This window comes from Oncorhynchus nerka, linkage group LG28, assembly GCF_034236695.1.
Source record: "Oncorhynchus nerka isolate Pitt River linkage group LG28, Oner_Uvic_2.0, whole genome shotgun sequence".
NCBI lineage: Eukaryota > Metazoa > Chordata > Actinopteri > Salmoniformes > Salmonidae > Oncorhynchus > Oncorhynchus nerka.
In genome coordinates this window covers 23,056,983-23,128,156 of record NC_088423.1, presented here as the reverse complement: position 1 = coordinate 23,128,156, position 71,174 = coordinate 23,056,983, and the positions used below count along the sequence as shown (strand labels likewise).

The 71,174-nt window shown below is 43.4% G+C and overlaps 4 protein-coding genes across 6 annotated transcripts in view; 2 read left to right on the top strand and 2 right to left on the bottom strand.

Annotated features, from left to right (window-relative positions):
• timp2a (TIMP metallopeptidase inhibitor 2a) overlaps positions 1 to 6,048 on the top strand; it is a 14,062-nt gene extending 8,014 nt beyond the window's left edge. The window contains exons 2-5 of the mRNA XM_029640181.2: positions 1,361 to 1,461; positions 1,563 to 1,671; positions 2,336 to 2,460; positions 4,917 to 6,048. Coding sequence (XP_029496041.1) covers positions 1,361 to 1,461; positions 1,563 to 1,671; positions 2,336 to 2,460; positions 4,917 to 5,114 — 533 coding nt within the window. The 3' untranslated portion in view covers positions 5,115 to 6,048. The remainder of the gene's footprint in view (positions 1 to 1,360; positions 1,462 to 1,562; positions 1,672 to 2,335; positions 2,461 to 4,916) is intronic.
• Positions 6,049 to 15,262: 9,214 nt separating this feature from the next.
• sfxn2 (sideroflexin 2) lies at positions 15,263 to 21,122 on the bottom strand. The gene is made up of 12 exons (XM_029640178.2): positions 21,011 to 21,122; positions 18,048 to 18,351; positions 17,501 to 17,671; positions 17,261 to 17,359; positions 17,063 to 17,138; positions 16,888 to 16,973; positions 16,719 to 16,779; positions 16,538 to 16,604; positions 16,291 to 16,340; positions 16,030 to 16,079; positions 15,803 to 15,850; positions 15,263 to 15,681 (listed from the first exon to the last, which is right to left on the bottom strand). Exons 2-12 carry the CDS (start codon positions 18,200 to 18,202, stop codon positions 15,582 to 15,584), a joined length of 963 nt encoding a protein of 320 aa, XP_029496038.1. The 5' UTR covers positions 18,203 to 18,351; positions 21,011 to 21,122; the 3' UTR covers positions 15,263 to 15,581.
• A 333-nt stretch (positions 21,123 to 21,455) lies between these two features.
• Positions 21,456 to 42,617, top strand: LOC115113009 (ADP-ribosylation factor-like protein 3). 2 transcript variants are annotated; one of them, XM_029640180.2, is made up of 6 exons: positions 21,456 to 21,539; positions 35,887 to 36,030; positions 40,325 to 40,441; positions 40,584 to 40,634; positions 40,738 to 40,923; positions 41,025 to 42,617. In XM_029640180.2, the coding sequence occupies exons 1-6, from the start codon at positions 21,537 to 21,539 to the stop codon at positions 41,070 to 41,072; spliced, it is 549 nt and encodes a 182-aa protein (XP_029496040.1). In that variant the 5' UTR covers positions 21,456 to 21,536; the 3' UTR covers positions 41,073 to 42,617. The 2 variants fall into 2 exon arrangements, with proteins under 2 accessions (XP_029496040.1, XP_029496039.1); XM_029640179.2 differs by lacking the exon at positions 21,456 to 21,539 and adding an exon at positions 35,272 to 35,431.
• Positions 42,618 to 51,340: 8,723 nt separating this feature from the next.
• Positions 51,341 to 59,932, bottom strand: LOC115113007 (E3 ubiquitin-protein ligase TRIM8-like). 2 transcript variants are annotated; one of them, XM_029640177.2, is made up of 6 exons: positions 59,739 to 59,932; positions 56,584 to 57,219; positions 55,019 to 55,114; positions 54,623 to 54,888; positions 54,294 to 54,409; positions 51,341 to 54,162 (listed from the first exon to the last, which is right to left on the bottom strand). In XM_029640177.2, the coding sequence occupies exons 2-6, from the start codon at positions 57,184 to 57,186 to the stop codon at positions 53,498 to 53,500; spliced, it is 1,746 nt and encodes a 581-aa protein (XP_029496037.1). In that variant the 5' UTR covers positions 57,187 to 57,219; positions 59,739 to 59,932; the 3' UTR covers positions 51,341 to 53,497. The 2 variants fall into 2 exon arrangements, with proteins under 2 accessions (XP_029496037.1, XP_029496035.1); XM_029640175.2 differs by lacking the exon at positions 59,739 to 59,932 and adding an exon at positions 59,343 to 59,719.
• Positions 59,933 to 71,174: the final 11,242 nt, after the last annotated feature.

Here is a 71,174-nt window from a genome sequence, read left to right as displayed (position 1 = left end):
GAATCACTTTTACATTTTAGCAGACTCTCTTATCCAGCGTGACTTACAGGAGGGTTGAGTGCCTTGCTCAAGGGCACATCGGCAGATTCTTCACCTAGTCAGCTCTGGGATTTGAACCCGCGTCCTTTCGGTTACTAGTCCAATGCTCTTAACTGCTATGCTACCTGCCGCCCCTACACTTTTACCCTGAGCTGAGCGTTCTCTCTAGGGCTGGGAATTGATAGGGACCTCATGATACGATATCACGATACTTAGGTGCCGATACAATATGTATTGCTATTCTCACGATTCTATATGTATTGCGACTCAATACTGTGACTATTGCAATTCCATAGTCTAAACAAATTGCTCACTGTATGTCTGCTGCAGAGGGACAAGAGAGCCACAAATGAGTTTAGATCAGTGATGGAAATGCATAAATACTGCAACCAACTAGCGCAAAAATAATATTGCCACATTGTCAAAACGATATATCTTGTCAAAAATAATATCCCGATATGTGATGGTTTCCCCCAAAAATGTATCACTAGTTATCTCTACACAGTTGTATACCCAGGGTCCTTAGTGCTCATTAGCCTCTGGACCTGAATGAGGTCAGGAAACGAGAGGGGAAAAACTCCCTGGAATGCAGGAGAGGGAGCCAGCCAGGTACACCGCTGGCGTGTGTTTTGCATCAGCCTCAGTCAGCGCCATGTGTATGAACTTGAAGTGGTTACATGTGCAGAAAAGCATGCGAAAGAGAGCGGGGGGAGCAGTGAACCCCTCTGTATTTGTCTGTTCCATGCCATAAAGAGAACCCAGGGGTGTAGAGCAATGGCAGTCACCCCTGTGGAGTGTCTCTCTCTGGTGATTTTACGTTATTGCTCATATTTTCCATTCCCTTCCCATAGCTGAAGCATGATGTAGTCTGAGAGGTCTTTAACACACACACAGGAACTACAGCTCGTTCACACTTTCTGTCCTCTATCCTTCAGTGTCCCTATATTGTGTCCTCTGATTTCTTTCTCTTGCTATTGCTGTCCCTGTCTCTCTTGTGTGCTCTCTCTCCTTGATAATGTGCCTCAATCACTCCCTTGTTTCAGTGAAGCACACATCCGTCCCTGCCAATATGTGCTAACAAATCGTGATGTGGAATGGTACTGGCAGCTAGTTCACAACCTGAAACAGTCAAAACAAAGTTGTTTTGACTCACTGTGTTGGGGTTTATTGATGTAGGAACTACAAGCTGCTGTTTAGGCTGCCTGGGATCCATCTGCAGGTGGTTAATGAGCTGTACTGTTGAGGGAAGTATTCAAACAGAAGCTTTGTTTTGTGTGTATTCTTGATGTCCTCTGACCCCATATCTCTTGTCTCCCTGCAGTGATCCGAGCGAAGGTGGTGGGGGAGAAGGAGGTGGATACTGGGAATGATATCTATGGAAACCCCATCAAGAGGATCCAGTATGAGGTCAAGCAGATCAAGGTGAGAATACATCCATGAACTTTAACCCCCCCCCTGACCTGGGGTTGTTAGATCTAAGACCTGTGTTCATCTAACCCCTTACCTGTTATATTGTGTTGTAGATGTTTAAGGGTCCTGACCAGGACATTGAGGCGATCTTCACTTCACCGGTCTCTGCTGTGTGTGGTGTTACCTTGGATACTAGCGGCAAGAAGGAGTACCTAATATCCGGTAAGGCTAGTCATCTGACCTGACCAGACACTGATGACATGGCGTAATAATCTCCCTCCGCTGTGTGCTAGAAGTAGTCTGATCCCAGAGCTGTTTGTTTTCTCGTGCCTACTCCTAAGGTTATTGGTATTACAATGACCATAGGAATTGGCAAGACTGCACAAACAGATCTGGGATGAGGCTATGCTAGATGGTGCTGAGTGAGCACAACTGGAGTAGACATACAGAGGGGCATTAGATCATGCACGCTCTGGTTTCCCTACACACACACTCCGCTTAATTACAGGGAACACCAGAACAGGAACTGCTGAGGCTAGCGTTTTCCTCCTTCTGGATTCTTTAGGACTCCGGACGGACCTCAGTATGGTGAAAACCATTTTCTGTCCGACAAGCATTCCAACAACTCACCCCTCTCGTCCCTCACCACCTCTTCTCCATTTTCTTATCGCTGTCTGCCCCGATCTATAGGGGGGGGGGGGACTTGTAAAAGAGAAGCTGCTGTCTGATTTCAGTGACTCAGTTATCACGTTTCAGAACCACATCTGTTGTTGCTGTTTTAGAGAACCTTTCTTTCTCGCGCTCCTTCTCCTTACCCCACCCCCCTTTTTTTCCCCCCACCTCGCTCTCACCCTCCTTCTCTTTCACCCTCTGTTGCTCCCTGTAGGCAAGGTGGAGGCAGGTGGGAAGATGCATGTGACCCTGTGTGACTACATAACGCCCTGGGAGACCATGAGCCCCACTCAGAAGAAGAGTCTGACTCAGCGCTATCAAATGGGCTGTGACTGCAAGGTAGGGAGGGAGGTGGTGGGAAGCAAGGAGTAATGTGGAAGGGGTAGATGGCTAGGAAAACCAATCTTAAAGGCCTAGTGCAGTCAATTCTGTTTCCCTGTGTTTTCTATCCTAGTTTCATCAGCTGTTGTACAACTTTTTTTTATCAGTTATTTCCTGATTTTTGTATTTTCAACCAGCAACTATCTAGAGGGCCTTCTAATCAGCAGGTTTTCTTGGGTGGGAGTTTTGGCTTTACAGTGCAAATTGGTTAATAGACCAGTAACACCTCTCTGCCAATAATAACAGCTAGTTTTTAGTTTTCCCCTCCCTACTCTGACTTAGCAAAATTCTTGCTTAAGAACAAGTTAGTTTTTTTTGCTAAAAAAGCTACAGTGGCACGAATAAGTATATGAACCCTTTGGCACTACCTGGATTTCTGCATAAATTGGTCATAAAATTTGATCTGATCTTCATCTAGGTCACAACAATAGACAGTCTGCTTAAGCTAATAACACAAACAATTACACGTTTTCATGTCTTTATTGAACACAGTGTAAACATTCTCAGTGCAGGATGGAAAAGTATGTGAACCCTTGGATTTAATAACTGGTCAAATCAAATTTCAAATCAAATCAAATGTATTTATATAGCCCTTCGTACATCAGCTGATATCTCAAAGTGCTGTACAGAAACCCAGCCTAAAACCCCAAACAGCAAGCAATGCAGGTGTAGAAGCACGGTGGCTAGGAAAAACTCCCTAGAAAGGCCAAAACCTAGGAAGAAACCTAGAGAGGAACCAGGCTAAGTGGGGTGGCCAGTCCTCTTCTGGCTGTGCCGGGTGGAGATTATAACAGAACATGGCCAAGATGTTCAAATGTTCATAAATGACCAGCATGGTCGAATAATAATAAGGCAGAACAGTTTAAACTGGAGCAGCAGCACAGTCAGGTGGACTGGGGACAGCAAGGAGTCATCATGTCAGGTAGTCCTGGGGCACGGTCCTAGGGCTCAGGTCCTCCGAGAGAGAAAGAAAGCGAGAAGGAGAGAATTAGAGAACGCACACTTAGATTCACACAGGACACCGAATAGTTGACCCTCCTTTGGCAGCAATAACCTCAACCAAATGTTTTCTGTAGTTGCGGATCAGACCTGCACAACAGTCAGGAGGAATTTGGGACCATTTCTCTTCACGAAACTGTTTCAGTTCAGCAATATTCTTATGTCTTGTGTGAACTGCTCTCTCGAGGTCATGCCACAGCATCTCAATCGGGTATTTTCTTCTGTGGAAGCCATTCTGTTGTTGATCTACTTCTGTGTTTTGGGTTGTTGTCCTATTGCATCACCCAACTTCTGTTGAGCTTCAATTGGTGGACAGATGGCCTAACATTCTCCTGCAAAATGTCTTGATAAACTTGGGAATAAATGTTTGTCTGATAGAAATCTGTTCTGAGGCAGAAAAGCAGCCCCAAACCATGATGCTCCCATCCACCATACTTTACAGTTGGGATGAGGTTTTGATGTTTGTGTGCTGTGCCTTTTCTCTCCACACATGGTGTTGTGTGTTCCTTCCAAACAACTCAACCTTTTCATCTGTCCACAGAATATTTTGCCAGTAGCGCTGTGGAACATCCAGGTGCACTTTTGCAAACTTCAGACTTGCAGCAATGTTTTTTTGGACAGCAGTGGCTTCTTCTGTGGTGTCTTCCCATAAACACCATTCTTGTTTTACGTATCGTAGACTCGTCAGATGTTGGCATGTTCCAGAGATTTCTGTAAATCTTTAGCTGACACTCTAGGATTCTTCTCAACCTCATTAAGCATTCTGCGCTGTGCTCTTGCAGTTATCTTTGCAGGATGGCCACTCCTAGGGAGAGTAGCAATAATGCTAAACTTACTCCATTTATAGACCATTTGTCTTTCCGTGGACTGATGAACAGCAAGGCTTTTAGAGATAATTTTGTAACCCTTTCCAGCTTTATGCAAGTCAACAGTTCTTAATCTTAGGTCTTCTGAGATCTCTTTTGTGCAAGACATGGTTCACATCAGACAATGCTTCTTGTGAATAGCTAACTTAAATTGTGTGGGGTTTTTTTATATGGCAAGGAAGCTCTAACCAACATCTTCAATCTTGTCTCATTGATTGAACTCCAGGTTAGCTGACTCCAATTAGCTTTTGGAGAAGTCATTAGCCTAGAGGTTCACATACTTTTTCCAACCTACACTGTGAATGTATTTTTCTTGTCTATATTGAATACATAATTTAAACAATTTGTTTTTAGTTTAAGCACACTGTTTGTCTATTGTTGTGACTAAGATGAAGATCAAATTGACTAATTTATGCATAAATCCAGGTAATTCCAAAGGGTTTACATACCTTTTCTTTCCACTGTATTTTTGCCCATTTTAAATGGAGATCTATTACAGTAAGGTACTTGGTCCTTTTACCCTGTGTATCTGTCTCGCTCTCTGTGTAGATTGTACGCTGCCCCTCCCTGCCCTGTGCCATTTCTGCTCCAGAGGAGTGTCTGTGGACAGACCTGATGATAGAGAAGCAGGTGCACGGTCGCCAAGCTAACCACTACACCTGCGTCAAGAGGGCCGATGGCTCCTGTTCCTGGTATCGCGGTGTGACTCCGCCCAAGAAGGAGTTCCTGGATATCGAGGACCCCTAGTCACTTTCTGCCCCTACCCCTTCCAGCTGCCCACTGCACAACCTGATTAAAGAAAAATGTTTCTAAACATTTCATGAAATATTAGGGGAGAAATAAGTTCTGTGTGAAAGGACAACATTAATTTGATACACATATAAAATATAACGAGGCAAAGCTGAATGATTTAAGAGCTTGGTTAATAATGTACTGGTCCAAAAACAACTCCCAGCTACTACCCCTTGTGTTTGCAGATCTAAAGGGACTGGATATGTTGATAGTATGGTGATGGCTCCACCTAGACCCCTAAATGGTATTTGTCAAATTGCTTACACCCATCCGGTTCCTTCAGGACTGCAAAACACAGAAGGTTTAGAGGCTAGGGGAAGGAGCTAGACAGGGGCTCAGGATGTTTGTGTAGCTATTTAGTGCCACAAGACCCGTCTATACTGGTCGTGTGGTGGTGATGTCACATCCCCCTGAGGCTGGCGTCAGGAGGACAGATAATTTCTTGGTTATGGCAACAGAGCCCAGGTCAAAAGTAGTGCGCTCTCTACCCCTGTCAAACTACCCAGGTTAGAACAACTCCATATCTATTCAATGATGGCTCAACATTACTTATGTTTCCTCATTCTGTTTGATTTCAAAGCCATATTCCAAGATGCCTTTTTTCTTTTTAACTAGTCAAACGCTATTTGTTGCTTCTCATAACCATGCTGTTAGGACCAATCAGATTGATGGTGAGGCGGGACTTCCCAGCTTGTTCTAATAGACATTTGGTAAGAAAGGTGTTTAGTTTTTATAAATGGTTGCATTTCATTTTGTCTGAATAACCAAAGCAGACCAGTCAGACAAATATGGGAATAACAACATTTTAAAAGAACCTTCTAGAATGCATGTCTCACCGGACCAGTCTATGGCATGTGATAGAGATGGATGCCTATGGTATCACATATTACCCCCCTCGATGCCCCTTCTAGACTCAACAACTCCCTCACCCCTCACTGTCTCCACCCACTCTCTCTAGATTGCTGTACAGAACCTATGCATATACTTTTTTCTGTTTGTTATTTGCATCATTAGATCTAGAACTAGATTTGCACTTTGAAGAGGAATTCCAGTAAAGACCAAACCATGTGATTCTCTAGTGTTTTTAATATCGTACTGCAGTCAGGCAGACTGTGTATCCCAAATGGCACCCTATTCCTTTATAGTGCACTATATGGGCCCTGGTCAAACGTAGCACTACAAGCCTCCCCGGTGGCACAGTGGTCGTACTGCAGTCAGGCAGACTGTGTATCCCAAATGGCACCCTATTCCTTTATAGTGCACTATATGGGCCCTGGTCAAACGGTCTGCATCGCTGTGCCACCAGAGATCCTGGGTTCGAGCCCAGGCTCTGTCGTGACTGGGAGGTCTATGGGGCGGTGCACAATTGGCCCAGCGTTGTCCAGGTTAGGGAGGGTTTTGAGTGAACCAGTGACCCCTGTGGCGGGCCGGGCGCAGTGCACACTGACCAGGTGTACAGTGTTTCCTTCGACACATTGGTGCGCCTGGCTTCTGGATTGGATGTGCATTGTGTCAAGAAGCAGTGCAGCTTGGTTTGGTTGTGTTTCTGAGGACCTTCGCCTCTCCCGAGTCCATACGAGAGTTGCAGAGATGAGACAAGACTGTAATTACTAATTGGAGAGAAAAGGGGGGGGGGGGTTAAGTAGCACTACAAAGGAAATGGGGTGTCTTATGGGACTCAACCAGACAACCAGGTTGTCTTAACTGCAGTCAGTTGCATTGCGCAGGTGATCAGATCTCACAATGCCTGGAGAAGTCTAACTTCTCAGGAAACCACATCGAAATGAAATGGCATCTTCTGAGGTCTGAGATGCATATACATCTTCTGAGGTCTGAGGCACATACTCCTCAGATCTCAGTAGATTGCTATATTATATTAATTTGGATTTAAATTATGATAGAATAACAGAAGCGCAAATTAAAAGTGGAGTTTCCAATTTCTGTTTTCCAGTGTTAAATCTATAACTTTTTTTTGTTCCCCCATCAAGTCTGTCGTTCTCTTTAAAGTGGTGAAAGTCTTCTTGCGCTGGGAGCATGTGAGAGAAAGAATCTCACCAGTGGAGGCTACTGAGGACAGCTCATAACAATGGCTGGAACTGAGTCAATGGAATGACATCAAACACATGGAAACTGTTTGATGTATTTGATCTCATTCTGCCCCAGCCATTACCAAGAGCCCATCCTCTCCAGTTAAGGTGCCACCAACCTCCTGTGAATCTCACCCTTGTATAGATCTAAAGCGGATTGGATGTAATAAGCATGGTGCTCATTCTCTTTCAGAAGGCAATCCCTTGGTAAAACCATATTTCTTCTACCTTATCCAATGCTTTGATGTACACGTGCTAAGTCGGTAGGGAAGAGTTGATGGGGTTTTGTGGGTGTAGAGGTGGAGTGTGAAGACAACCAGACTATGCATGTGTTTAGTGCTTTGTGTAAGTCCCTTGTGGACGTTCAGCCAATGTACAAAAATATACAACAGTATTATCAAATAAAACCAAACCTTTGAAATAATAACTTTCTCTGTGTGTTTCTGTGCTGTTGGTAGTTATCAGCCCTTGATTTAGTGTTTCCCATGTTGCACCACTAAAGGGTGCTGACTAAATGATTATCGCTGTTTTGGGTCTGAAAATAGAGCCTGCATCCCAAATTGCACGGAGTACTTGAATCACTTTTTCTGGTGAAAGAACTTGGGTGCTGTTTGTTATTCTTGCAGTGGTAAATAATGTGGCCTTATGTTGGAAATGCCATTCTAAATGTATCAGAAGGATTAAAAATGCTAACATAGATTAATACATTTCAATAAATGCTATTTTTTTCTGCTCAGGGAATTGACATTTTGGTGTGAATATAAGTTATGTAAATGGTGACTAATCTCGTTGACAGTGTATGGTGGCTAACATGGAGCTGTCGTCTCACTGGCCAGATTCTAGCCTGGTTCAAATTTTACCTCACATTTATTTTTGTGCATAAAACTCTCCGTTGTACCACAACCGCCAAATGCATCGAGGACTCACTAGTCATTGCTATTCTCCCTTCTGGGTTGGCTACAAGGCCCTCCTCCGCCGCCCTCCCTTTGACAAATCAGATCATGCCTCCATTCTGCTCCTCCCTACTTATAAGCAGAAACTTAGTCTGACAAATCAGAATCTATCCTTCAAGATTGTTTTGATCACATGGACTGGGAAATGTTCAGGGTCACCTCCTGAGAATAGTATCGACATACACTGACTTAGTGACTGGTTTAATCAGGAAGTGCTTAGAGAATGTTGTTCCCACTGTGGATATTAGGACATAACCAAACCGAAATTCATGGATAGATCAAGGGGCCAGGGTTCCGGTGTTCCGGTCTAGAACAGTTTTGACTGCTCCTACAGTTTTGCTTCGGTACTACAGTTTTAACTGAAAGACAATTTCAATAGACTGTCATATAGAGATGTCAGATTTGAAATTTGTGCACTAAACATCGATTGAATTATTCAATTCGTTGTCACAGACAGAATTTTTTTCTAGCACTTATAGCCTAAGATATTAGCATTTTATATTCATCCACATGTCTGCCATGTTTTTGGATAACGTGATGTCGTCGCTGATCCCTGTGCACACTAAGTGTACATTTGATGTTAGTCCGTATAAACCGGATGCAACCCGGATATAGACAGTCCATGGATTGGTGTATGTGAAAATGAGTAGGTTACCTTGAAAACAACAGGCAGACATCTTGGGCAGACAGTCTCCAGTATTTATTACACCTCAGTGGGATAGATGGCAGCATGGAGCTGCTAATCAGTCTCACTGTCCAGGTTATAGCCTGGTTCAAAGTTATTTTTGGCAAAAAACTCACAACTGCCAAATGCGTTCTACATCAGTTGAAAAACTTAAGTGTGAACAGAGTTTGGCACCCTATATAGGGCTATCGTCAAAAGAAGTGCACTATATAGGGTCTGGAGAGCAGGCTGTTTTAGGGCTCTACTCAATCAGATCCACTTTAGCCGACATCCGCATTGCGGTTGTTCTGGCAGTGTCAGAGGTGGGACTGCATTAGATCTGTCAAAGCCACAAACACCTCCTGCCATTATACCTGAAGCGGACATTGCCTTTGGCAATGAGTCACATTAAGAGAAATCGCATGCAGCCTTGTTTTCAAGTTCGAACACTGGAATGTAAGATGAAATCTACAGCTCGATTAGGCTTTATTTATTATAAAAAATGTACTTTACCCCCTTTTTCGATCTTCTATCATCGCTGCAACTCCCCAACGGGCTTGGGAGGCGAAGGTCGAGTCATGCTTCCCCTGAAATATGACCCGCCAAACCACGCTTCTTAACACCCACCTGCTTAACCAGGACCAATGTGTTGGAGTAAACATTGTTCACCTCCTTTTGACAAATCAGATCATGCCTCCATTCTGCTCCTACCCACCTTTAGGCAGAAACTTGGTCTGACCAATCGGAATCTATGCTTTAAGATTGTTTTGATCACGCAGACTGGGACATGTTCTAGGTAACCCTGTGAGAATAGTATCAATACACTGACTCTGTAACTGGTTTAATCAGGAAGTGCATAGTGGATGTTGTTTCCACTGTGACGATTAGATCCAAACCAAAAACTGTGGATAGATGACAGCATTCGAGCAAAACTGAAAGCCGCATTTAACCATGGCAAGGTGACTGGGAACATAGACGTGTACAAACAGAACCAGCTATGACCTCCTTAATTAAAGCAATTGAAGATGAAAACCGACAGTACAGGGACAAAGTGGAGTCAATTCAACGGCTTAGACACGAGACCCAGAAAATCACAGATTATAAAGAGAAAGCCAGCCACATCACGTACACCAACACCTCACTCCAGGACAAGCTAAACACCTTCATCCTGCTTAGAGGAAAATAACATTGAGCCGCCGACGCGGGCCCCCATCACTCATGAGAACTGTGTGCTCGGGTTCTCCATGGCTGACGTGAGTAAGCCACTCTTTCTTTCATCATCCCATCCTATTCATGCTGCCAGCCCAGACGGCATCCCAAGCTGCGTCCTCAGAGCATGTGCAGAACAGCTGGTTGGAGTGTTTATGGACATATTCTGTCTCTCCATATCCCAGTTTGTTGTCCCCACTTGCTTCAAGGTGTCCAGCATTGTTCCTGTACCCAAGAAAGTGAAGGTAACTGAATTAAATGACTATTGCCACGTAGCACTCACTTCTGTCATAATGAAGTGCTTTGCAAGGTTAGTTAAGGACCATATCCCTTCACCTTACCCGACACTCTAGACCCACTACAATTCGTATACCGCCCCCACAGATCCACGGACGACACAATCGCCATTGAACTGCACACTGCCCTATCCCACCTGGACAAGAGAAATACTGTACCTATGTAAGAATGCTGTTCATCCACTACAGCTCAGCCTTCAACACCATGGTGCCCTCCAAGCTCATCACTAAGCACAGAACCCTGGGTCTGAACCCCTCCCTGTGAATCTTGTCCTGGACTTCCTGACAGGCCGACCCAAAGTGGTGAAGGTAGGCAACAACACCTCCCCCTCGTTGATCCTCAACATGGGGGACCCCACAGGGGTGTCATGCTCAGCCTCCTCCTGTACTCCCTGTTCACCCATGACTGTGTGGCCGCGCACATCTCCAACTCAACCATCAAGCTTGCTGATGACACAACAGTAGTAGGCCTGATTATCAACAACGACGGATCAGCCTACCGGGAGGAGATGCAATAGCCTATCCGTGACACGGATCGACGAGTTGTGCGTTCCGAGATGCCGTTCTACACACCACTGTTGTACCGTTATTTGTCTGTTTATGGTCAGCCAGTTGGTTTGCACAATTCTTGTCATTCTCCTTCAACCCCTCTCATCAACGAGCTGTTTCGTCCACAGGACTGCCGCTGACTACAGTGCCTTGCGAAAGTATTCGGCCCCCTTGAACTTTGCAACCTTTTGCCACATTTCAGGCTTCAAACATAAAGATATAAAACTGTATTTTTTTGTGAAGAATCAACAACAAGTGGGACACAATCGTGAAGTGGAACGACATTTATTGGATATTTCAAAAAAAATTAACAAATCAAAAACTGAAAAATTGGGCGTTCAAAATTACATAGTTCCTGTTTTTGTCATGTCTTTGGTCACGTTCACGTGGGTCAAACAAAAACACCATAATGTGCTGCAGCGATGACGTCGTCCCCACAGTGACTGTATGTACATATTCCAACCAGAAGTCATGGATAACAAGCAACATCCGCACTGAGCTAAAGGGTAGAGCTGCTGCTTTCAAGGAGCGGGACTCTAACCCGGAAGCTTATAAGAAATCCCGCTATGCCCTCCGACGAACCATCAAACAGGCAAAGTGTCAAAACAGGACTAAGATCGAATCGTACTTCACCGGCTCCGATGCTCGTCGGATGTGGCAGGGCTTGCGAACAATTACAGACTACAAAGGGAAGCACAGCCGAGCGCTGCCCAGTGACACGAGCCTACCAGACGAGCTGTATTACTTCTATGCTCACTTCGAGGCAAGTAACACTGAAACATGCATGAGAGCATCAGCTGTTCTGGACGACTGTGTGATCACGCTCTCCACAGCCGATGTGAGTAAGACGTTTCAACAGGTCAACATTCACAAGGCCAGACAGATTACCAGGATGTGTACTCCGAGCATGCGCTGACCAACTGGCAAGTGTCTTCACTGACATTTTTAACCTCTCCCTTTCAGAGTCTGTAATACCAACATGTTTCAAGCAGACCACCATAGTCCCTGTGCCCAAGAACACTAAGGTAATCTGCCTAAATGACTACCGACTCATAACACTCACGTCTGGAGCCATAAAGTGCTTTGAAAGGTTGGTCATGGCTCACATCAACACCATTATCCCAGAAACCGTAGACCCACTCCAATTTGCATACAGCCCCAACATATCCACAGATGATGCAATCTCTATTGCACTCCACACTGCCCTTTCACACCTGGACAAAAGGAACACCTATGTGAGAATGCTATTCATTGACTACAGCTCAGTGTTCAACACCATAGTGCCCTCAAAGCTCATCACTAAGCTAAGGACCCTGGGACTAAACACCTCCATCTGCAACTGGATCTTGGACTTCCTGACGGGCCGCCCCCAGCTGGTAAGGGTAGGTAACAACACATCCGCCACAATGATCCTCAATACAGGGGCCCCTCAGGGATAAGTGCTCAGTCCCCTCCTATACTCCCTGTTCACTCATGACTGCATGGCCAGGCACGACTCCAACACCATCATTAAGTTTGCCAATGACACAACAGTGGTAGGCCTGATCACCAACAACAACGAGACAGCATATAGGGAGGTCAGAGACCTGGTCGTGTGGTGCCAGGACAACAACCTCTCTCTCAACGTGATCAAGACTAAGGAGATGATTGTGACTATAGGAAAAGGAGGACCGAGCACGCCCCCATTCTCATCGACAGGGCTGTAGTGGAGCAGGTTGAGAGCTTCAAGTTCCTTGGTGTCCACATCACCAACAAACTAACATGGTCCAAACACACGAAGACAGTCGTGAAGAGGGCACGACAAAACCTATTCCCTCTCAGGAGACTGAACAGATTTGGCATGGGGCCTCAGATCCGCATAAGGCTCTACAGCTGCACCATCGAGAGCATCACTGGTTGCATCACTGCCTTTATGACAACTGCTTGGCCTCCTACCACAAGACACTACAGAGGGTAGTGCGTACGGCCCAGTACATCACTGGGGCCAAGCTTCTTGCCATCAAGGACCTCTATACCTGACGGTGTCAGAGGAAGGCCCTAAAAATGGTCAAAGACTACAGTCAACCTCATCATAGACTTTTCTCTCTGCTACCGCACAGCAAACGGTACCGGAGTGCCAAGTCTAGGTTCAAGAGGCTTCTAAACAGCTTCTACCCCCAAGCCATAAGACCACAGCTTCTACCCCCCCCTCTTTTACACTGCTGCTACTCTCTGTTATTATCTATGCATAAGTCAATTTAATAACTGTACCTACATGTATATATTACCTCAACTAACCGGTGCCCCGCACATTCACTCTGTACCGGTACCCCCTTTATATAACCTCGCTATTGTTATTTTACTGCTGCTCTTTAATTATTTGTTCCTTTTATTTATTATTTTTCTTTAGGTATTTTTCTTAAACTGCATTGTTGGTTAAGGGCTTGTAATTAAGCATTTCACTGTAAAGTCTACACCTGCTGTAGATTTCACCTGCTGGATAAATCTGAAGCATCCGGTTGGAATTTCCCCTCCCCGCCAAATATGATAAGGATAGTATACCCAGTAGCCGACCGTGGGAGTATGGAGCTGAGCCGACATTCTTTTATTCTAATTGAAGAAAACCCCGATCTCAATACAGTTCTGTTCCAAAAACTAAAAATCTGTTACGAAGAGAGTGCGCTAGGTTTTTGTAAATGTGACCCTTTGCCAAGGTTTCTCAAAATTACATCGTTTACAATGAGTGCAAAGGCAAACGAGCATTTCAGACGGAAGGCGTTCCCTACCGAAAATATGCAAATAAATGTTAGAACGCGCCAATAGGATATCGCTAGCTTATGCTTGTTCTGCCCACCATTTTTAATATGCTCCCGTTGAAAACTGGGTTAGTTATACAAATATTTGCTGCTGTGGAGCTGATCTGTCCATAAGGAAACATTGCCCCCTGGTGGTTATTTTGTATCACCACAACATACCTCAGTATGTCGTGACTGTAGTAGAGGGAGGAACTAGACTCACCAAGGCAGCTTAGTCAATGAGAATCAATTATACTTGTCAATAACAATCAGTTGTCATTATTGACTTCTTCACAACTCAATTGCTTCACTTCTGAGCATGTGAACACAAACCTAGAACACTAAAAACCGTGGAACCATAGACTCAGAACACTGATAACTAGAGCTGAGGGCAAAACCTAAGAACATTCTATAGAACACCTGCATGAAGGCTTAAGTAATGATCTATTCCTGATATGGCATTACATTGTTTGAGTAATACACTACTCTTTATTTGCACCCAACACTGAGATGTGTACACACACACAGTTGGTCATATTTGAATCCAAGGTCAAGAGTCACTAACACAGGTTGATTCGCTATATAGTGCTCTAATTCTGGTCAATAATAGTGGACTATATAGGAAATAGGGTGCCATTTGGAATGCATGCAAAATGTCCAAAAAGTCATTGTCCTTCCAGCCAGTTATGGAATGTGTGATTGGAGATACTCAGACAGTACAAACAGTGCATGATGAATAGCATCACTTGAATTATACACTGTGGCACATTAACATTGAGATAGTAGCTAGGTTTCCATTCAATTGGCGAGATTTTCAAGCGAATATTCTAAAAACTGCTTAAAAAAAGCTTATTTCCCACTAGAGATATGTTTTCATCAAATTGACTTGTTGCGGATAAAAGTCTGTGCGTGATGACATAGTGCACATAAAGTAACTTTTGCAGTTAAATTCTAATGGACTGAATAAAAAAATACAAGTTAAAATGGGTTTCCATTGCATTTTTCAACTCAACTGCTGTTTTTGCCATGCCAAATTTCTTTTTTTGTATTTCTGTCTGTAATAAAGCACTTTTGTGGGGGAAAACTCATTCTGATTGTCTGTGCTTGGATCCCCAGTGGATGGGCCTGGCTCCCAAGTGGGTGGTCCTATGCCCTCCCAGGCCTATCCGTGGCTGCGCCCCTGCCCAGTCATGTGAAACCCATAGATTAGGCCCTAATTGATTTAAATTGACTGATTTCCTTATATGAACTGTAACTCAGTAAAATCATTGAAATTGTTGCATTTATATTTTTGTTCAGTATATTTATGTTTATCAAACGGCAGCCAAGCATCGATCATGTCACCAGAATAAGACCCTCGATATTTAGTGGAAAGGTGCATCAAGCGCCTCACCATGCACTTTCATCAGTTACTCACAACTTATTTCCTCTGTAACCTAATAAACTGTATGCTTTTCTGAGTCATAGTTGGAGGACCACACAACATATCAAGTTTACTTCAATATGATGGTTATTATAAATGTGTTTCCACCACCATTTCTCGCAGAATTAATTTTACAGACACAAAAAGATCCCACTTTGTCAAGTGTATTTTGTTTTGTCAACATTTCGAAAGTTTACAGACAAATCTGCTGTTTCCATCAGGCCTCGTGACATTTTTTTTATCCAACATGTACTTTACTCGCATAAAAAGGTGGTTTGTGGTACAAAAAGAGAATTCAAACACATTTGAACATCTCCCTTAGAATTACAAAGATTCTTTGAAAATAAAGACAAACAAGGAGAAAGCTATTTATCCTATGAACCGAAGATGCTGATTGGCTCATCTATAAAAACTTTCAGATTCTCTCCCTGATTGGACAATGATTAAGAAGGCAGATGTGCGTGTGTTCATAGGCCCTTGTTGAAGTAGACGTATTGTACACTGTCCCCGTAATGACACAAGATGGACTCCCTTAGCTCTGGCTCCAGCTTAGACACAGCCATGGAGCTGAAAGAAAGGGAGAGGAAGAGTGAGAGAGACCTAAACCAAGGAAGAGCCTAATACTAAAACAGCTACTAACATCATGAAGGCGCAAAACTGAATGCTGCCCAGTCGACAGGCTACTTACCATTGCTGAGGGAACAGGGAGCAGGCTGCAGGCACCATGAAGACCAGGCTGCAAAACAGACATAGTTAGGTGACTGTGCCTACTGAGACATGTACGTTACATCCCAAATGGTACCCTATTCCCTACATAGTACACTACTTTTGACCAGCCCCGCCCTCCCCCCCAAAAAACAACCCTGAACCAAACAAATCTTCCTGGTGCAACCTACTAAAAACAGTCCTACTTACAACGCTCCCACCATTATGACTTGTAAAGGTCCGTGGAAGAAGGTGATCCTCTGTTAACCGAAAGATAGAGCTTATTAGCAATAAACTGCAATGCAACGCAAGACAGAATCTGCACTGTCAGCATGTTTAGTCAAGAACAACGTAACTGTGGATATTTAGTCAATAGCACTGTAACTAGGAATGCTTATTCAATAACTTTGTAGCTAGCTAGCATATGCATGTCTAGTAGCAGTATTTGGTGTATTTGAATAAAAGACCCACCTGCATAAACTTGAATTTCTCAAGTCTCTGCATGATGACGGGGAGAATGACTAGGAGAAGAGAGGGGGAAAGGGAGAAAAAAAAAGTGATAAAGGAGAGGGTGGCAGGTGGAAACAAGAGGAGAGGAATGAGTCATTGAAGGGAGCAACAGGGTCACACCAACACAGCTCCACTTTCCATTGTCTATGGAGCGAGGACTGAGCTCAAACTCTACAACTCCCCTCCTCCTTAAACCTCTGAAACGTACTCATGCCCGGTGCTGCCATGGTAATTCGGGAAATGACCACCTGGGTGATGCCCTTCACAGCTGCTTTCTGGAAAGAAAGAAATTGTGGGAACGGAGGTGTAGGTACAATGTAATTGCGCTGCTCTTGTGTAACAGTCAGAAATTGGATAATTAAATATCCAGACATTCCCAGTGCTGTTACCTTGGAATGGCCAAGTTTGTTTCCATTCTCATCTGTTACAGCTATGCCATTCAGGAGCTCCCTGAGAAAATAGAAGGTCAACAACTCACAGTTGTCTTCATGGGGGACGCTAATACACTATCAGAATAGATGCTAATACTCAAGTGACTTCAATTGAGCATGTACTCACTGTTGCCTCATCATTGGAATATTGACACAGTTAGCGGACGCCACGGCTGCAAACGGAACCCAGCGCGCCACCAGCGGAGGGGCCCTCTACAGAGGAGGGCGGAGACAAGACGACAAGGGGAAGTTGAACATGTAATCAAATCAAACCAGTCTGTGTTGTGTTCTTTGAACTGTACCTTTGTGTAGAAGTTAAGTCCCACAGCAGTGGCTAGAGCAGTGCTAGTTGCTGTTAAATAGGCTACTCCGATTTGACTGAAGGGGTAGAGAAAAGAGATTGAGTATAAGACATTTAAATAGCTCTTAATATTCTCCATGTACATTGCAATACATTCACCACAACAGTGTGTGGGTGCGTGTGGTCTGCAGGGTCTTACTTGGGTGTGATGGGGGAAGCAGCATTTCTGTTGGTGTAGTTGACCAGAGCATTAAAAGACTGATTCACCCACTGCCAGAACACTACAGCAGGGACTGTCCTAGAGAGAAAGAGAAAATGATAGAAAGAGGAAGAGTGGGGAAAGAGGAATATAAATGTAGGATTAGAAGTCACCGCTCCAAACTCACCTATGGTCGGCTAACGTAAAGATCGGTTGTCAAATCTGTGTGTGTGTGTGTACCTGTAGAACTGTAGCATACCGCCTGTTATGGCCATCCCTCCGGGCACCTGGAAGGACATTCGACCAATCAGATTCATGCGATCGCCAGTGTCAGGGTGAAAGGCAGAGTCATAGAGCTTCTTGGCGTAGTGCAGCTGTTCCTCTGTGGTGCCGGGGGGAACGGACCCCGCTCTAGAACAGGAGAACCACACAGAACCCAAATTCTCATCACAGGGAACAAAAACTGTAGACATAATGGAATTACAACTTCAGTGGTATAATAATATAATTTGGTGGTGCTTAATTATATTTGTCCTATTAGACACATGTACAAGTGTGTATTGGAAATGTGTTTCCATATTATCCTAACTCCCCCTGAGACACCAGCAGAGAGTTGTGGTCAGAGCCAGGGTCCAGCATTTTACCAGTGTTTCCGGAGCAAATAGGGTTAAGTGCCTTGCTCAAGGGCACAACAGATGTTTCTACTTGTCGGCTCTGGGATTCGAACCAGCAACCTTCGGGTTACTGGCCAAATGCTCTAACCTCATGGTGTCTGTGTGTGCGTTACCTGCAGCTCTCCACCAGTGCTTTAGCCTCATCCAGTCGTGAGTCCGGCAGTAGTGCTGTCCTCCAGTCTGTGATGTTGGCAAAGTGCTTCAATCTTCCCATAAACGTGGACTGATCCCACCGTGGCACGTCAATGTCAAACCCGCTCACTGCCATCGTGACCCTCCACCTCACAACCTAGGTCTAAAGTCACAAATATGGTCTCCAATCCACCTCACCTGTCCAAAACAGAGTCGAGCCTGCAGTCAATGTTTGGCTTCTTGGTCCTGTACCAACCTGGTCCACTCAGCGCTTCCAGTCTGACTCTGTAAAGACAGAAACACATGAGTCTTCCTGTTTTCAGTTGTTAGAATAGCCTTGACTTTAGTATAAGCTTTAAAAAATAAAAAAGTGTAGAACTAATCTTGGGACCACATACAGTATGTTATTACAGTATCATATAATTTGCATCCTCAGTATCCTTTGTAAAAAAATAAAATAATAAAATCTCTCCTCCCAAGGTTCTCTGGGTAACCTACTTTCTAACCAATCAGACCTGCTCAGAGCAGAGAGCTATAACTTTTGAACCCAGCCTTGGGGCAGCCCTCCCTGTGGTTCCTGCAGTGTCCCTCTGTCTCTCACTCAGCAAACAACTAATCAGAGTTGATTCTCTCACAGGAGACTGAGTAACAGAATCAGTTTAATTAATAAACCACCCTTCCAGAGTTCCCTCAAAGTTCATCTGGGGTCACAGTGTGGCATTGATGGCATCAGAGCATTTCCTTCCTACCCATTTCAAACAGCCAGAGAGAGTGCGTAGCATCTGAAGCAGCAAAAAAACAGTATGTTGACCAGGGTTAAATCTCAATAGACTGAAAGTGGCTTCCTCTACTTGTCTCCTTTCTTTCATCTGTATTGATGTTAAAAAAAATGGATAAGTTCAAACAGATCTCCAGATTAAAGTATTATCTCTAAGGTTTTTAGATCAGAGCAGTGCATGCAAAAAGACTAGGGGAGGAGGGATAGGAGGCCATTCTAGAGTATTGAAATGCACCCAGGACAGCCAGGCTAGAAGCAGGCTGGATCCAGAGCTGGTCAGAGCTGTTTGTTTGAACAGCAGGGTCATGCACTCTCTGCTGTAGCTGCACAATGAGCAGGAATGAACCCAGACCAAGCCCAGCATCTCAGTACAGCGACATATCACTAGATCACTGACCAAGTCAATGGATGAATAAACATTAATTAATGAACAAACGTTTTGTATGAATGTTGTGAAGAGAGATAGAGTAAGGGCCGAGGGAGAGAGAGGACGATGTGAATTAATAACAAGGGGGTCAGAGTTGAAGACAAGCCTGAAAGTGTGTGATGTGGTTGAGAATAAAGTAAGGATATTATCAACCACAGGTATTTATTTCCCCCAGGGCGGGCTAGTTAGACTGGACTTCAATCATCAACAGCTGCATCTCAATACTCTAGAGTGGCCCCTCTCCTCTCCTTCATCTGCACTGATCTGAAAACACAGGGTGTGAAACTTTTGCTTGACGACTCAAACTGAATTCTTCCGCTGCTATATGATCGCAGAAAATACATGTTTGTGAGTGTGGCTGGGCAGTTGGTCCCCAAGTGTCCGGTCTGGAGGGTGAAGTCACAAGCTCTACTGGTCGGCTACTGCATAGCAACATAGAGGTCCAAAAGCCCTGATCTGCCCTATGTAATTTACGATTGTCAGAACTTTTTGGGGCTCTAGAATCTGTTTATTGTGATCATGTTCGATCCCCACTGTGAATTCTTGGAAAGTCATCTACAAATTGAGATATTTCATTAACTAGTGATCAATTCTGACTACTACATTTGTCGCCACACAGGACCACGTGCTGACAGACCAACCATGGGCTGCAGTCTAGAGGCTCTGGTTGACTCTCAGGCAGGATGAAAACTACTATGTCGACCATAATCCTTTGCTGGTGCCATTCAGCCAGAGTTAATTTTGAGGAGATGGGAAACTCCATTAGAATCTTATTAATCCCCATTTTGTACGCTGCCCACGCGTCGTTAATGTGCCCCGCTGTGCATTCTGGGAGATTCTGGGACAAGGAGAGCGCTCCTTCAGGGAGTGCATTGAGCTCTAGGTCAAAAAATAAACATTAGCATGAATTTCGTGAAACAAGAAGTACAACATTACACATCTTTTCTGAGATAGTTAAATTGTTCTAGTAATATCGTAAGGCTTTGGAATCGTGACATGACTTTCAGGCTGGTTTCTCTACTCAAATGCCGCATTCAAAACAACTGGAAACTCGAAAATCTCAGTCGGAGCTCGTTTTTTTCCCGAGTTCCCAGATGTCTTGAACACCCGGAAGTAGGAGATTTTTGAAGGCGGCATGCTTCAATTTCAAATACTTCCGGCTTCATGCACCATCGGGAGATGTTTTTAAGATTGTGTATGACGTAAGCGCTAACACTAGCTACTGGTTTTAAGGTCTATGGGAGCAATGTGGTTGGGTTGACATGCAAGTGAAACCTGTTCTTCAGAACCGGTGCAAATAAAGGAAAGGAAATGAGGAGGAGAAGCAAAGATAAATTAGATTTGCCGAGTCTGTGTAGTTAAAACATGAGAGAACTAGTAACCTAAAAAGGCTTTAGTAAAGACATGTCGATGTGCAATTATCTGCAGCAGTAAACAAGTAGCTAGCTAGATTCAAAGCAATTGTGCAAGACTGTCGATAAGCTAGATTAATTGTTGACATCCATCCTGTGCCTCCAAGTCTAGAACAGCTGCACTCATCCTTATGCATTATTGGACCATCATATTGACTAGCCTAGTTAAATTAAATTAAATAAGCTATCATTCAGACTGATGCAACTTGCCTGTCACGTTACCCGCATTTTGCGAAGCATGCTAGCAGCTTTGTCCAGAAATGAGGGAAGAGAAAACACGAACTATATCAATATCTGCAACAAAGTAGCAGAATAAACATACGTTACCTTTCAGCGCTGGACTGCAAGATGACACAATGTCACTTGCTAAATGTTTCAAGTCAAGATCTCAGCAGTTGGTGTAGTAGGGGAGGGTGCACGTGGCACCGCTTCCTCCAATCACAGCCTGGGGCAGCTCCCTTTCCGAACTTCGGCCTCCATAAATAAATACTTTTTAATCAAATAAAAAAAATACTCATATGTACTTTCAGTCATCTCATCTTTTAAACTCTGCATGCAGTAGATCTTTACCTTTGTATTTCTAAAGCAAAGGCAAAATACATAATTATGGCTAAAGCGACCTCACAATGATAAATAGACAATAATAGATAAATACACAGTGTTGCTATTTATGCCACAGATTGTATTTCTGAAGTGAGGAATGTTTTGTTCACAGAGATTTTAATATTAGCGAAAGTGGCTAATTGTAACGATAAATTCATTTGCTTTACGTGTGAGTTTGTGTAAAACGTCATCAGGCCCTAGTAACCTCGACATGGTCTTGGGAAGATAGATCGCTAGCTAAAGCAACAATATGGTGAGGTAAATTTACTGTGATACGTTGCTATTATAACGTATTATAATGTTTCCTCTTCAAATTACTGCCACTGTACCCTTCATAAATTGGTGAAAAATTAAGATGTTGAAAAAGCTGTCGCTGTCTTGTTGCTCTATTGGTTTAGCCACATCATTATGAGATGTGCAGCCTAGTAGTATAGCTAACTAGCAAGGTAAACTCAATTGAAACTGTTGCTAGTTACATAATTAGTTGGCTAGTTCAGTCGCTTCAGAACACTTTCCCTCTTTGAAACCACCGTGTCATCCTGAAGAGAGCGTCATTATTTCGAGAATAGTTCTCTATTTTCTGTATCCTCTTAGGGCTGGGCGACATGGCCAAAATATCATATCATGGTATTTTTCTAATTTTACGGTATTTTATGTTTTTGATTAATAAAAAGTTATACATTTGCTGTATGAGAAGTGTGTGACCCTAGGGTGGCAACACATATATTCTAAATGATTTCAATGGGTCTTTCTCCATTCGGATTGTTTTATACTGTTAAATTCAACTTCAAACTAAAATAATTTCCTGCATTTCCATCAATTCTTGCATTTCCTGCACTCATTTAAGATTATTTCCACACTGCCACGATATGGGCCTTATTTTTAACCAAACGTTGCAATTGCGATTTAGATCAAAACACTTGGGTGAACTTTTGAAATCACGGAAATAGAACGTTTATTGTAATTCTATATTTAGATATATAAATAATAGTGAGCACTTTGAATACAGTGTTGTTTTACATGACAACGAATGAAAATGCCATGGACGAGTAATTGAACAGGGTAGGATCCAAAGGGATGTAACGTGTTTCCTAGGCGACCCTATAATCTTTGGTAGTGATGGGCATTCCGGCTCTTTTCAGTGAGCCGGCTCGTTCAGCTCAACTCACCAAAATGAACCGGTTCTTTTGGCTCACAAACGGCTCTTTAAAAAAAAAAGTTTTGTATTTTTTCAAGTCAAACATTTACATTTACATTTAAGTCATTTAGCAGACGCTCTTATCCAGAGCGACTTACAAATTGGTGCGTTCACCTTATGACATCCACAGTTTGCGATAATTTGACTGATTGGTGTTAAAACAATTCTATAATTAAATTATTAAATGAAATCATACTATACCTTAACCACAATGTATTTAAAAATGCATTGGTTTGTTATGAAAAATAATGCTATTAAACATTTGCATTTAAAGTATAACTTTTTAATGTATATGAACAAAGTGCATATAAATCTAACCATTCAAAATGAATACAATCGGGACAGCATAATAGAATATTGCACCATATCAAAGAAAAATAAATAACAATTTGCAAAACGGCAATATCCCACAAATTGAAATAAATCTAAAAAATGATGCTATTACACGTGCATTTAAAAGTAGAGGTCAACAGATAATGATTTTTCAACGCCGATACCGATTATTGGAGAACCCAAAAAAGCTAATGCCGGTTAATCGGCCGATTTTTGTGTGTATGTGTATATATATATATATATATATTTTTTTAAACATTTTTTGTAATAATGACAATTACAACAATACTGAATGAACACCCTTATTTTAACTTAATATAATACATAAATAAAAAATCAATTTGGTCTCAAATAAATAATGAAACATGTTCAATTTGGTTTAAATAATGCAAAAACATTGCACTTACTTTCTACTCCAATGCTATATGTGCCATGTAAAAAAAGCTCATATTTAAGTTCCTTGCTCAGAACATGAGAACATATGAAAGCTGGTGGTTCCTTTTAACATGAGTCTTCAATATTCCCAGTTAAGTTTTAGGTTGTAGTTATTATAGGACTATTTCTCTCTATCCTGTTTGTATTTCATATACCTTTGACTATTGGATGTTCTTATAGGCACTATAGTATTGCCAGCCTAATCTCGGGAGTTGATAGGCTTGAAGACATAAATACCGCTGTGCTTCAAGCATTGCGAAGAGCTGCTGGCAAACGCGGGAAAGTGCTGTTTGAATGAATGCTTACGAGCCTGCTGCTGCCTACCACCGCTCAATCAAATCATAAACTTAATTATAAAATAATAGACACAGGAATACGAGCCATAGGTCATTAATATGGTCAAATCCTTAAACTATAATTTCGAAAACAAAATGTTTATTCTTTCAATGAAATACCGAACCGTTACGTATATTATCAAACGTGTGGCATCCAAGTCTAAATATTGCTGTTACATTGCGCAAACTTCAATGATATGTCATAATTATGTCAAATGTAATTACGGCCTTTGTTAGGAAGAAATGGTCTTCACACAGTTCTCAACGAGCCAGGCGGCCCAAACTGCTGCATATACCCTGACTCTGCTTGCACAGAATGCAAGAGAAGTGACACAATTTCCCTATTTAATATTGCCTGCTAACATGAATTTCTTTTAACTAAATTATCACCCGTTTGGCGAAGTAGGCTGTGATTCGATGATAAATTAACAGGCACCGCATTGATTATTTGCAACGCAAGACATGCTAGTTAAACTAGTAATATCATCAACCATGTGTAGTTAACTAGTGATTATGTTAAAATTGATTGTTTTTTATAATATGTTTAATGCTAGCTAGCAACTTACCTTGGCTCCTTGCTGCACTCACGTAACAGGTGGTCAGCCTGTCACGCAGTCTCCTCTTGGAGTGCAATGTAATCGGCCAAAATCGGCATCAAAAAATGCTGATTACCGATTGTTATGAAAACTTGAAATCGGCCCTAATTAATCGGCCAGGCCCATTAAAATCGGTCGACCTCTAAAGTATAACTTTTTAAAATGTATATAAACAAAGTGCATATAAATGTAACAATTCAAAACTAATACAATCTGAACAAAATAGAATATTGTTCCATATCAAAGAAAAATAAATAGCAATGTGCAAAACTGCAGCTTCCCACATAAAACCTTAAACTGTTCCCTATTTTCTCTCCTTTGTTGACATGTTTTTTTATTCTACCTTTATTTAACTAGGCAAGTCAGTTATGAACAAATTCTTATTTTCAATGACAGCCTAGGGGCAGAACGACAGATTTTTAACTTGTCAGCTCTGGGATTTGATCTTGCAACCTTTTGGTTACTATTCCATTGCTCTAACCACTAGGCTACATGCTGCCTGTTATAACCAGCAGCACACAGCAATCCTGACCATAATTTGCTTTTATGCGAGATTTGCATTCAGAAATGCAAGCTGCCTCACTTTCGAGGTGCTGATGCGGTCTCAGTAATTATTTGTCCCGTTTTCGAGAAGACCCTCTCAGAGGGAACGGATGTGGCCACTATGCTAAGTCTCCCTGTCATGACTTTGGTAAGCCGTGGGTAGACAGAGGCCTTGTTCTTCCACCAGCTCAGAGGATCTGAGCTGGAGGGGCTCCTCCAAATAGGATCGGACCTCCATTATGGCATCTGCTGAGGGATTCCTTTGTGCTGCCTCCCCAGTTGCTCTCTCGTCAAACAGCATCCAAACAGCAGACGTTTATGGCACACTACTGCTGGTGCTTCTGCTACATCTGATCCCTCTTCTTCCTGGTGCCTGAGCCAGCTGACTGCTGGGGCTGTCCCTCCCTGCTGCGGAGGTTATTCTTTGAAGAGCCTCATCAATCGCTCTGGCATCACTGAAGGCTAACTTCTTAAACCTGGGGTCAAGTGCAGCGGTTTCTGATAGCACGTGATTATATTCCATTCTGTGGAACTTTCTGTCCATTAATGAACATAGGGTGTCCATCAACTCTGTCACATGTCCTGTGGTTACATTTGCTTCTCTCTCGCGGCTGGCTGTGATCCGCTGCAGAGTCTTATACAGGAGTATCATTTGAGGCTGTCACATAGCTGAAAAGAGAGAACAGTAACTTATTAGTTCAGGTTCATGTTTTATCTACTAAAACTACATTCTCACCTACTGCTCATATACATATATACAGTGGGGCAAAAATGTATTTAGTCAGCCACCAATTGTGCAAGTTCTCCCACTTAAAAATATGAGAGGCCTGTCATTTTTATCAAATGAGAAAAAAAATCACATTGTAGGATTTTTAATGAATTTATTTGCAAATTATGGTGGAAAATAAGTATTTGGTCTAACAAAAGCTTATCCCAATACTTTGTTATATACCCTTTGTTGGCAATGACAAATGTTTTCGATGGCAATTTGAATCCACAGAGATACAATGGTGAGATCCTAAGTTCCATTGCCGTGCCATACATCCGCCCCCATCACACCTCATGTTTCTGCATGATAATGCACGGCCCAATGTCGCAAGGATCTTTACACAATTCCTGGGCCCTGAAAATGTCCCAGTTCTTCCATGGCCTGCATACTCTCCAGACATGTCACCCATTGAGCATATTCCGGATGCTCTGGATCGATGTGTACGACAGTGTGTTCCAGTTCCCACCAATATCCAGCAACTTCGGGCTAGCCATTGAAGAGGAGTGAGACAACATTCCACAGGCCACAATCAACAGCCTGATCCAATCTATGCGAAGGAAATGTGTCGTGCTGTATGACGCAAATGGTGGTCACATCAGATACTGACTGGTTTTCTGATTCACACCCCTACCTTTTTTTTAGGTACTATATCTATGACCAACAGACCCATATTAGTATTCCCAGTCGTGAAATCCATATATTTAGGGCCTAATGAAATGATTTCATTTGACTGATTTCCGTATACGAATTGTTACTCAGTCAAATCTTTCAAATTGTTACATGTTGCGTTTATATTTTGGTTCAGTGTACATACTATGGCAAATACTAGATCTAGAAATAGGGACAAACAAACACAGCGAAACAATGTGACCATGGACCAAGTAGTTGACAAATCGACTAAAGTGAGTTTAGAGACACCACTAACAGAAATTTGCAATGATAATGAGAAACTGTCTAAGCAGATGAAGAAAATATCAGAAAATATAAAAGCTAATATGACTGAACTGGACAAACGTTTGGAGAGGGCTGAAAATGGGTTAACTCTGTGTCACGTTCTGACCTTAGTTCCTTTTTTAGGTCTCTGTTTTAGGTTGGTCAGGGCGTGAGTTGGGGTGGGCATTCTATGTTTTTGTTCTATGTTTTGTATTTCTGCTTTTGGCCTGGTATGGTTCCCGATCAGAGGCAGCTGTCAATCGTTGTCTCTGATTGAGAACCATACTTAGGCAGCCTGTTTTCCCACTATGATTTGTGGGTAGTTGTTTTCTGTTTAGTGTGTTGATTCACCTGACCGGACTGTTCTGTTTCTTTCATTCACTTTGTTATTTTGTTTTGTGTGTTCAGTTCTAATAAATTAACATGGACACTTACCACACTGCATATTGGTCCGATCCTTCCTACTCCTCCTCAGACGAAGAGGAGAAGCGTTACACTCGAGGAAATCACACAAGAAAAGCCTTACATCATCGAAAATTCTGAGATTTCCATACCCAACTATAACATTTTCCATCAAGATAGAACTGCCAAAGGGGGAGGAGTTGCAGTCTACTGCAGAGATAGCCTGCAAAGTAATGTCATACTTTCTAGGTCCATACCCAAACAGTTCGAACTTCTAATTTTTTAAATTAATCTCTCCAGAAATAAGTCTCTCACTGTTGCCGCCTGCTACCGACCCCCCTCAGCTCCCAGCTGTGCCCTGGACATCATTTGTGAATTGTTTGCCCCCATCTAGCTTCTGAGTTTGTTCTGTTAGGTGACCTAAACTGGGATATGCTTAACACCCTGGCAGTCCTACAATCTAAGTTAGATGCCCTCAATCTCACACAAATCATCAAGGAATCCACCAGGTACAACCCTAAATCTGTAAACAAGGGCACCCTCATAGACGTTATCCTGACCAACTGGCCCTCCAAATACACCTCCGCTGTCTTCAATCAGGATCTCAGCGATCACTGCCTCATTGTTTGTATCCGCTACGGGTCCGCAGTCAAACGACCACCCCTAATCACTGTCAAACGCTCCCTAAAACACTTCTGCATGCAGGCCTTTCTAATCGACCTGGCCCGGGTATCCTGGAAGGATATTGACCTCATCCCGTCAGTTGAGGATGCCTGGTCATTCTTTAAAAGTAACTTCCTCACCATCTTAGATAAGCATGCTCCGTCAAAAAATGCAGAACTAAGAACAGATATAGCCCTTGGTTCAATCCAAACCTGACTGCCCTCGACCAGCACAAAAACATCCTGTGGCGGACTGCAATAGCATCGAATAGTCCCCGCGATGTGCAACTGTTCAGGGAAGTCAGGAACCAATACACGCAGTCAGTCAGGAAAGCAAAGGCCAGCTTTTTCAAGCAGAAATTTGTATCCTGTAGCTCTAACTCCAAAAAGTTCTGGGACACTGTAAAGCCCATGGAGAACAAGAGCACCTCCTCCCAGCTGCGCACTGCACTGAGGCTAGGTAACACGGTCACCACCGATAAATCCATGATAATCGAAAACTTCAACAAGCATTTCTCAACGGCTGGCCATGCCTTCCTCCTGGCTACTCAAACCTCGGCCAACAGCTCCCCCCCGCAGCTACTCGCCCAAGCCTCCCCAGCTTCTCCTTTACCCAAATCCAGATAGCAGATGTTCTGAAAGAGCTGCAAAACCTGGACCCGTACAAATCAGCTGGGCTTGACAATCTGGACCCTCTATTTCTGAAACTATCCGCCGCCATTGTCGCAACCCCTATTACCAGCCTGTTCAACATCTCTTTCATATCGTCTGAGATCCCCATGGACTGGAAAGCTGCCGCAGTCTTCCCCCTCTTCAAAGGGGGAGACACCCTGGACCCAAACTGTTACAGACCTATATCCATCCTGCCCTGCCTATCTAAGGTCTTCGAAAGCCAAGTCAACAAACAGATCACTGACCATCTCGAATCCCACCGTACCTTCCTCCGCTGTGCAATCTGGTTTCCGAGCCGGTCACTGCACCTGTACACAGCCAATCTGTAAATAGCACACCCGACTACCTCATCCCTATATTATTACTTACTCTCTTGCTCTTTTGAAACCCAGTATCTCTACTTGCACATTCATCATATGCACATCTATCATGCCAGTATTAATGCTAAATTGTAACTATTTTCACATCTATGGCCTATTTATTGCCTACCTCCCTACTCTTCTACATTTGCACACACTACATAGATTTGTCTATTTTTCGTTTATTTCTTTTGTGTTATTGACTGTATGTTTGTTGGTATAACTCTGTGCTGTTGGTTTTGTCGCACTGCTTTGCTTTATCTTGGCCAGGTCGCAGTTGTAAATGAGAACTTTTTCTCAACTGCTCTACCTGGTTAAATAAAGGTGAAATAAAAATGTAAAAAAGATAAACAGCACAGCTTTCAAGACCAGAGAACACCCCATTCAGAAGACGCTGAAACGTAGCAGGAGCGTTGCGTCGGCCAAAACTCATGACCGTAAAGGAGATCTGAATGAGTATTAAAAGCAGATATTTCACAAGCTCTTGATGACAAAGGCACCTGCCAGTAACTTCAGCAAATCAAACCTGGCAGCATCAACCTGGTCAACACAACCTTCCATCCGTGGGAGTGGGTAACAGTCAGTTTGTCACACTATTAACCTTCCGGTAGTCAGTGCAAAATCTAAGAACCATCTGGCTTGCTCATCAAGAGACACAGGGAGGCCAAACTGGAGAATGATGGTACAGCGATATCATTAACTAGCATGTACTTAATCGCTGAATCCAAGTGACGTAGCTTCTCCAATGAGACAATAAAAACGTTTAATGGGGACAGCGTCCCCTATATCTCTTGACACAATGATGAAAATAATCATGACCTCTAAACCTTCAAGCTGCATACTGGACCCTATTCCAACTAAACTACTGAAAGAGCTGCCTCCTGTGCTTGGCCCTCCTATGTTGAACATAATAAACGGCTCTCTATCCACCGGATGTGTACCAAACTCACTAAAAGGTGCAGTAATAAAGCCTCTCTTGAAAAAGCCAAACCAAATCAGCATGGCAGATGTGTTGTTGCCTACCCTTAACACCAGGGGGCAACACTTCAACTATGACAGACAAAATGAGAAAAAAATCCAGAAAATCACATTGTAGGATTTTTTATGAATTTATTTGCAAATTATGGTGGAAAATAAGTATTTGGTCAATAACAAAAGTTGATCTCAATACTTTTTTATATACCCTTTGTTGGCAATGACAGAGGTCAAACGTTTTCTGTAAGTCTTCACAAGGTTCCCACACAGTTACTGGTATTTTGGCCCATTCCTCCATGCAGATCTCCTCTAGAGCAGTGATGTTTTGGGGCTGTTGCTGGGAAACACAGACTTTCAACTCCCTCCAAAGATTTTCTATGGGGTTGAGATCTGGAGACTGGCTAGGCCACTCCAGGACCTTGAAATGCTTCTTACGAAGCCACTCCTTTGTTGCCCGGGCGGTGTGTTTGGGATCATTGTCATGCTGACAGACCCAGCCACGTTTCATCTTCAATGCCCTTGCTGATGGAAGGAGGTTTTCACTCAAAATCTCACGAAACATGGCCCTATTCATTCTTTCCTTTACACGGATCAGTCGTCCTGGTCCCTTTGCAGAAAAACAGCCCCAAATCATGATGTTTCCACCCCCATGCTTCACAGTAGGTATGGTGTTCTTTGGATGCAACTCAGCATTCTTTGTCCTCCAAACACGACGAGTTGAGTTTTTACCAAAAAGTTATATTTTGGTTTCATCTGACCATATGACATTCTCTCAATCTTCTTCTGGATCATCCAAATGCTCTCTAGCAAACTTCAGACGGGCCTGGACATGTACTGGCTTAAGCAGGGGGACACGTCTGGCACTGCAGGATTTGAGTCCCTGGCGGCGTAGTGTGTTACTAATGGTAGGCTTTGTTACTTTGGTCCCAGCTCTCTGCAGGTCATTCACTAGGTCCCCCCGTGTGGTTCTGGGATTTTTGCTCACCGTTCTTGTGATCATTTTGACCCCACAGGGTGAGATCTTGCATGGAGCCCCAGATCCAGGGAGATTATGAGTGGTCTTGTATGTCTTCCATTTCCTAATAATTGCTCCCACAGTTGATTTCTTCAAACCAAGCTGCTTACCTATTGCAGATTCAGTCTTCCCAGCCTGGTGCAGGTCTACAATTTTGTTTCTGGTGTCCTTTGACATCTCTTTGGTCTTGGCCATAGTGGAGTTTGGAGTGTGACTGTTTGAGGTTGTGGACAGGTGTCTTTTATACTGATAACAAGTTCAAACAGGTGCCAATAATACAGGTAACCAGTGGAGGACAGAGGAGCCTCTTAAAGAAGAAGTTACAGGTCTGTGAGAGCCAGAAATCTTGCTTGTTTGTAGGTGACCAAATACTTATTTTCCACCATAATTTGCAAATAAATTCATAAAAAATCCTACAATGTGATTTTCTGGATTTTTTTTCTCCCATTTTGTCTGTCATAGTTGAAGTGTACCTATGATAAATTACAGGCCTCTCATCTTTTAAGTGGGAGAACTTGCACAATTGGTGGCTGACTAAATCCTTTTTTGCCCCACTGTAATACTGGATTAAATAATGATGTAGTAATAACTGCTTACTGTACCTCTCTCCACTGATCTCCACACTGACCTGCTCAAAGGGTTCCAGGACTCTGCACATCTCCACCACCTCCCATTCCTCTTGGGTCAGAGCATCAACAGGTGCATTGACGATGGCCAGGGTAGAGATTATGGCATCCTTTGACTCAAGAAACCGCTTCAACATATAAAATGTTGAATTCCACCTAGTAGTGCAGCCTAGGCCTCAGCTCAGGCATCCCCATCTGGCGTTGTGTAGACTTCAGTTTTTCAGGACCTACTGTGCTCCTGTGAAAGTATTCCACAGCTGCTTTCACTTTGTCCTCAGTGGGCTTCATCACCTTCAGAGCATCTCTTGCAATCAGGTTGATTGTGTGGGCAAGACATGGATGATGGGTCCATTTGAACATTTTCATGGCTTTGGTTTAGAGGTCGACCGATTATGATTTTTCAACGCCGATACTGATTATTGGAGGACCAGAAAAGCAAATACCGATTTTAATTTGATTTATTTCTAATAATGACAATTACAACAATACTGAATGAACACTTATTTTAACTTAATATAATATATCAATAAAATCAATTTAGCCTCAAGTAAACAATGAAACCTGTTCAATTTGGTTTAAATAATGCAAAAACAAAGTGTTGGAGAAGAACGTAAAACTGCAATATGTGCTATGTAAGAAAGCTAACGTTTCAGTTCCTTGCTCAGAACATGAGAACATATGAAAGCTGGTGGTTCCTTTTAACATGAGTCTTCAATATTCCCAGGTAAGAAGTTTTAGGTTGTAGTTCATATAGGAATTATAGGACTTTTTCCCTCTATACCATTTGTATTTCATTAACCTTTGACTATTGGATGTTCTTATAGGCACTTTAGTATTGCCAGTGTAACAGTATAGCTTCCGTCCCTCTCCTCGCTCCTCCCTGGGCTCGAACCAGCAACACACCGACAACAGCCACCATCGAAGCAGCGTTACCAATGCAGAGCAAGGGGAACAACTACAAGAAGGCTCAGAGCAAGTGACGTTTGAAACGCTATTAGCGTGCGCTAACTAGCTAGCCATTTCACTTCGGTTACACCAGCCTCATCTCGGGAGTTGATAGCGCAATGTTTGACAACGAAATCGGCGCCCAAAAATACAGATTTCCGATTGTTATGAGTACTTGAAATCGGCCCTAATTAATCGGTCGACCCCTACTTTGGTTATGTTAGCTGCATTGTCGCTAACACAACAGACCACTTTTCCATCTACCTGCCATTCTCTGGCCACTCTCAACAGTTCCTCTGCCAAGTTCTCTGAGGTGTATCTGTAGCTGAACTCAAAGCAGTACAGAAGACAGCTAGACATAAAAAAAATCTTCAATGAAGTGACATATAACCGAAATGTAAGAAGTGGTTACCCTTGATGTCCAGCAGTAAGTTGTAAGGCAAACTGCAGTAGCTTTTTTGGACTCTTTCCCGCACTGAAGCTTGTGTGCTCTCGTACAGTTGTGGAATAAGTGATTTTGAAAGGGTGGAATTGTGTACATTGGATTTAGACTATTGCTATAATTTCTAAAACTGTCCTCCACGATCGAAAATGGCTGGAAAGCTGTGACGGATCATTTTAGCCAATGCAATATCAATTTGGCCTTGTTTTGCTACAGACAGACTTTGTCATAAACTGGTCCATAGAAGACTGCGTTGCTGTGGGTCACGGAGTAGGCCTACTTGACTGAGTGGATACATATGCCGTGCCGTGTAGGTTGTGCATAGAACCGGCTTTATGAGATTTTGTTTTGGCAAATTCTACACTGTGCTCTAACATTGTCTACATTATTAAAATGCATCCAAATGCTACTGTGCTTCCGAGTTTCAGCTCTTCTGATATGCGAGCCGGCTCCCAACATTCACCTACAAAAGCCGTCTCTTAGAGCCGACTCGTTCGCGAACGACCCATCACTAATCTTTGGCTACATTAAATCTTTATTCATATAGCCAACATATTCATGCTTCGCCTGTTCCTCTTTGATTTAGAAGATACTGTTGCACAAACATGCTGATTTAAGGGCTCCACCAGCACTGGTAACAAGCTGTATTAGCTAGCTACGTTTGCTCAGACTTTTACTGAGCCAGCTAACTAGCATTAGTGGCTAACACGATTTAGCTTAACTTGCTAAGAAAATACAGACTAGCTGTTTGTAGATGTAAGAAACACAAACTAATATTGTAATTATAGAATGCTTGTGGATTTATATTAAGATCAAATTGGAAACAGCATTGTTGTATGTGCTGCATTGACCATGCAGACTGAACGTGGTCTCGTGGTCAAGCAAAAAACCCAAACCGGTCCATGCATCAAACCGCCCAACCCTATCCTCTGCGCATCCTCTTGAGTCACAGGCATCTGTTCAGCCTGTTGTGGAGGGATGCAAGTAGCTAGGTACAATATCTGGCTAATTTTAATAGCTAGTTAACCTGCTGACGTGAACATCCATTATAGGTTAGGCAATGTTTTGCATAGCACAGAGAATTTGACTAACCTTAACTTGGCAACGCTTCCTCAATTCCAGACATGGAAAACAGCCAATGTCTTCTAAACGTCTAGTTGCAGGGGTTTGTGTGAGTTTAGAGTTTGGTACCTGAAGTAATCCAACAATCTGTATGTCGCCATCTTGTCTATTTAAAATCTTCTCTCATTGATCGAGACAGGTGAGTGTTAACATGAAGTGGCACCTTGGGGTGGACACCCATCTGTCTCAATCAATGAGTGATTTGAAATAGACAAGATGGCAGCAACATTTTTAATAGCAGGCTTGCTAGAAGATTCCGCCCCTACCTTTACACTTGTTTACTCTGAGCTGCACTGGGGTGGGAACCCAATCATGGTTACATTAAGACACTGTGGAGCCGGCCCGAGATATGGTTTGAAAAACTTACCTCAAAGCAGGGATGGGATATGCCACTGTACTCCAAATTGTACATTTATCCACACTGATCAATCAAGAAGATTGAAATGCTGCTATTTCCTCTGGATAACGGCCCTTTTCAACCTCATGCTAGCTAGCAGTGGCCACCGCAGCCATTTTGAAATGGCACCTATCAGCTACTTTGTTGTTCAACGCGACGTGCCATTCCAAAATGTCTGCAGTGGCTACTGCTAGCTAGCATAAACTAGCATAAACAAGTCTATACACAATGTGAGCAAATGAGGTGAGAAGGGAGGTAAAGGCAAAAAAGGCCATGGTGGCAAAGTAAATACAATATAGCAAGTAAAACACTGGAATGGTAGTTTTGCAATGGAAGAATGTGCAAAGTAGAAATAAAAATAATGGGGTGCAAAGGATAACCTTGCATGCCATCTGTGAATACAAATAAAATTATTAATTTACGAGCCTAGTTGGTTTAGGCACAGAAAAAGTCGGCACACTTTCCGCTAGCCATAATTTGCTGAGATTTTTTTTTTTGTATATATATATATTTTTTTAATTGAACCTTTTATTCAACTAGGAAAGTCAGTTAAGAGCAAGTTCTTATTTACAATGACGGGCTAGGAACAGTGGATTAACTGCCTTGTTCAGGGGCAGAAGGACACATTTTTACCTTGTCAGCTCGGGGATTCGATCTACCGACCTTTCGCCCGAGTGGGCTGGACATGCCGAGAGATGATTTGGGATTGGTCTGCCATATAGCACACTTCTGTCTCTCACTACATTGGAAGTTAATAGGAATACTGGAAGTTAATAAGACTTTTAGATCGCGAAAATGATTTCAATACTGGCCGATGTCTTCTCTCGAATGAGCCATTGATAATATTTTTGCGACATTTCTACCGATATTCCGATCTTTTTTTTATTTAACGGAGCGTCTAAAACATTTTTCTTATTTGTCTGCCTGTTTAGTTCAGGGTGCATAGCATGGTGCCGTTGCCAGAGATATTATAGAAAGGATATAGGAATCTAATTAACTAAGGAACATAACGCCCCACCCAGCAGACTGTCGACCAATCGCGTTGACGTTGACATGCTTGCGTCAAGCGGTTGCTAAACTATTCGTCACGTAATGTTATGATTCCAAAGCTATACGATATTACAGATAGCAGGTTAATTATCTCACATCTCGGAAAATATTTGTAATGTTGTGCTTCTTGTTGACAAAATTGTTTTCCATGTTGGGTTTTTAAACTAGCGCCCAAGACTCCCATTCACTCCTTGAAGGAGAGCGCTCCTTGTCCCAGAATCGCCCAGAATGCACCGCACGGCCCATTGACGTAGCGTGGGCAACGTTTCCCATTTCCTCAAAAGTATATCTGCGGTTGCGAATGTTAGCGGCACATCTATCTGCAGGTTGAATATGGTGAGATTGTAGACTTCTTAATTGACGGTGCAGTTTTTTTTTTTTTTTTTACAGCTAAGTAGTTACTTTACATGCTAATATTGTTGTTGGTATTATTGTGTGTTTGCTAGCTAGCCCATAGAGCGAACATTGCGTTGTGGAATTTGTAGTCTATTTGAGCTGCAACAGATTTTCACCACAATTTTCCATGTTGCTACCAACCTTATTATAACGCCAAAATGAAAAATTTGTTCTAAAAAAAAATATTGTTTTCATATGGTTATTTATCACTTATTACTGGTTTTGGGTGGATTTTCCTTTAATGTAACCATGATTGCGTTCTGAACCCTTGTAAACTTGTATAACGGTAGGGTCGGAATCTTCTCGCAAATAGCAGGTATGCTCCTGTTGCTCCTCCTTTGGTCATGTCACGACTCGGGATTACCCATAATGGATTGTGTTTTGATATATTGCAGGGTTTGCTGTCAATCCTTCGAAAGCTAAAGAGCACACCTGATCAGGAGGTTCGGATCTTGTTGTTGGGTTTGGACAACGGCGGAAAGACCACGCTACTGAAACAACTGGCCTCTGAGGACATCAGTCACATCACTCCCACACAGGTAATGAGGAACACAAACCTTTAGGGGAGCCTAGCATTATTTATTTTTTTTACGGTAGAAGTGCAGTAATGTGTTCCTAGCTACAGTGCAGTAATATCAAACAGTGGATCTTTTTTTTCTTTTTTTTCTGTTACTATCACTCATTACTGTAGCCTATGCTATTTAATACTGTAAACTGTACTATGATGAGAATATTCTGTGCCCCCAGTCGAATTGGTATTTATCAAGTCAAATATATTGGTCACATATACATATTTAGCAGATGTTATTGAGGGTGTAGCGAACTGCTTGTGTTCCTAGCTACAGTGCAGTAATATCTAACAATTCACAACAATACACACGCATCTAAAGTCAAAGAATGGAATAAAGAAATATATAAATATTAGGATGAGCAATGTCGGAGTGCCATTGACTAAAATACAGTAGAATACAGTATATACATATGAAATGAGTATAGCAGTATGTAAACATTAATAAAGTGACCAGTGAGTCCATGTCTTAAGGCAGCAGCCTCTAAGGTGCAGAATTACATAACCGGGTGGTAGCCAGTTAGTGATGGCTATTTAAGACTAATGGCCTTGGGATAAAAGCTGTTTTTCAGTCTCTCGGTCCCAGCTTTGATGCACCTATACTGACCTCGCCTTCTGGATGGTAGTGGGGTGAACAGGCAGTGGCTCGGGTGGTTGATGTCATTGATGATCTTTTTGGCATTCCTGTGACATCGAGTGCTGTAGGTGTCCTGGAGGGCAGGCAGTGTGCCCCCGGTGATGTATTATGGGTACTGCACGACCCTCTGAAGAGCCCTGCGGTTGCGGGCAGTGCAGTTGCCGTACAAGGCGGTTATGCAGCCCGACAGGATGCTCTCAATTGTGCATCTGTAAAAGTTTGAGGGTCTTAGGGCCAAAGCTACATTTCTTCGGCCTCCTGAGGTTGAAGAGATGCTGTTGCGCCTTCTTCACCACACTGTCTGTGTGGTTGGACCATTTCAGATCGTCGGTGAAGCTTTTCACCTTCTCCACTGCAGTCGGGTCGATGTGGATACCGGGGTGCTCCATCTGCTGTTTCCTGAAGTCCACGATCAGCTCCTTCGTTTTGTTAACCTAGAGGGAGAAGTTATTTTCCTGGCACCAGTCCGCCAGGGCCCTCACCTCCTTCCTGTAGGCTGTCTCATCATTGTTGGTAATCAGGCCTATTAATCAAATAAAAGCTTCTTTTTTTTTGTCACGTGTGCAGAATTACAACAGGTGTAGACCTTACAGAGATGCTTATTTACAGACCCTAACCAACAGTGCAATTTTTAAGTAAAAAAAATAAAAAATAAATAAGTATTAGGTGATCAATAGATAATTAATGAAATAAAAACAACAGTAAAAAGACAGTGAATTATAACAGTAGTGAGGCTATATACAGGCACCGGTTAGTCGGGCTAATTGAGGTAGTATGTACATGTTGGTATGGTTAAAGTGACTATGCATATATGGTAAACAGAGTAGTAGCAACAGTGTAAAGAGGGGTTGGGGGGTGGCGGGACACAATGCAGATAGTCCAGGTAGCCAATGTGCAGGGACACCGGTTAGTCGGGCTAATTGAGGTAGTAGGTACATGAATGATTAGTTAAGGTATATATGGTAAACGGAGAGTAGCAGCAAGCTCTCAACCTGCTCCACTACAGCCCCATCAATGACAATGGGGGTGTGCTCGGTCCTCCTTTTCCAGTAGTCCACAATTATCTCCTTACTCTTGGTTACATTGAGGGATGGGTTGTTATTCTGTCACCACCCGGCCAGGTCTCTGACCTACCTATAGGCTGTCTCATCATTGTTGGTGATCAGGCCTACCACTGTTGTGTCATCGACAAACTTAATGATGTTGTTCGAGTCATGCCTGGCCACGCAGTCGTGGGTGAAGAGGGAGTACGGGAGGGGACTGAGCACGCACCCCTGGGGGGCTCCAGTGTTGAGGATCAGCGTGGTAGATGTGTTGCTACCTACCCTCACCACCTGGGGGCGGCTCGTCAGAAAGTCCAGGATCCCGTTGCAGAGGGAGCCATTTAGTCCCAGGATCCTTAGCTTAGTTTAGAGCTTTGAGGGTACTATGGTATTGAACGTTGAGCTGTAGTCAATTAATAGCATTCTGACGTAGGGGTTCCTTTTGTCTAGGTGGGAAAGGGTAGTGTGGAGTGCAATAGAGATTGCATCATCTGTGGATCTGTTTGGGCGGTATGCAAGTTGGAGTGGGTCTAGGGTTTCTGGGATAATGGTGTTAATGTGAGCCATTACCAGCCTTTCAAAGCACTTCATGGCTACGGACGTAAGTGCTACAGGTCTGTCATCATTTAGTAAGGTTGCCTTTAGTGTTCTTGGGCACAGGGACTATGGTGGTCAGCTTGAAACATGTTGGTATTACAGACTCAATCAGGGACATGTTGAAAATGTCAGTGAAGACACCTGCCAGTTGGTCAGCACATGCCTGGAGCACACTTCCTGGTAATCCGTCTGAATGTTGACCTATTTAAAGGTCTTACTCACGTCAGCTACGGAGAGAGTGATCAGAGTCATCCAGAACAGCTGATGCTCTCATGCATGCCTCAGTGTTGCTTGCATCGACGGGAGCATAGAAGTGATTTAGCTCGTCTGGTAGGCAAGTGTGACTGGGCAGCTCGCGGCTGTGCTTCCCTTTTGTAGTCTGTAATAAGACTGTTTTGATTTTGAAAAAATGCTTCACAGCAGAAGCAATCCAAGCGTTTGTAAGTTTATCGTATCGCTCGACAAAACATTATGTACACTTAGCATCAAGTAGCTTGGTCGCGAAAAGCAATCAAATTAATCGTTTACCTTTGATCTTCGGATGTTTTCACTCACGGGACTCCCAGTTACACAATAAATGTTCCTTTTGTTCCATAAAGATTATTTTTATATCCAAAATACCTCCGTTTGTTTGGCGGGTTATGTTCAGAAATCCACAGGAAAGGGCGGTCACGACAACGCTGACAAATTCCAAATAGTTTCCATAATCTCAACAGAAACATGTCAAATGTTTTTTTTATAATCAATCCTCGGGTTGTTTTAAAATATATAATGGATAATATATCAACCGCAAATGTCTTTATCAGTAGGAGAGGGAAAGGCAATGGCAGCCCAAACTCTGTTGCGCGAGCAAAACTCATGCGACCACCGGACGCAATGTTATCTTTCTGGATCATTTTTCAAAATAAAAGCCTGAAACTATGTCTGAAGACTGACACCTTGAGGAAGCGATAGGAAAAGGAATCTGGTTGATATCCCTTTAAATGGAGCAAAGGGAGGCTATGGAACATGGAGTTTTCAAAATAGAAGCCACTTCCTGGTTTGATTTTCCTCAGGGTTTCACCTGCAATATCAGTTCTTTTATACTCACAGACAATATTTTGACAGTTTTGGAATCTTTAGTGTTTTCTATCCAATACTACTACTAATAATATGCATATATTAGCAACTGAGACTGAAGAGCTGGCCGTTTACAATGGGCACCTTTTCATCCAAGCTACTCAATACTGCCCCTGCAGCCATAAGAAGTTAAAGTCCCAGGCCTCTAGGAGCGCCACCTCTGGGTGAGCGGTTTGCTGTTTGCTTATTTCCTTATACTGCGGTCTTAGTGCCAGCGTCCGTCTGTGGTGATAAATAAACAGCCACAAAAAGTATAGATGAAAACTCTCTTGGAAAATAGTGTGGTCTATAGTGTATCTCCTTAGATTTCGTGCACCAGCTGTTGTTTACAAATATGTACAGACCCCCCGTCGTGGTATCGGCTTGAGGGGGAATATACACGGCTGTGACTATAACCGAAGAGAATTCTCTTGGGAGGTAATACGGTCACCATTTTGATTGTGAGGTATTCTAGGTTGTGTAAACTAAAGGACTTGAGTTTCTGTACATTATCACAATCGCACCATGACCAATCATGAAACATTCACCCCCGCCTTTCTTCATCCCGGTGAGTTCTTTATTCCTGTGCGCGGTGTACTGAGAACCCAGCTGGCTGTATAGACGGTGACGGTATATCTGCAGAGAGCCATGATTCCGTGAAGGAGTATGTTAGTCATCAATAACCTACAGAACTTAAGAGAAACTCATCCAGTATTAAGCCATGGAATGCCTTGATTGGCCAGTGAGTGGCCAAGCCCTCGTCACACCTACAGCTTGTTTATTCAGCGAAAAACCCAGCCCTGCTGCCAGCACTTAGTTTTACCATTGCATTAGGTTTGTTAAAATGGAGCCCTAACACTTCTAAACCCAAGCCCCCCCTCTCTCTCCAGGGCTTCAACATAAAGAGTGTTCAGTCTCAGGGTTTTAAGCTGAATGTGTGGGACATCGGGGGACAGAGGAAGATCAGACCCTACTGGAGAAATTACTTTGAGAACACTGATGTGCTGGTGAGTGGCTCAACCGTAGCTTCCTTTATGGGGGTATGACTTTTATATTTGTTTATATATATGTGTGTGTGTATATATACATACACACACCACCAGTAGTGTGTGAATAATCATTTTGAATGGAGATACTACCGTATTTCAGATTTACGTCATCGACAGTGCGGACAGAAAAAGATTTGAAGAGACGGGACAGGTGAGTTTTCTTTCTCTTCAGTGATGTTTGTGGGCTGTGTAATGTGCACATTCGACGTATACATACGTTTATATTGGGGATCCCATGCTGGTTTGTGTTCTAGGAGCTGGCTGAGCTGTTGGATGAGGAGAAGCTGAGTGGGGTTCCAGTGCTGATCTTTGCCAACAAGCAAGACCTGCTGACGGCTGCCCCAGCTTCTGAGATTGCTGAGGGACTCAACCTGCACACTATCCGGGACCGCGTCTGGCAGATCCAGTCCTGCTCTGCCCTCACTGGAGAGGGTGTACAGGTGAGACACCAGCCCTAACCCATCAATCTACAACAGGGGTTGGGGTCAATTCATGTTTTCACTTCAGGAAGTGACATTTTATTATTTCTGTTTCCTTTCAGGATGGAATGAACTGGGTCTGCAAGAGTGTCAATGCTAAGAAGAAGTAGCACAGCTGTCTGCTTTCTCATACACACACACACCCTAAGCCTGTGGGAGGACGGGTTGTACTTGTGAATGTACACACTAAACATGGACTTGAAGAAAGTTTTTAACTGCCTTGCTGGTCAATACACATTGTTTACTAAACTACATTTCTCGCGAGAACTACAACTTCCATTGTTGCTCTTCAAAATGGAGTATTTGTATTTGGGGGTACAAAGGGAAGGAAACCCATCCCAGGAGACCCACCAGCCTAACCATATCACCTCCACCCTGTTAAGAAATTCCATCCCAGGACATTCCAGACCTTTCTACTGTCCTTCACCACAACACCAGCCTCTTCCCTCTCTCCTAGCCTCGGTACCAGTCCGTTTGTCTTATATTCCACTCCTTGTACTGTCCTACTGTATGCCAAAGCATAACAGGAGTGGTAAGGAGTGGAATGATATCAAAACAGACTGTTACCCAGACTACCTCTCTCCCCCTCTCATTCGATCTTTCTTTCCTCTCTTTCCATATTTTTCTTATTTGTACAGTTTGCTCAGTTTTTTATTCCATGCTCCAAGCTTTTCTCACTGCAGTTCTGTTGGAAGTAGGGTATATTTTTGTAATTCTCTATTTATGGTGAAGTAGAGGGTAATTTGCTTACAAATAATAGATACGGTGTGTGGTTACTGGTTTACTAGGATGACAGGGCAACATTGTATACTGTGCTTTACTCCCCTGTGAAAAGGTTACATGTGTTAATATGTAGATTTAAAAAACGCACACACAAAAACACTATAGGACAACTCTGAAATGACACTCTGTTCCCTAAATAATTAACTAGAGTAGACCACAGCCCATATGAGTACAGCCCTATCTAGTGAATAGTGTGCCATTTTGGACAGAACCTAATAAATAAAATAGAAAAAGACTACATTTTTGATGATCAATTGTATATAACTTGCCCCCATAATTTTTTATTTTACCTTTATTTAACTAGGCAAGTCGGTTAAGAACAAATTATTATTTTCAGTGATGGCCTAGGAACAGTGGGTTAACTGCCTTGTTCAGGGCCAGCACGACAGATTTTTACCTTGTCAGCTCGGGGTTTTGATCTTGCAACCTTTCGGTTACATGTCTAACCACGGCTACCTGCCACCCCTATTCATATGTTATGTGCATGCAGTAGAGTATATATTACACCTGTACTATGTAATCTATTGTATTTGCATATGTAGATCAGTGGAGGCTGGTGGAAGGAGCTATAGGAGGATAGACTGGAATGGAATAATTGGAACGGCATCAAACATGGAAACCACATGTTTGACTCTGTTCCGGTCTTTCCATTCCAGTCATTACAATGAGCCTGTACTCCTATAACTCCTCCCACCAGCCTTCACTGGTGTTGATAGATTTTAACAGGGATAAATGACCAGTGTATTTCTCAAGTGTTTCATTGTCTTGGGTTTTAGAGGGCATTTAAACAAGGCTCTTTCCTTTTAATATTCTTGAATGTGATCTGTCCAAGGATTGAAGGTCCGTGAATAAAATGTGATGGGAAAAAATTGCATTGTTTTCTGAGCTGGCTGTCGTGGTAGTAAAAAGAGGACCAGCCAACACACACACTTCTGTGTGATGAGCTATGGAGGACACCACTTTACCTGTTCGCTGCCTATACCCTTGTATATTTGCCAGTCTTTGTAAAGGGCTCTGGTGCGGGGTCTCTCCATCTCCAAAACATTAGCGTCACACACACACAGGTGGGGTCACAGACCAACCTCGCCTCACACAGGTGGGGTCAGCTGGTTTTGACATTGAAAAGGCCCAGCTGGTTGAGCCCCTGAAGAAGGCAGCTCCCTCTCTGTGTGTGTGGCAGCAGCCTTCCGCCACAGTCGACTCCTACAGGCCTATGTCTAACTACTAGTCAGACTACAGCTGTTCCGTGGTTGGTTCAGGCCTGCTGCACATAGTTGTGAGGGTGTTGCATCTGCTACAGGGGAGAGAACACTGGCCATAAAACACTGACATCCAGCTGTGTGCATGTGAGAGAGCAATGCATTCTGAGGGCTTGTGGCTGTGGGACTATAAAAGGTCTCTGCTTTTACAAAGACCCATTGTGAAACACTCTCTCTCGATTCCTACTTGGGCCAGGCACTATCTGAATATATATATGCTGCTAACTGTATGTGACTTTGGCTCAAAGTGTCTGATAAACTAGGTATTTATGCTCAGACGTTAAGATCAAAGTGTAGATGTCTTTAAATCTCTGGGCACAGACCGAGAGGCTACGTCCCAAATTGCACCCTATTTCCTACACAGTGCCCTTACAGCCCTTTGGGCCCTGGTCAAAAGTGGTGCACTACATAGGTAATAGGGTGTAATTTGCTGCCCATGTCTGTTAATGTTGAGGATGTCGTTGTTACTGACAAGAAGCACATGGCTGAGCTCTTTAATCAACACTTCATTAAGTCAGGATTCCTATTTGACTCAGCCATGCCTCCTTGCCCGTCCAACATTTACTAATCTCTTCTAATGCGACTTTAAAGGGGGAGATCAAGCTGATCCAAACTGTTACAGGCCTATTTCTATTTTGCCCTGTTTATCAAAAGTGTTGGGAAATCTTTCTTGCGGTCTATAGTATTCTCTCTGGTAGGCAATCTGGTTTCTGCTCAGGTTATGTATGTCACTGCAACCTTAAAGTTCCTCAATGATGTCACCATTGCCCTTGATTCTAAGCAATGTTGTGCTGCTATTTTTATTGACTTGACCAAAGCTTTTGATACGGTAGACCATGCCATTCTTGTGGGCCGGCTAAGGAGTATTGGTGTCTCTGAGGGGTCTTTGGCCTGGTTTGCTAACTACCTCAAAGAGTGCAGTGTATAAAGCCAGGACATCTGCTGTCTCAGCCACTGCCTGTCACCAAGGGAGTACCCCAAGGCTCAATCCTAGGCCCCCGCTCTTCTCAATTTACATCAACAGCATAGCTCAGGCAGTAAGAAGCCCTCTCATCCATTTATATGCAGATGATAGTCTTATACTCAGCTGGCCCCTACCTGGATTGTGTGTTAAACGCTCTACAACAAAGCTTTCTTAGTGCCCAACAAGCTTTCTCTGCCCTTAACCTTGTTCTGAACACCTCCAAAACAAAGGTTGTGGTTTGGTAAGAAGAATACCCCTCTCCCCACAGCTGTGATTACTACTTCTGAGGGTTTAGAGCTTGAGGTAGTCACCTCATACAAGTACTTGGGAGTATGGCTAGATGGTACAATGTCCTTCTCTCAGCACATATCAAAGCTGCAGACTAAAGTTAAATATAGATTTGGTTTCCTCTATCGTAATCGATCCTCTTTCACCCCAGCTGCCAAACTAACCCTGATTCAGATGACCATCCTACCCATTCTAGATAACAAAGTTGTAATTTATAGTTCGGCAGGTAAGGGTGCTCTCGAGTAGCTAGATGTTCTTTACTATTCGGCCATCAGATTTGCCACCAATGCTCCATATTGGACACTACACTGCATTATATACTCCTATGTAAGCTGATAATCTCTGTTTACCCATCACAAGACCCACTGGTTGATGGTTATTTAAAAAACCCTCTTAGGCCTCACTCCCCCCTATCTGAGATATTTACTGCAGCCCTCATCCTCCACATTCAACACCCGTCAGTCACATTCTGTAAAAGGTCCCCAAAGTACACACATCGCTGGGTCGCTTGTCTTTTCAGTTCGCTGCAGCTAGCGAGTGTAATGAGCTGCAACCATCACTCAAACTGGAAAGTTTTATCTCCATCTCTTCATTCAAAGTCTCAATCATGGACACTCACTGGCAGTTGTGGCTGCTTGATGTATTGCTGTCTCTACCTGCTTGCCCTTTGTGCTGTTGTCTGTGCCCAATAATGTTTGTACCAAGTTGAGCTGCTGCCATGTTGTTGCTACCATGTTGAGCTGCTGCCATGTTGTTGTCATGTTGTGTTGCTACCATGTTGAGCTGCTGCCATGTTGTCATGTTGTGTTGCTACCATGCTGTGTTGTCATGTGTTGCTGCCTTGCTATATTGTTGTCTTAGGTCTCTCTTTATGTAGTGTTGTGTTGCCTCTTGTCGTGATGTGTGTTTTGTCCTATATGTTTTAACATTTTATTTATTTTATTCATCGCAGGACGCATTTTGGTAGGCCGTCATTCTAAATAAGAATTTGTTCTTGCCTAGTTAAATAAACATTTTTTAAGACCTATTTGGTCACAGAGCAGCAGTTTTTATCTCAATATCAAATCATTTCTGTGTAACAATTAAGTACACTACATGACCAAAACTATGTGGACACCTGCTCGTTGAACATCTCATTCCAAAATCATTGGCATTAATATAGTTGGTCCCCCATTTGCTGCTTTAACAGCCTCCACTCTTCTGGGAAGGCTTTCCACTAGATTTTGGAACGTTGCTGTGGGGACTTGCTTCCATTCAGCCACGAGCATTAGTGAGGTCGGGCATAGATGTGGGACAATTAGGCCTGGCTCGCAGTCGGCGTTCCAATTCATCCCAAAGTTGTTTGATGGGGTTGAGGTCAGGGCTCTGTGCAGGCCAGTCAAGTTCTTCCCCACTGATCTTGACAAACCGTTTCTTTATGGACCTTTTATTTTTTACCTGTCAGCAATGGGTGTGGCTGAAATAGTTGAATCCACTCATTTGAAGGGATGTCCACATACTTTTGTATATATAGTGTACCTTACTGTGAATGTTTTCAATTAAAATAGTCAAAAATAGCATCTCGGGATAGAGCAATTTCTCAAGCGAGAATTTTCTGGGAGATTTCTAAGTGGGCAGCGGAAAACTAAAAATGAGCTGTTATTGGCAGAAAGGTTTGGAACTCTTTCTTATTGGTCTATTAACTAATTTACTGCCTGGGGATGACACTAGGCAGGCAAAAACTTTGTCCCACCCTAACAGGCTGACATTTCAGGCAGTCTTTCAAACGGCTTACACTAAAAAAGACATGATAATTTTCACTATTTCACAGTATTATTCCAGCCTCCAGAGTGGCACAGTGGTCTAAGGCACTGCATCTCAGTGCTCGAGGTGCCATTACAGACACCCTGGTTTGATTCCAGGCTGTATCACAACCGGCCGTGATTGGGAGTTCCCAAAGGGCGGCGCACAATTAGCTCAGCGTCATCCAGGTTTGGCTGGTGTAAGCCGTCATTGTAAACAAGAATTTGTTCTTAACTGACTTGCCTAGTTAGAGGTTAAATTTGAAAAATGTATAGTGTGAAAATAGATATAAAATACAGGACAATCTGGGCCTTAAAGGCCTGTTATCTACAACAATCTGAATGACTAAGTTCTGTGGTTGGTTTATCTGTGCATAAAAGTCGAGTGTGTGGGCGACGTGGGGAGCCAGACAGAGGGGAGTGTGATGCCTATCTTTGAGGTGACGGGATTACTGCCTTTTTCTCCTCTTGAATCAAGACCGCTGAAAGTGCGAGAGATTGTGTGTGAGAGAGAGAGAAGGAGAAACCAGCACGCTTCATACCGGCCTCTTTCTCTTCAACCAATCACGTCTGAGTTGCGATGATTACAGATGAAACGGTGGGAGTTGTACAGAAGGTGGGGGAGACGTGGAGGGGAAAAGGATCATGCATTATAAGAATGTGAATCACTTTGAAATGTTAAGAAAAATTAAGCCATACTCTCAATACATCTCATACATCTTCCTACCTCACCCACTAAGCCCATGTCTCCCTGAGTCTATCCTCCCATGAGCGCTACAGATAATAGGGTTAGCATTTCAAATTTTATTTGTCACATACACATGGTTAGCAGATGTTAATGCGAGTGTAGCGAAATGCTTGTGATTCTAGTTCAGACAGTGCAGTAATATCTAACAATTCCCCAACAACTACCTAATACACACATCTACAGCGGTGAATGAGAATATGTACATGTAAGTATATGGATGAGCGATGGCCGAGCGGCATAGGCAAGGTGCAATAGATGGTATAAAATACAGTATATACATGTGATGAGTAATGTAAGATATGTAAACATTATTAAAGTGGCATTATTTAGAGTGCATTGTAGAAAGTGACTAGTGATCCATTTATTAAAGTGCCCAGTGATTGGGACTCAATTCCGGCAGCAGCCTCTGTGAATTAGTGATTGCTGTTTAGCAGTCTGATGGCCTTGAGAAAAACAGTTTCTCTCTATCCCAGCTTTGATGCACCTGTACTGACCTAGTCTTCTGGATGGTAGCGATGTGAACAGGCAGTGGCTCGGGTGGTTGATGTCCTTGATGATCTTTTTGGCCTTCCTGTGACATCGGGTGCTGTAGGTGTCATGGAGGGCAGGTAGTTTGTCCCCGGTGGTACGTTGTGCAGACCGTACCACCCTCTGGAGAACCTTGCGGTTGAGGGTGGTGCAGTTGCCGTACCAGGCTGTGATACAGCCCGACAGGATGCTCTCAATTGTGCATCTGTAAAAGTTTGTCAGGGTTTTGGGTGACAAGCCAAATTTCTTCAGCTTCCTGAGGTTGAAGAGCCGCTGTTGCGCCTTCTTCACCACACTGTCTGTGTGAGTGGACAATTTGTTTGTCCGTGATGTGTACGCCGAGGAACTTAAAACCTTCCACCTTCTCCACTGCTGTCCCTTCGATGTGGATAGGGGGACCTCCCTCAGCTCTTTCTTGAAGTCCACGATCATCTCCTTTGTTTTGTTGACATTGAGTGAGCGGTTGTTTTCCTGACACCACTCCGAGTGCCCTCACCGCCTCCCTGTAGGACGTCTCGTCGTTGTTGGTAATCAAGCCCACTACTGTTGTGTCGTCCGCAAACTTGATGATTGAGTTGGAGGCGTGCATGGCCACGTAGTCATGGGTGAACAGGGATTACAGGAGGGGGCTGAGCACGCACCCTTGTGGGGCCCCAGTATTGAGGGTCAGCGAAGTGAAGATGTTTCCTACCTTCACCACCTGGGGGTGGCCTGTCAAAGTCCAGGACCCAATTGCACAGGGCAGGGTTGAGACCCAGGGCCTCCAGCTTGATGATGAGCTTGGAGGGTACTATGGTGTTGAATGTTGAGCATTTAGTTCAGTTTTTTTTGCCTTATTGGGTACAGGAAAAATGATAGCCATCTTGAAGCATGTGGGGACAACAGACTGGAACAGGGCGAGATGAAATATGTCCGTAAATACACCAGCCAGCTGGTCTGCGCTTGCTTTGAAGACGTGGCTAGGTTGCCGTCTGGGCCAGCAGCCTTGCAAGGGTTAACACGTTTAAACGTTTTACTCACATCAGCCACAGAGAAGGAGAGGGGAGGGGCGCAGTTCTTGGTAGCGGGCTGTGACAGTGGCACTGTAGTATCCTCAAAGTGGGCAAAGGTGTTTAGTTTGTCTGGAAGAGTGACGTAGGTGTCCGTGACGTGGCTGGATATCTTTTTGTAGTCCGTAATTTCCTGTAGACCCTGCTACATACGTCTCGTGTCTGAGCCATTGAATTGCGACTCCACCTTGTCCCTGTACTGGCATTTTGCTTGTTTGATTGCCTTGCGGAGGGAATAGCTACACTGTTTATATTCAGACATATTCCCAGACCTCTTTCCATGGTTAAATGTGGTGGATCGCGCTTTCAGTTTTGCCAGAATGCCACCACCCATTCACGGTTTCTGGTTAGGGTAGCTTTTAATAGTCACAGTGGGTACAACATCTCCAATGCACTTCTTTATAAACGCACTCACCGAGTCAGCGCATAGGTTGATGTTGTTTTCTGAGGCTGACCGGAACATCTTCCAGTCCTCGGATCAAAACAATCTTGAAGCTTAGCTTCCGATTGGTCGGACCAGCGTTGAATGATTCTCGTCACTGGTACATCCTGTTTGAGTTTCTGCCTATAAGACAGAAGGAGCAAGATGGCGTCATGGTCGGATTTGCCAAAGGGAGGGCGGGGGAGGGCTTTGTATGCATCGCGGAAGTTAGAGTAGCAGTTGTCGAGGGTATTGCGTATGCGCGTAGCGCAATCAATATGCTGGAAGATTTTAGGTAGACTTGTTCTCAAATTTGCTTTGTTAAAAATCTCAGCTACAATAAATGCAGCCTCAGGATGTATGGTTTCCAGTTTGCATATAGTCCAGTGAAGTTTCTTGATGGCCGTCTTGGTGTCTGCTTGAGGGGGAATGTACACAGCTGTGACTATAACTGACGAGAATTCTCTTGGTATGTAAAATGGCCGGCACTTGATTGTAAGGAATTCTAGATCAGGTGAGTAGAAGGACTTGAGTTCCTGTATGTTGTTATGATTACACCATGAGTCCTTAATCATAAAGCATACACCCCCCGCCCTTCCTTTTCCCAGAGAGGTATTTATCTCTGTCGGCGCGATGCATGGAGAAGCCCGGTGGCTGAACTGATTCCGACAACATATACCGAGAGCCATGTTCCCGTGAAACAGAGAATGTTACAATCTCTGATGTCTCTCTGGAAGGCAACCCTTGCTCGAATTTCATCTACCTTGTTGTCAAGAGACTGGACATTGGCTACTAGTATATTCGGGAGCGGTGTGCACGTCTGCGGAGCCTGGCCAAGTAGCCGCTTCGTCTGCTCCTTCGTTGTTTTGGATCGCCTACTGGAATTAGCTCCATTGTCCTGGGTGGTGGTCTGAATAGAGCATCCGCTTCGGTTAAGTCGTATTACTGGTCGTAATGTTGGTAAGTTGACATTGCTCTTATATCCAATAGTTCTTCCCGGCTGTATGTAATAAGACTTAAGATTTCCTGGGGTAACAATGTAAGAAATAATACATTTAAAAAAAATACTGCATAGTTTTCTAAGAACTCGAATCGAGGCGACCATCTCTGTCGGTGCTATGCTGGCTCGTTTATTAACAGAGTCATGTGATACTGTTTGTTGGCCAGGGTTGGCCTAAACTCCGTGCTTTGCTGCAGATGATCTGATCTACAATTCACCTCACTGTCCAAACCATTGTACATCAACTAGCTCTGGTCCAGGGCATTAAGTGCAGCTTGCTAATACTGAGCTCAGCGTTAGCAAGCCACACTAATGCCCTGGACCAGAGCTAGGTATCGACATGCTGATGATGAAGAGATTAGTGAACCTGCACATGCATGGCCTAGCTAGGAATATGGGTTTAAAGAAACCTATTAGTCAAGCCAAACCTTGTTGACGACGAGCAGATAGTAATGTCCTCCTCTCTTCACACACACAAAATCTCCCCTATGCTAAAAGCTCATGATCTGTAATAGAAGACCATGTACTGTATCATGTATACTGGACATTTCTGAGTACCATTTCATGTGTAAATCAAACTATTATATATCATAAATGTGAAATGTATGAATAATGTATATGTAACAAAATAGCTGTAAAGAAAAACAAAGTTACTGTTATCATCCGAAGGAGAATGAGCTAGCTTGCTGATGGGCTACTCTCCCTCTGACACACAAGCGCACACACTAATAGTGGATCATCCCTGCTAGCTGAAGAGGATTGAGGTCCAAAGTGCTAGGTGGCAGAAAGCTTTAAAGCTACAGCGTAGTCAGCCTGAAACACACCCACCCTAATAGACAGATTCCTCTCTCTCTTTCTCAGATGTGTCTCCACTACCCATGAAGTTTCCACTGCAATAAAAACCTGCTGATATTACACTACTGATGTTAGTATGTAGTTCTGTTGGTGGGCAAAGTGGGTGGATCTCGGTCTCTCTTTCGGTAATTTCTCTGGTTAACAGACGACTGTGTGTGTGAGCTGTATGGGTGAGGGGGCGGACAGCCAACTCAAGATTCTGACCCAGATTCAGGCACCCGGCCCTCCACAGACCAACCTCGCCTCAGAGACAAGATGACTTCTCCAACCAGTTTGTTTACTGGAGCTCAGCTTTCTTTATAACCTATCCTCAAGGTTTTACCAACTTCCCCACCCCTGACTCCACCAGAGACGGAGCTGAACGACTTTGATCCAGTGTGTGAGATTGAGTGAAAGAGAGGAAGAGGCTTCCACCCATGACTCATCACTACAGAGAAAGAGCAGCACAACTTTGACTGTATGTCTACCACCCCTGACCACAGGGTCTTCTGGCAGCTTCACACAGACGAACACCCAGTAAATGACAGGGTCAGTTGAATGTCTTACAATATGTGTGGTGATTGTATTCTTATGGGAGTCTCCCCTTCAACCCACTACATACCAAGCAATGATATTTACAGTGCCCTCTAATTTTTGGCACAGTGAAGCATTGTCTTTTCTTTTGATTCTATACTCAGATTTGAAATCAAACAATGACTGAGGTTAAAGTGCAGACTGTCAGCTTTAATGAGTGTATTTTCATGCATATTGGGTGAACCTTTTAGAAATTACATCACTGTCAGTACATATTCACCCCCATTTTGGGGGAGCAAAAGTATTGGGACAAATTCACGTGTATTAAAGTAGTGAAAAGTTAAGTATTTGGTCCCATATTCATAGCACACAATGACTACAATTATCAAGCTTGTGACTGCACATTTGTTGGATGAATTTGCTGTGTGTTTCGGGTGTTTGATTATTTAGTGCTCAAAAGAAAAGAACGGTAAATCATGTAGGGGTCACTTAATGTAAATAAGAATATGTTTAAACACTGCTACATAAATGTGGATGCTACCATGATGGTTAATCCTGAATGAACCGTGAATAATGAGTGAGAAAGTTAGACACACAAATATCATTACCCCCCCAAAAACAAAATGCTCACCACCTGTTATTGTAATGGTGGGAGGTTATGTCTTGGGGGTATGATATTTGTGCGTCTAGCTTTCTCACTCCTCATGGTTCAGCCAGGATTATCCGCTATCATGGTAGCATCCACATTCACGTAGAAGTGTAGTTCAGTATCAGTAAGTAAAACTATTTACTTCACAGATCTGAAAATAAAGGCTGACAAGAGAAAAGAAGAAGAGACTTGAGTTATGATCAAGAAATGGAGGGAAGTATCTTAAATGCCTTGATTTATTTGGAACCCTCCAATTGACGTCCTTTATTTTTCATTTCAAAATATTTACAAAAAAAAAAGTTTCCCATTTTTTTCTTCTATTGGTTGACTGTTCTTGTAACAGTTCCTTTCCAGCATTTTTTTAAACCAATGCTTAAGTCAAACAGTCCAGTTTCTCATAGAAAAAGTTCATGAAAAAAAAACCTCAACCATTACTTCCACTCATCTTTTTTATTTTTCACTTCTTGTTTTTTTTTATTTTTTATTTTTATTCCAGAGTGCTTTATAAAACTCTTCCCCGCATGCTTACAGCTGCAAACAGGAAGCCGAGAGCGTGTGCTTGTTAAAAGGAAGTGACGTCACCCTGCAGGAAGTACATTATTAACGCATAGTCACCGTCACACTCCCAGATGCTTGAGTTGATTTGTTTGGTCTGTCCAGTACAGTCCAGGCCATGTAGTTGCTCGCCGAGCCACCATCCTGTCTACGAGTCCAATTGTCTTCAAGACAAACATGATACCTGCTCATATGGTATGATTACTCATATGCCATATGGGAATCACTCATGTCATGATCCGAATATCAATAAAACAAAAAAAAGGAGCTCTCTCAGATGGAAGAATTCAATCCGATGGGAAGCCTGGCAGCACAAAGGAAGGGGGTCGGATCCCCTCTGATGGGATTTGGATAAATGGGAATAAAGAAGGTCCATAATGAAGTAAGTTTACAGTTGCCCCAAAACCCTGATCTAGGGACAGGTTCTGCCATTTGACCCACTGATGTTTAAGGTTGGGACAGGTCAGCTGATCTTGGACCTGGGTCTACAGGGAGGGTAGCTAATCCTAGACCTGTCTTCAGAGCAACTTCTACACAGAGAGAAATCCCAACACCCCCCCCCCCCCCCCAAAGTGCATGGGAGGGGGTCCCAGTCCACACACAGAAGAGAACTTGGAAGAGCGAGTGTGTTCAAGCTGCACAGTACATCCCTGAACTCAGCAAGGAGACACAAAACCAGAGCTGTAACAGTAATAAACCATTGTTCTCTTTACAGTTATCAGACCATGTTCAATAAACATGGAAAATAATTATAACATAAGGCTATCGATCTCACTACAACGGGGAAGGAGATGTCGCGAAAACATTTCAGTTGAGCCGAAGTGCTTCAGCGTCAACAGTTTTTGCACAAAGACACGTATATCATCATACAGTACACTGTGTGTCTGACAGAGAAAACGAATACATGTCAACCCTGCCCCCGAGAGTGCTTGTAAGTGCATCTATACGAGTCGTAACATGGTGCTTAGCAGAGGACTGTCCGTATAACATGTAGAAGTGAATGTCTGTGTGTACCTGTATGTATGTAGGTTCTGTGTTTGTCTACATACGTAGACATGTGTTTATTTAACTAGTAGCGTAGTGCTTAGTAGAGAGCTGTTTGCCTGTAGAAGTATGTGTGTGTATAGATAAATGTATGCGTGTTAACTGGTGACATAGTGCTTGGTGGAGGGCTGCCCATACAGGCCATAGAAGTCTGTGTGTCTGTGCGTCTGCTGTGCATCTATCCAGTCTCTGACAGCCAGCCCTTGCATGGCTGGCGCTCCAGAGGCCAGGCCAGGGGGAGGGGGGTAGTCCTGGGTGCTTACCCAGGGAAAGGAGCCTGAACGTGGGTAGGGAGGGTGGCCGCGGTGGCCCGACACAGAGGGTACCCCAGAGCAGTAGCAATTATCCATGGTACACACCAGGATCTTACGCCCGCCATACTGGGGGAGCACTGCCTGCTGAGAAGTATGGGAGGAGCTACCGCCAGCAGGGGGGAAGTGGGAGGGACCGAACACAGACCCTGAATGGTGATTTGTTAGAGAGCCACTTCCACTTCCTGTTCCGCCATTTTCATTCATGTGGGAGGAGCCACAGGGAACCAGAGGCTGCTGATTGGAGGACTGGCCCTCCCCGGGGGCAGAGTTTGGGCCTAGGTAGGGCTGCTTGGATGAGGAGTCCTTGAACCCGGAAGCAGACGTTTTCCCAGTGCTTCCGTTGCTTTCTGGGAACGCAGAGGAGTGTTTGCGTTTCTCTGCCCCGGAGCCAAGGCCGCTGGGATACGCCTGGACGGACTGGAGGAACGAGGAGGGAGGGGCTAGGGGGGCTGGAGGGGGGAGAGGTAGAGAAAGAGGGGGATCAGACTTACAAAGCTAAATATGAATTCCCTTGATCTACCAACACAAACAATCAGATACAGGTGTGAAGATTCTGTAAAGATGATTCTCTTGATCCTACCTTCCAGTGTTTTCCGTAGGCTCTTCTCCCTCTTGGAGAGTTCTGACAGGAACAGCTTAGAGTTGAGACTGCCCACCTTGTAGGGAGGGAGCGCACTTCCCACGCACGCTTGAGACCTGCAACACACAAATATGTATGCAACAAGCCTGGTATATTAGCGCTCCATTAAAAATATAGTTCCGGTTCGGTCTCCCTGTTACATGTCTGATCCTGTCATAAAAAGATATAAGGAGTTTGGAATTCTGTTCTAAATAAATAAAATAGTAATGTGTATCATGACAATTGTAACATGACTACAGTTGTAATGTGTGCAATAAGCCATCTCTCACCTCTCCATGAGGATCTTGACAGGTTTAGTATTCTTCATGAAGCCCAGCTCCTCAGCCTTGCCGAAGGCCGTGTGGACCGAGCTGAGCAGCTTCTGGGCCTCGTGTCTCTGTTCTCCCAGAGCTAAAACCTGGCCCGCGTTCTCCTGGCAGAACCTAGAACGCGCCCGCTCTAGAACCTCCAGTGTTCGGGACAGGTCTTCTTCCAAGAAGTGCTGCATCCGCTGGTACTGCACACGCACCTCCTCTTTTAGCTCACACACTCTATCCTGTAGGAGAGAACACACACCGTTATACACACACACACAGTATACATGCATGTGCATGGGTGTGTGCAGCCTGTGCTCACTGGCTGGGGTGTGGGAGAGAAAGAGTGTTTGTGAGAGAAATCAGACATACCTCCACCACACACTTGTCAGAGTCGAGTTTACAGAGCTGCTCATCGATGTCCTGAACTCTCTCCTCCACCCTCTCCTGCTGCCGCAATAGATTTTGCTGAGAGAGAGAAATGGTAATGTCATTAATAGTTGGGTTCGATAACTCCTCATACATACCTGAACAAATAAAATCATATGAGAAGAGAAACGCCATCAGGCCTCTAGGTGGCTGAGGCAGCCAATTTAGTCTCCATCTAACAAACAGTTTATCTGAGGGAGGGAGCTGTCATGGCAACCAAGCGCTATTTCTGGTGAATGAGCGAGAGAGATACTCTTCTCTCCTCCTTTCTCAGAACACCACATTCACTAGGCCCACTCGTGGTACTGTTGTCAAAACACTAGTTATTCTGGGCTGGTGTTGGCACGGCTACAACACACATGCCCAGATTGGCCAAACCAGAGTGCCACGCCACAATTACACTTCCTGGGGGCAAAGATTATAAGTAGGGCAGGACACTGCTCTTATACTATCTCACTGCATGCCCACGGTAGTAGTGGTCTGTTACCTGAATGCTGATAGATTCAGGCTCAGAGCAGAATCCTGGGGCAGGGATGATGGGGGATGTTCAGTACCTTTAAGGGGTACTGGGGGGTGACTGATGGATAGAAATGGCATATCTAACATATTTTCCACCAGGACCCCCAGTGGAAAAGAGTGATATGGGGAGGTAGGTCAGTCATGCCCTGAGGAGGTGGGGTGGAGCTGGGGACCATGGTGGAGAGGTCATGGGGAGCATCTCTACCCCCTCTGCCACCAACACAAGATGCACTTAAGCAGTAACACTGTCACAGTACATTAACTTCAGGCTCCCAGAGTCACTCATTACAAAAAAAATGGAGATGGTAGTCAGTCACAGGGAAAAATCAGAGGACAGGAATTCACACTGTAGTTCATTATACAAGAACCTTCCTAACCATTCCAATGTGGTTGACTCCCCCCGCCCCCACACACACACACAAAAACACAGACAGAGAGTAGGCTACTAACAAGCTAATGCACACAGAGTATTAACAGAGCCATAAAACAGAGTCAGAGGCCAGAAATAGTCACCAATATGAGTCAGGAGAAAAGCCTGTATGACTGACTAGCCCCTCATATCCCCAACCAGGGGATAATTTGTCATTTTTAAACCAACCACAGCTTTCCTTTCTAGAACCCAGCAAATAAGAGCATCACAAGAAAACAAAAAGGAAACCATAAACAACCATTCCTCCTCTTCTACCACAGAAGAATTGCACTTCATTCCTCCCCCTCCATACAACCCCCCCTTCTCCCGGCTGGCGGTCCCAGGCGAGGATGCACCTGTGCTGGGGAGATAAGGCTGGCTTAGACCACTCATTGTTCCACCCCTCTAACACATTGTTTGTCACTCTCAACAGATGAGAATGGGGGTTGGATTGGATCACAATTGGAAAAATGCATACACCCGAGGACTGACAGTCCGACACACACACTTATCCCCAATTTGAGCCGCTTTGTTCTTAAATCAAAGAAGTGTGTGTAAAAAAAACAGATTTTAGTCTTACCCGTATATCGTTGCGGCGTAGCTCCACGTCAGTGACTCCGTGTCCGTGACTGGGATGGCATCGTGTGAAGCAGCAGTATTGACACACGGCTGTCTGTTCTGCCTCACAGTGGTACAGTCTGTACTCGTCGTGCTGAGGACACGTCCAGGCCTTGACTGCCTCAGCCTCCACCAGCAGGTGTCCCAGGGCGGAGCAGGGCTGCTGCAGGTGTGTCTGGACATGGCTCTGGCAACAGGGGGCGCTACAGCGCAGGCAAACCTTGACAGCCGGGAGTGGGGGGCCACGGCGGCACAGAATACACTGCAGCACCGGCGAGGCGGCCTTCTCTACAGACAAAGCGTTGAACTTGTCCACGATATTGGACAGCTTGTGGTTCTTCTCCAGAGCAGGCTTCTGACTGTAGGCATGGTTGCACTCAGGGCAGCGGACCAGGGAGGAGTCTTTAGCCCAGGCTTCGGAGATGCAGCCCCGGCAGAAGTTGTGCTTGCAGGGCAGCTGGATAGGTTCGGAGAAGACGTGCAGGCAGATGGGGCAGATCAGCTCCTCTTCGAAACAGTTCCTCCATGTCTCGGACAGGTCGGAGGTCGCCATGTTGGAGGCCATTTTTGGGGCGGCGGACAGACACGCGATGAAGACCTTCTCACATGAAAAAAAAAAAACAATCCTATGGATTGACTATGGATTTGTAGCCATGAACTAAGCCCCTGACTATAGATCAAATGTCTTGAGGACTGAGGGAAGACCTATGACTCTGTATACAGAAAGTCCAGTATGTTACTAGTCCTTTAGTGATATTTGTCTATTGTGCAACAAACTCAGCAATAAAAAGTGTAATTATTATCACTAGCACTTTCAACCAGTTTAGTCCAACCGACTGGTGAATGAATGTCCTCAGCTCTCAACTATTGCTTTAAATCCAGGCAGCAGTGCACATCCTGTTTGTGCAGAGCAGGTAAACCTAGGCAGATTCCACAGCCACCAGGAAAGGCCTCAGGGAAACGATGAAAACACCCCGGTGATTACGACACACGGTCCGGGCTGACGTTATGCAAATTACCGTAAAGGGTTAGCAAGGCCTTCGTTTCTCTGAAATCACACGGTTAGGCAATAACCGGCTACTGTAACGGCTGACGAATGGTTCACTTTGTGCGTAGTATAGCCTAGGCCTAGTTCTCGCAACTAAAAATGGTTCGTATTTCCAGCTACGGTATGATAGCAATAAAGGCACAGAGATCTACCAAGCAACACGGTTCAGACATTAAATTGAATCGGTCTAAATTAGGGTCGTTTGTACGGTTACATCACCGCCGAGCCGAATTTATTTCTATACAGCTGATGAAAGGCGGACGCTCACCTTTTCCTCTCCGTCTGCGTAGCCCTTCACTTTAGCTTGACAAGCTAGCCTTGACTTCCTCGTCCGCTTATGTTTGTTTCTCAATCGATTGAGGTCCAGAAATGAAGATCAGTAAAAGATTGCGTTGTCGAAATGATTCCTATACCGTCACCCTGAATAAAGCAATCTGTAAATCGATGAAGCTTGCCCAAGGTTGATACAACGGCGATGTTCTAAAGGGCACATTAATTGTTATTTTATCCTCTTCCAATAATACACCGACTATTTTGGGTACGTTCACAATTAATACGATTACGCTCGTGACATCTTTTTGGTACAAGGATGAAACAAAAATACAAGGATTGCAAATCAGATACATGTGACAAGTGTCCTTAGCCCTTCAATAAACATTGCACCACGTTGCGACGGACTTTGATCGTCACAATAGCGACATAACTACAGCCTATTTGTTTGATGTGTAACGTCGTCAGCTATAAAGCTTCCACAGGCAACACTCGCATATCTGTACACAAGGCCTAGACTTTTCTCACCAAATACGCTTCTCGGCTACTTGGGCCTAATAAAGACTTAATTATTAAAAAAAGGTCCAACAATTCTTCGTTAGAAGGCGATTTACTGCATAGTTTATGGTTTAACCGACTTCAGTTCACAAGCACAAAACAAAGGCCAGGGTTTTTAGAATCCACTGGAATGTTGGCTTCTGTGGCGAGCCGTCGGATCATACACACAGACCGATCAAAACGTATCCAGGCCCAAAGATGTGTCCTGGCTTCATTCCTTTGGTTTATCAGGGACGGATCATAACTATTATCAGCTCACGTTCAGCTAAAACCATTACACTCCACTGACTTCGTAAGCTTAATGAAATCGTTTTAATTCTGAGAAGTCATTTCACCATTTTCTGTCGCTGCACAAACAAATAAGACTACCTTACAATATTTACGACTACCACGGTTTTACATATTATTACATATAAATGCACCAGTCTAATCTTAATTTAAAGGGGATGTCGCTATTCTGGCCTTGTTAAAGGTAGCGGTCATCAATCTTGCGCTCCTCATCAAAAAAAAAGAAAAATAAAGAATCCACCGAGGATATAGGGCCTCGGTTATTCCCAAAACTCGTTTGGTTTGCAAATCACACCGAAACAAAAAGATTCCGTCGCGTTCAAACACGCCTCGCCAGTTCTTTCGGGTTCAGCGGTGTATATGTGGCCATTTTTCGAGTCCTTCTGTCCCGTTAATAGCCGAGTTGCCTTGATCATCCAAATCCAATCCGTCTCTGAATTCTAATTTGCGACCCTCGTTTTTAAATCTCTCTCTCCCTCTTTCTAACTGAGCGTAGGGGCAAGGAGGAATGCTAGCTAGATAGACTAGTCGTTCAATCGGGTTAAACATCGGCTCACCCCTCCTTCCGGCTGGTCCCGTTGCTCCTCTACCATCACGTGACCTGTCACAGAACCTATGCGTGTCACGTTTTTAAAGGAAGGCGTTGATGTGCAAGAACTGGAGGAGCATATTCAAATATCTATTAAGAAGTTACGATACGTTTTTATTTTTCACAACTATAGGAAAAAACGTGTTTATACTCAAATGTTTCTCTCCACAGAAATCTTTAAAAGGATATACATTTTTTTACACGATTCAAAGATAAAATCATTTAAAAAATAGCCAAATAAATCAAATAAAATGGTATATGTCGCATTCACATATTTAGCAGATGTTATTACAGGTGGTGGCATTAGGCCTCACTCCCCCCTATCTGAGATATCTACTGCAGCCCTCATCCTCCACATACCCACCGATCCTGTAGAGGTTTTATAGGTCCCCAAAGCACACGCATCCCTGGGTTTCTTGTCTTTTCAGTTCGCTGCAGCTAGCGACTGGAATGAGCTGCAACAAACACTCAAACTGGACAGTTTTACCTCATTCTCTTCATTCAAAGACTCAATCATGGACACTCTTACTGACAGCTGTGGCTGCTTTGCGTGATGTGTTGTTGTCCCTACCTTCTTGCCCTTTGTACTGTTGTCTGTGCCCAATAATGTTTGCACAATGTTTTGTGCTGCTACCATGTTGTGTTGCTACTATGCTGTCTTGTCATGTGTTGCTGCCTTGCTATGATGTTGTCTTAGGTCTCTCTTTATGTAGTGTTTTGTTGTCTCTCTTGTCATGATGTGTGTTTTGTCCTATATATATATATATATATATATATATATATATATATATATATATATATATATATTATACATATTATATACACTGCTCAAAAAAACTAAAGGGAACACTAAAATAACACATCCTAGATCTGAATTAATGAAATATTCTTATTAAATACTTTTTTCTTTACATAGTTGAATGTGCTGACAACAAAATCACACAAAAGTTATCAATGGAAATCAAATGTATAAACCCACGGAGGTCTGGATTTGGAGTCACACTCAAAATTAAAGTGGAAAACCACACTACAGGCTGATCCAACTTTGATGTAATGTCCTTAAAACAAGTCAAAATGAGGCTCAGTAGTGTGTGTGGCCTCCACGTGCCTGTATGACCTCCCTACAACGCCTGGGCATGCTCCTGATGAGGTGGCGGATGGTCTCCTGAGGGATCTCCTCCCAGACCTGGACTAAAGCATCCGCCAACTCCTGGACAGTCTGTGGTGCAACTGCATTGGTGGATGGAGCGAGATATGATGTCCCAGATGTGCTCAATTGGATTCAGGTCTGTGGAACGGGCGGGCCAGTCTATAGCATCAATGCCTTCCTCTTGCAGGAACTGCTGACACACTCCAGCCACATGAGGTCTAGCATTGTCTTGCATTAGGAGGAACCCAGGGCCAACCGCACCAGCATATGGTCTCACAAGGGGTCTGAGGATCTCATCTCGGTACCTAATGGCAGTCAGGCTACCTCTGGCGAGCACATGGAGGGTTGTGCGGCCCCCCAAAGAAATGCCACCCCACACCATGACTGACCCACCGCCAAACCGGTCATGCTGGAGGATGTTGCAGGCAGCAGAACGTTTTCCACGGCGTCTCCAGACTCTGTCACGTCTGTCACATGTGCTCAGTGTGAACCTGCTTTCATCTGTGAAGAGCACAGGGCGCCAGTGGAGAATTTGCCAATCTTGGTGTTCTCTGGCAAATGCCAAACGTCCTGCACAGTGTTGGGCTGTAAGCACAACCCCCACCTGTGGACGTCGGGCCCTCATACCACCCTCATGGAGTATGTTTCTGACCGTTTGAGCAGACACATGCATGTTTGCGGCCTGCTGGAGGTCATTTTGCAGGGCTCTGGCAGTGCTCCTCCTGCTCCTCCTTGCACAAAGGTGGAGGTAGTGGTCCTGCTGCTGGGTTGTTGCCCTCCTACGGCCTCCTCCATGTCTCCTGATGTACTGGCCTGTCTCCTGGTAGCGCCTCCATGCTCTGGACACTACGCTGACAGACACAGCAAACCTTCTTGCCACAGCTCACATTGATGTGCCATCCTGGATGAGCTGCACTACCTGAGCCACTTGTGTGGGTTGTGGACTCCGTCTGATGCTACCACTAGAGTGAAAGCACCGCCAGCATTCAAAAGTGACCAAAACATCAGCCAGGAAGCATAGGAACTGAGAAGTGGTCACCACCTGCAGAACCACTCCTTTATTGGGGGTGTCTTGCTAATTGCCTATAATTTCCACCTTTTGTCTATTCCATTTGCACAACAGCATGTGAAATTTATTGTCAATCAGTGCTGCTTCCTAAGTGGACAGTTTGATTTCACAGAAGTGTGATTGACATGGAGTTACATTGTGTTGTTTAAGTGTTCCCTTTATTTTTTTGAGCAATGTATATATATACAGTGGGGCCAAAAAGTATTTAGTCAGCCACGAATTGTGCAAGTTCTCCCACTTAAAAAGATGAGAGAGGCCTGTAATTTTAGGTACACTTCATCATAGGTACACTTCAACTATGACAGACAAAATGAGAAAAAAAATCCAGAAAATCACATTGTAGGATTTTTAATGAATTTATTTGAAAATTATGGTGGAAAATAAGTATTTGGTCAATAACAAAAGTTTATCTCAATACTTTGTTATGTACCCTTTGTTGGCAATGACAGAGGTCAAACATTTTCTGTAAGTCTTCACAAGGTTTTCACACACTGTTACTGGTATTTTGGCCCATTCCTCCATGCAGATATCCTCTAGAGCAGTGATGTTTTGGGGCTGTTGCTGGGCAACACGGACTTTCAACTCCCTCCAAAGATTTTCTATGGGGTTGAGATCTGAAGACTGGCTAGGCCACTCCAGGACCTTGAAATGCTTCTTACGAAGCCACTCCTTCGTTGCCCGGGCAGTGTGTTTGGGATCATTGTCATGCTGAAAGACCCAGCCACGTTTCATCTTCAATGCCCTTGCTGATGGAAGGAGGTTTTCACTCAAAATCTCACGATACATGGCCCCATTCATTCTTTCCTTTACACGGATCAGTCGTCCTGGTCCCTTTGCAGAAAAACAGCCCCAAAGCATGATGTTTCCACCCCCATGCTTCACAGTAGGTATGGTGTTCTTTGGATGCAACTCAGCATTCTTTGTCCTCCAAACACGACGAGTTGAGTTTTTACCAAAAAGTTATATTTTGGTTTCATCTGACCATATGACATTCTCCCAATCTTCTTCTGGATCATCCAAATGCTCTCTAGCAAACTTCAGACGGGCCTGGACATGTACTGGCTTAAGCAGGGGGACACGTCTGGCACTGCAGGATTTGAGTCCCTGGCGGAGTAGTGTGTTACTGATGGTAGGCTTTGTTACTTTGGTCCCAGCTCTCTGCAGGTCATTCACTAGGTCCCCTCGTGTGGTTCTGGGATTTTTGCTCACCGTTCTTGTGATTATTTTGACCCCACGGGGTGAGATCTTGCGTGGAGCCCCAGATCGAGGGAGATTATCAGTGATCTTGTATTTCTTCCATTTCCTAATAATTGCTCCCACAGTTGATTTCTTCAAACCAAGCTGCTTACCTATTGCAGATTCAGTCTTCCCAGCCTGGTGCAGGTCTACAATTTTGTTTCTAGTGTCCTTTGACAGCTCTTTGGTCTTGGCCATAGTGGAGTTTGGAGTGTGACTGTTTGAGATTGTGGACAGGTGTCTTTTATACTGATAACAAGTTCAAACAGGAGCCATTAATACAGGTAACGAGTGGAGGACAGAGGACCCTCTTAAAGAAGAAGTTACAGGTCTGTGAGAGCCAGAAATCTTGCTTGTTTGTAGGTGACCAAATACTTATTTTCCACCATAATTTGCAAATAAATTCATTAAACATCCTACAATGTGATTTTCTGGATTTCTTTTTCTCATTTTGTCTGTCATAGTTGAAGTGTACCTATGATGAAAATTACAGGCCTCTCTCATCTTTTTAAGTGGGAGAACTTGCACACTTGGTGGCTGACTAAATTAAACTATGACAGACAAAATGAGAGAAAAAAATCTAGAAAATCACATTGTAAGATTTTGTATTAATTTATTTGCAAATTATGGTGGAAAATAAGCAGTTGGTCATCTACAAACAAGCAAGATTTCTGGCTCTCACAGACCTACAGCTTCTTCTTTAAGAGGCTCCTCTGTCCTCCACTCGTTACCTGTATTTATATATATATATATATATATATATATATATATATATATACACACACATATATATATATATATATATATATATATATATATATATATATATATATACACAGTACCAGCGAAACATTTGGACACACCTACTCATTCAAAGGTTTTTCTTTATTTTTACTATTTTCTACATTGTAGAATAATAGTGAAGAGAACAAAAAAAAGACATGAATAACACATGTGGAATCATGTAACCAAAAGAGTGTTAAACAAATAAAAATATATTTTATATTTAATATTCTTCAAAATAGCCACCCCTTGCCTTGATGACAGCTTTGCACACTCTTGGCATTCTCTCAACCAGCTTCATGGGGTAGTCACCTGGAATGTATTTCAATTAACAGGTGGGCCTTGTTAAAAGTACATTTGTGGAATTTCTTTCCTTCTTATTGCATTTGAGCCAATCAGTTGTCTTGTGACAAGGTAGGGGTGGTATACAGAAGATAGCCCTATTTGGTAAAATACAAAGTCCATATTAAGTCATTTCCCTTTGCTTGTTTGCGCTGTTCTTGTTCATCGTTACTTTAAGACATGAAGGTCAGTCAATGCGGAAAATTTCAAGAACTTTGAAAGTTTCTTCAAATTCTTCAAATGCAGTCTCAAAAACCATCAAGCCCTATGATGAAACTGGCTCTCATGAGGATCGCCACAGGAAAGGAAGACCCAGAGTTACCTCTGCTGCAAAAGATAAGTTAATTTAAAAAACTGCACCTCAGATTGCAGCCCAAATAAATGCTTCACATAGTTCAAGTAACAGACACATCTCAACATCAACTGTTCAGAGGAGATTGTGTGAATCAGGCCTTCATGGTCGAATTTCTACAAAGAAATCATTACTAAAGGACACCAATAAGAAGAAGAGACTTGATTGGGCCAAGAAACATGAGCAATGGACATTAGACCTATGGAAATGCAAATTTGAGATTTTGATTCCCACCTCCGTGTCTTTGTTAGATGCAGAGTAGGTGAATGGATGATCTACGCATTTGTGGTTCCAATCGTGAAGAATGGAGGAGGAGGAGGTGTGATGGTGCTTTGCTGGTGACACTGTCAGTGATTTATTTAGAATTCAAGGCACAGTTAACCAGCATGGCTACCACAGCATTCTGCAGCGATATGCCATCCCATCTGGTTTGCGCTTAGTGGGACTATCATTTGTGCTTAGTAAGACTGTCATTTTCAACAGTACAATGACCCAACACACCTCCAAGATGTGTAAGGGCTATTTGACCAAGGAGAGTGATGGAGTGTTGCATCAGATGACCTGGCCTCCACAATCGCAGACCTCAACCCAATTGAGATGGTTTGGACTGCAGAGGGAAGAAAAAGCAGCCAACAAGTGCTCAGCATATGTGGGAACTCCTTCAAGACTGTTGGAAAAGCATTCCTCATGAAGCTGGTTGAGAGAATGCCAAGAGTGTGACTTGGCATTAACACTTTTTTGTTTACTACATGATTCCATGTGTTATTTTATAGTTTTGATGTCTTCACTAATATTATACAATGTAGGAAATAGTACAAATAAAGAAAAACCTTTGAATGAGTAGGTGTGTCCAAACTTTTGAATGGTATTGTATATACAGTGAATTCGGAAAGTATTCAGACCCCTTAACTTTTTCCAAATGTTGTTCTAAAATGTACTAAATAGTTGTTTTCTCTCATCAATCTACACACAATAGCCCACAATGCTAAAGCAAAAATATATTTGTTGAAATTTTTGCTCATAGAGGGGCTTGCGAAAGTATTTACCCCCCTTGGCATTTTTCCTATTTTGTTGCCTTACAACCGGGAATTAAAATATATTTTGGGGGGGTTGTATCATTTGATTTACACAACATGCCTACCAGTTTCAAGATGCAAAATATTTTTTTTTATTGTGAAACAATCAAGAAATAAGACAAAAAAACTGAAAACGTTTCACCCCCCCAAAGTTAGTACTTTGTAGAGCCACCTTTTGCAGCAATTACAGCTGCACGTCTCTTGGGGTATGTCTCTATAAGCTTGGCACATCTAGACACTGGGATTTTTGCCCATTGTTCAAGGCCAAACTGCTCCAGCTCCTTCAAGTTGGATGGGTTCCGCTGGTGTACAGCAATCTTTAAGTCATACCAAAGATTCTCAACTGGATTGAGGTCTGGGCTTTGACTAGGCCATTCCAAGACATTTCCGTATGTCCCCTTAAACCACTCGAGTGTTGCTTTAGCAGTATGCTTAGGGTCAATGTCCTACTAGAAGGTGAACTTCCGTCCCAGTCTCAAATCTCTTGAAGACTGAAACAGGTTTCCCTCAAGAATTTCCCAGTATTTAGCGCCGTCCATCATTCCTTCAATTCTGATCAGTTTCCCAGTCCCTGCTGATGAAAAACATCCCACAGCATGATTCTGCCACCACCATGCTTCACTGTGGGGATGGTAATCTCGGGGTGATGAGAGGTGTTGGGTTTGCACCAGACATAGTGTTTTCCTTGATTGCCAAAAAGCTACATTTTTGTCTCATCTGACCAGAGTACTTTCCTCCATATATTTGGGGAGTCTCCCACATGCCTTTTGGCGAACACAAAATGTGTTTGCTTATTTTCTTCTTTAAGCAATAGCTTTTTTTCTGGCCACTCTTCCGTAAATCCCAGCTCTGTGGAGTGTACGGCTTAAAGTGGTCCTATGGACAGATACTCCAATCTCCGCTGTGGAGCTTTGCAGCTCCTTCAGGGTTATCTTTGGTCTCTTTGTTGCCTCTCTGATTAATGCCCTCCTTGCCTGGTCTGTGAGTTTTGATGGGTGGCCCTCTCTTGGCAGGTTTGTTGTAGTGCCATATTCTTTCAATTTTTTAATAATGGATTTAATGGTGCTCTGTGGGATGTTCAAAGTTTCTGATATTTTGTTATAACCTAATCCTGATCTGTACTTCTCCACAACTTTGTCCTTGATCTGTTTGGAGAGCTCCTTGGTCTTCATGGTGCTGCTTGCTTGGTGGTGCCTCTTGCTTAGTGGTGTTGCAGACTCTGGGGCCTTTTAGAACGTATATATACTGAGATCATGTGACAGATCATGTGACACTTAGATTGTACACAGGTGGACATTATTTAACTAATTATGTGACTTCTGAAAGTAATTGGTTGCACCAGATCTTATTTAGGGGCTTCATAGCAAAGGAGGTGAATACATATGCACACACTACTTTTCCCTTAATTTTTTTTAGAATTCTTTGAAATAAGTAATTTTTTTTTCATTTCACTTCACCAATTTTGACTATTTTGTGTATGTCCATTACATGAAATCCGAATAAAAATGAATTTAAATTACAGGTTGTAATGCAACAAAATAGGAGAAATGCCAAGGGGGGTGAATACTTTGCAAGGCACTGTAGGTATAGAAGGAGGAATGGGGAGAGAGATGTAGTGGGAACAGGGGGGTGATGGGGGGTGCGTCCATCGCCCTGGGCCGGTGCTGGAGGAGGGGCGATGCTGCAGCAACACTGGACACTGGAGGACAGAGGGAACAAACAGGACCCAGACCCAACTGACCACAGAGCACTCACAAACAGTCGGTAGGTGTGTTCGGTGTGAGTGCATCGGTGCGGGCAGTTCTCTGTATGAACCTTGTGCCATCTATGGATGGTTTTCCTAGTAGGGAGGGAAACATGAATAGCTGTCTGAAGAAAGTATTTTTGAGTGTCTTGTCAGGGTCATAATGATGGGTAATTGGGGAGCTCCGGGACCGGGTTGGTCATTCTGTTTCAGAGGTGGATGAGGGCCTCTTGCGAGTTATTGGTGTAGTTGGGTGGTTCTTGGCTGTTCATGGGTGTTGGTCTGCCTCCTCACTGACTGCCTGGTGGCTCCCTGAACTGACTTGGTGGTGAGATTGGGGATGCTGGAAGGGGTGAAGGCGGCTCTGAGTCCGGTGGTCTGGACTGAGGCGGCCTGGTTTGCTGCTGTGCAGGATCAGAGGCAGAATGGGGAGTCAGGGGCAGGTAGGGCCATGGAGGACGGATGTGGGCCAGTAGTGGCTAGGGTGGAGGGATCAGGGATGGAAAAGAGTGGATGATGTAAAACTGTCACAAACAAAATAAATAGAAATGTTGTTTGGATTGGTGACATAACAAAATGGAAACAGAAAAAGGGAGCGCAAGAAGCACCATCCCGTATTACAAACGGTTCTATGGCGATTTTACCGAAAAGTTCAGGCAGCTACAAATGAATTGGTGCACTGAGTCAAGCAAAGACATCTATGATTCAATTGTGATATACATTTACGGTGGAATTATTATGTACAGGAACCTTGTCATATCAGAATGTGGACAACTTGTCAAAGGACTATGGGCAAATCAATTGTCAGAAAAATTAAGAGACATGGCGAGGCTAATTTCATTGCGAAGGCTCCCGGTGAGAGCAGTAATGCAATGAGGCTGTATGTTAAAACAAAAAAATGCCCAATGTCATCATGTAAGGATGATGAAACACCTATTGTTAGAATGTAGCAGAACAAAGGAAATCTGAGAACTCAGGCAAGATATTGGAGTTATCATTCAAATTGAACCAAATGCCATACTGTATGGGAAAATCGATGGAACATTAATGAGATCTACAATTAGCTTTACGCCTCATCATATGTATAGTAAACCCGGTGCCAAATGACAATTGAAAATATTTTGGTTTCCAGCCAGAGAGTTTCCTTCGACCTCATGTATGAGCAAATTAAAAAAAAAATTTTTTTTTTTTTTTTAATGCTTTGTCATTATGGGGTATTGTGTGAAGATTGATGAGATAAAACAACTATTTAATATATTTTAGAACAACATTTGGAAAAAGTGAAGGGGTCTGAATACTTTCCGAATGCACTGTATACAGTACCAGTCAAAACATTGGACATTCTACAATATTTTCTACATTGTAGAATGTTAATGAAGACATCAAAACTATGAAATAACCCATATGGAATCATGTAATAACCAAGAAAGTGTTAAACAAATCAAAATATATTTTAGATTTTAGATTCTTCAAAGTAGCCACCCTTTGCCTTGATGACAGCTTTCCACATTCTTGGCATTCTCTCAACCAGCTTCATGAGGAATGCTTCTCCAAAAGTCTTGAAGGAGTTCCTACATATGCTGAGCACTTGTCATCTCAAACCATCTCAATTGGGTTGAGGTCGGGTGGTCGGGCGGCAGCGTAGCCTAGTGGTTAGAGCGTTGGACTAGTAACCGGAAGGTTGCAAGTTCAAACCCCCGAGCTGACAAGGTACAAATCTGTCGTTCTGCCCCTGAACAGGCAGTTAACCCACTGTTCCCAGGCCGTCATTGAAAATAAGAATGTGTTCTTAACTGACTTGCCTGGTTAAATAAAGGTAAAATTAAAAATAATTTTAAAAATTGTGGAGGCCAGGTCATCTGATGCAGCACTCCATCACTCTCCTTCTTGGTCAAATAACCATTACACAGTCATTGTCCTGTTGAAAAACAAATGATACGCCTACTAAACGCAAACCAGATGGGACAGCGTATCGCTGCAGAATGCTGTGGTAGCCATGCTGGTTAAGTGTGCCTTTAATTGTAAATAAATCATCACAGTGTCACCAGCAAACCCTCCACACCCTCACACCTCCTCCTCCATGCTTCACGGTGGGAACCACACAAATCATCCGTTCACCCACTCTGCGCCTCACAAAACACGGCAGTTGGAACCAAAAATCTCAAATTTGGACTCATCAGACCAAAGGACAGATTTCCACTGTTCTAATGTCCATTGCTCGTGTTTCTTGGCCCAAGAAAGTTTCTTCTTCTTATTGGTGTCCTTTAGTAGTGGTTTGTTTGCAGCAAATAGACCATGAAGGTCTGATTCACGCAGTCTCCTCTGGACAGTTGATGTTGAGATGTGTCTGTTACTTGAACTCTGTGAAGCATTTATTTGGGCTGCAATTTCTGAGGCTGGTAACTTTAATGAACTTTAACTCTGGGCCTTCCTTACCTGTGGCCGTCCTCATGAGAGCCGGTTTCATCATAGTGCTTGATGGTTTTGGCCACTGCACTTGAAGAAACTTTCAAAGTTCTTGATATTTTCCACATTGACTGACCTTAATGTCTTAAAGTAATGATGGCCTGTCATTTCTCTTTGCTTATTTGTTCTCTTCTTGCCATAATATGGACGTGGTCTTTTACCAAATAGGGCTATCTTCTGTATACCACCCCTACATTGTCACAACACAACTGATTGTCTTAAAAGTATTAAGAAGGAAGAAATTACACAAATGAACTTTTAACAAGGCACACCTGTTAACCTGTTGAGTGTAGGGGGCAGTATTTTGATGTTTGGATGAAAAACGTACCCAAATGAAACTGCCTATTTCTCAGGGCCAGAATCTAAAATATGCATGTAATTAGATATCAGATTAGAGCAGACATTGTCTCTCTTGGAGCAGACATTGTCTCTCTCTCTCCTATTGAAAAAGCTATGGTCCGGTTGAAATATTATCAATTATTTATTGTAAAAACAACCTGAGGATTGATTATAAAAAACGTCTGACATGTTTCTACAAACTTTACGGATACTATTTGGAATTTTCATCTCTCCGTCATGACCTGCCTGTGGATTTCTGAACATAACGCGCCAACCAAATGGAGGTTTTTGGATATAAAATAATCTTTATCGAACAAAAGGAACATTTATTGTGTAACTGGGAGTCTCGTGAGTGCAAACATCCGAAGATCATCAAAGGTAAGCGATTAATTTTATTGCTTTTCTGACGTTCGTGACCAATCTACTTTGCTGCTAGCTGTCTGTAATGTTTTGTCTGCTGAGAGAGATGTCCTAACATAAACGCTTGGATAGCTTTTGCTGTAAAGCTTTTTTGAAATCTGACATGCCAGGTGGATTAACAACAAGCTAAACTGTGTTTTACTATATTGCACTTGTGATTTAATGAAAATGAAATATTTTTAGTAATTTTATTTGAATTTGGCGCTCTGCAATTCAGCGGATGTTGACGAAAATGATCCCGCTAACGGGATGGGTTCGCCAAGAAGTTAATTGAAATGCATTCCAGGTGACTACCTCATGAAGCTGGTTGAGAGAATGCCAAGAGTGTGCAAAGCTGTCATCAAGGCAAGGGGTGGCTACTTTGAAGAATCTCAAATCTCAAATACATTTTGATTTGTTTAACAGTTTTTGGTTACTACATGATTCCATATGTGTTATTTCTACAATGTAGAAAATAATCAAAATAAAGAAAACGGCAGTAGGTCTTCGTCCACCATAGCAGGCCATCCTTACCTGATGTAGGATGTGAAGCCTTGTGAGCCGCTTGTCATCCTGTGATGCCTGTTTGAGTTCCTGCATTGTGACTGTAGCTTCCAGTGGGGCATGTAGCATGCGGACCCAGATGTTGTCGTCCCCCTCTGTTGTCATGCACACCATTGATGCAGGTGAGATCGTCCTGGACAGCAGGTCAGCCATAACATTGTGGCATCCTAGGGTGAACTCAAGATCATACTGGTTCAGATGATCTGCCCATCTGAAAAGCCATAGAGGCTTGTGTCTGGAAACCTGTGTGATCAGAAGTGCTGAGGGCCTGAGGGCTTGA

Excerpts from the sequence above, each read along its gene's own strand:
- sfxn2 (XM_029640178.2), bottom strand. The coding sequence starts at position 18,202 with ATGGCAGTGAGCGGGTTTGACATTGACGTGCCACGGTGGGATCAGTCC. Across the intron at positions 17,360-17,500 it reads GGTATGCTACAGTTCTACAG|GACAGTCCCTGCTGTAGTGT; the intron begins GTACACACACAC and ends CTTTCTCTCTAG. Across the intron at positions 15,682-15,802 it reads TCCCTGTTCCCTCAGCAATG|CTCCATGGCTGTGTCTAAGC; the intron begins GTAAGTAGCCTG and ends CCTTTCTTTCAG.
- LOC115113007 (XM_029640175.2), bottom strand. The coding sequence starts at position 59,378 with ATGGTAGAGGAGCAACGGGACCAGCCGGAAGGAGGG. Across the intron at positions 55,115-56,583 it reads TACGCCGCAACGATATACGG|CAAAATCTATTGCGGCAGCA; the intron begins GTAAGACTAAAA and ends TCTCTCTCTCAG. Across the intron at positions 54,410-54,622 it reads GTCAAGATCCTCATGGAGAG|GTCTCAAGCGTGCGTGGGAA; the intron begins GTGAGAGATGGC and ends TGTGTGTTGCAG.
- LOC115113009 (XM_029640180.2), top strand. Across the intron at positions 36,031-40,324 it reads GTCACATCACTCCCACACAG|GGCTTCAACATAAAGAGTGT; the intron begins GTAATGAGGAAC and ends CTCTCTCTCCAG. Across the intron at positions 40,635-40,737 it reads GATTTGAAGAGACGGGACAG|GAGCTGGCTGAGCTGTTGGA; the intron begins GTGAGTTTTCTT and ends TTTGTGTTCTAG.